This window comes from Xyrauchen texanus, chromosome 40, assembly GCF_025860055.1.
Source record: "Xyrauchen texanus isolate HMW12.3.18 chromosome 40, RBS_HiC_50CHRs, whole genome shotgun sequence".
NCBI classification, from domain to species: Eukaryota; Metazoa; Chordata; class Actinopteri; order Cypriniformes; family Catostomidae; genus Xyrauchen; species Xyrauchen texanus.
In genome coordinates, this window is record NC_068315.1 from 11,669,827 (window position 1) to 11,741,915 (window position 72,089).

At 38.2% G+C, this 72,089-nt stretch overlaps 1 protein-coding gene and 1 pseudogene across 1 annotated transcript; both read right to left on the minus strand.

Moving 5' to 3' along the window:
* Positions 1-1,376: 1,376 nt before the first annotated feature.
* Positions 1,377-10,759, minus strand: LOC127633687 (potassium channel subfamily K member 1-like; annotated as a pseudogene).
* Positions 10,760-27,149: 16,390 nt separating this feature from the next.
* Positions 27,150-52,041, minus strand: LOC127633523 (thrombospondin-2-like). The gene is made up of 21 exons (XM_052112690.1): positions 51,735-52,041; positions 51,297-51,435; positions 50,128-50,702; positions 46,979-47,063; positions 43,513-43,724; positions 41,094-41,328; positions 40,826-40,996; positions 40,081-40,257; positions 38,748-38,921; positions 38,485-38,612; positions 38,086-38,238; positions 37,726-37,944; positions 36,395-36,502; positions 35,366-35,525; positions 35,158-35,276; positions 34,535-34,769; positions 30,270-30,497; positions 29,869-30,140; positions 29,629-29,726; positions 28,975-29,114; positions 27,150-28,885 (listed from the first exon to the last, which is right to left on the minus strand). Exons 2-21 carry the CDS (start codon positions 51,361-51,363, stop codon positions 28,878-28,880), a joined length of 3,564 nt encoding a protein of 1,187 aa, XP_051968650.1. The 5' UTR covers positions 51,364-51,435; positions 51,735-52,041; the 3' UTR covers positions 27,150-28,877.
* Between the last annotated feature and the right edge of the window lie 20,048 nt (positions 52,042-72,089).

Consider the following 72,089-nt stretch of genomic DNA (forward strand, 5'->3'; position numbering starts at 1 on the left):
AAAGGAGAAGCACTCATAAATAACAAATGCTGCGTTCAGTAGTTTTCTGTTCTCATCAAGGAGAACAGTAACCTTGTCTGCAGCAAACTCAAAGGGATGTTTATCCTTCAAAAGGCAAATTATATTTAGCTTTGGTACCACACATCACATTTTCAAATAGGAACGAAAAATCACAGAAGTGATCTATTTAATATTTCCATTGTTTCTACTAAATAGCAAATAAGATTGAACAGAGATGAAATGGAAACATGCAAAATGATCTTGCTTTTTTCTCCTGAGATAAAGACCCTAACTATTTTGCAATTGTCTGATCTAGAGTTTCAGTTCAGATCACAACAATTTCTCAGATTGTGCTCAGATTTGCGATTTCAATAAGAACTCAATATTGACATGTTTTCATCAAATACATCCAATACCAAATAATCTGAGCTACACCACACAGTAATTGTATAGCTCTGTATTCCTGTATTTCAACAATTGTCTCATTTGTATCTATTTTTATATCTTCTAAGAATTATCTTCAAACAACGTTGATAACTAAATGAAGCATAACTTAATTTAGACCTCCCTAAAGTCTTTACCACTGAACAAGAACATATTCCTTTAAGTTAACACAGTGCTTCGAAAATAATAGCCAATACTAACAAGAACTCATTCAGAATACTAACTCGACCAAAACATTTTTACATGATATGAACGAAGCACATACCTTCAAAGACAAAGAAAATTTAAAAGTCCCTGAAATAGAACCTCTAATGCCAGTATAATGCATTGACAAGATCAGCTTTCCCAACAATAATATTTCTTGTGCTGTGATGAAGGTAATGGACAAGACATTTAAGAGAATGGCTGTGGGAATTCTAAAAAGCCTCTTACAGTTTCACATGCTCTTAGCAGAACACTACTTAAGAGAAACTCTGTTTAATAAGTAAGTTTAACAAGGTGAGCACAGCTGCAGGAACTTGTTAACATAACCTCGGCTCAATTTCAGCACCACTTTTACGGGACAGCATAAAATACACTTTCAAACAGCAGAGTAAATATCGCTTTTAACAGCACTCAGCAGACATCCTGATAGACTGTTAACAGACCGTACAGCTGCTCAGATCCACAAGGCCTCTCTCCCCCCAGCAAGGTTTTTAACACAGTAGCAAATAGCCTAGCAATGATCTCACGGTAAACAGCTCTGAGAGGGTACAATGAGGGAGATTATCCGCACATTCAGACATCAGGGCTGAAACCAGAGGGGAATTTATTAAAAATGTTTATGAGCGAATGTGTTTGGCTTACATTTAGTTCTGTTGTGTATGTACACCATTCATAGCCAGTCACTGAAGAACGAGCATCACAAAATCACTTAAAACAAAAATCTCCAGTTTATTCTGATTAGTTAAAGTACATCTGAAAACATCCAATAAATGCATGGCTTTCATATGCAATACAATTAACAATAAAATAAAAACCAACAACTATATATTTATATATGAGATATAATTCCTTTTCTTTCAGTAATATGCCCAGTAGATTTTTTAAATCATACAGATTCACTATTGTGACTTGCATTTCTTGCTTTGCCTATAACACAACAGTAGTGGCACTCAATGCACAACATCATTCCCAGCTGGTGGACCAGGTTTATTGCAATAAACTGCACAGCTTCAGAAGAACCAAATGGCTTGTAAAGGCAAAGATAAATTCCTCCAAGAGAGAAAATATTAGGATAATTTCTGTAATTTTTGATTGTCTAAATCACTTCGCAAAATTTTTGAAATTATTTTTATTTTTATATTCCCTTTATGAGGTACTTAAGCAATAACAGTAATGTACATTTCAAAATAATGCCACCTGGGACCTGCCCCTGTGTATTCTCAAAATCTCATGAAAATAAAGCAGTTTGACAATGAGTAAGTAATATTCATACACTTGGTAACATGATCTGCATTAATACAAATGTAAAACTATAATACAGGATATTCATTTCTTATTCGCCATCTAACAAGTACACAGAATATGTAAAGCTAGTCTGAGACCATTCTTAACTATTTAATTTCAGAAATCATGGATGGATTTATTGGTTACACACACACACACAGAATTCAGCTGTGGTCACATCAACATTCATACAGGTTTTCCTCAATAAAATAACTTCTGTCTTTATTTCAAGGATCCATATCTACAGTGATCTATCTTTTCAGCGGACTTGACAGAAGAGTATAACTACGATACATTTATGCTCTTAGTAGATATATAATCAGAAATATTATTAGTGTGTCATGCCTCAAAGGATTCTAGACACAGGATGCTCACACATCCTCACCGTTACATTGGTCCACTAGGGGTAGCAGTGGGTGAGGCTTCCGGAAATACATCAGTCTTATACTCTCTAAATGAGGATTTATGGTTAGATACAGAGGCAAAGGAGAGGTTATCATGATCCACAATGTTAAGTTGGTCCTCTGTTTTCTGTTTCCTTGTGTAGAACAGCTTCCTGAGCTTCTTCAGCTGCTGAAGTTCACAGAAGGTTTCCAGAACAACCAACATAGCGATCAAGCCCAATATCAGGTAGACTGCATAGAAGAAAGACAAAAATAGGTTCACAAATATTTAAATGGCATTTCAATATTTTGAACAAGCAAAAGAAAAAGGAAATTTCTCCAAAAATTAAGATCTTTGTCCCCATGTGCGCTTGCAAACTGTAGTCTGGCTTTTTTATATCGGTTTTGGAGCAGTGGCATCTTCCTTGCTGAGCAGCCTTTCAGGTTAAATCGATATAGGACTTGTTTTACTGGATATAGATACTTGTCTACCTGTTTCCTCCAACATCTTCACAAGGTCCTTTGCTGTTGTTCTGGAATTTATTTGCACTTTTCGCACCAAACTACGTTCATCTCTAAGAGACTGAATGGGTCTCCTTCCTCAGTGGTATGATGGTTTTAATACTTGTGTACTATTGTTTGTACAGATGATTGTGGTACCTTCAGGAGTTGGTAAATTGCTCCCAAGGATGAAGCAGACTTGTGGAGGTCCACAATTTTTTTCTGAGGTCTTGGCTAATCGTTTTGATTTTCTATGATGTCAAGCAAAGAGGCACTGAGTTTGAAGGTAGTCGTTAAAATACATCCACAGGTACACATCCTATAAGAAGCTAATTGGCTAAATGTCTAAAGGCTTGATATAGTCAATTAAAAGTTAAACAATTGTTGGAAAAATTATTCGTGTCATGCACAAAGTAGATGTCCCAAATTACTTGCCATAACTATAGTTTGCTAATACAAAATCTGTGGAGTGATTAAAAAATGTGTTTTTTATGACAACCTAAGTGTATGCAAACTTCTCACTGCAACTGTATGTATATATATATATATATATATATATATATATATATATATATATATATATATATATAGTCTTAATTCTTACTTAATTGCATTTAATCGCATATACAAATATTTGCTGAGAAAGCCCCTCATATAACAATAATTCAATATATAATGATGAAATAATTATACAAATGTATCTTTAAATATTTATATATATATATATAATACAAAATATTCAGATAATCAAAATGCATTACATTCTTGTTGCAGAAGAGTTAATCATTGATAAGACAATACAAAAAGTGGCTTTAGAATACAATGTATTGTTTACTACCATATTATTGAACATAAGTCAATCATTGGCATACACAGCAATCCATTTCGCAAGTGAATTTGTCAATCAGTTGGAGATTTATTATGAGGGCTTGTTTAAGGACCCGTCAATTTACACCTGCATCAGACATGCTTGTGTAGCGTCTAGGGTGCGTTGCGTCATAAACATAAAATGTTTAGGTCACTGTGTCAAGTTAAATATAATTTAATATTCAATCTTTAAACACATCTTGAGATCCCTTAGTTCGCATTTGCGCTCCTTCAAGTGTTTTGAACGCAAGAATGTAACGCATGTTTGTGTTGTTCTGCCTACTGAAGTATTGTTTTCTTCACTGTATAAACTACACGCTGCTCATACAGCTGAAATTTCACTTACAGCCCTCTGGAGTAAACAGATGGTACTACAAGCTTGCATTTCTCAGGAATCATCCTTACTACGGTCCGGGGGCATTGCGATTAATTGCGTTCATTTTTTAAAACGTTATTTTTGTTAATTTAATCGCACTGAATTAACGCGTTAAATCGACAGCCCTAATATATCTATATATACACACACGTTTAGGCTGAAGTCATTAAAACTCATTGTGGCATGGGGTGCGTGGTCATGTATGGGTCTGTGGGAGAAGGAGAGCGGTAAGGCTCATCTCCTGGGTTGTAATTATCTCTAACACCTGTCTCTCATTATAGTAATGGCAGAGGGAGCCCTGAAAAGGCTTGCCAGTGTGTCAGAGAGAGGAGAGAGTGACCTACAAGCACAGACAGCCACAAGTGCTTTTCCTTGTTTATTATTTCACCTGTTACTAAGGTTACCGTCGATTGTGTGTGAGGCTGACAATTAAAAGACTGACCTTGAACCTGCTTTGCTGTCTCCTGACTCCAAAATCTTTACACTCATTTTTTAACCACTCCACAGATTTCATATTATCAAACTTTAGTTTTGACAAGTCATTTAGGACATCTACTTTGAGCATGACATGAGGAATTTTTCGAACAATTGTTTACAGAGAGATTTGTTTCACTTTTAATTGTGACTATATCACAATTTCAGTGGGTCAGAAGTTTACATACACCAGGTTAACTGTGCCTTTAAGCAGATTGGAAAATTCCAGAAAATTATGTCAAGACATTAGGCAATTAGCCAATTTGCTTCTTTTGGGAGGTGTACTGAAGTGGTGTACCTGTGGATGTATCTTAAGGACTACCTTCAAACTCAGTGCCTCTTTGCTTGACATCCTGGTAAAATCAAAAGAAATCAGCCAAGACCTCAGAATAACAATTGTGTTCTGGTTTATCCTTGGGAGAAATTTCCAAACACCTGAAGGTACCACGTTAATCTGTACAAACAATAGTACGCAAGGATAAACTCCATGGCACCTTGCAGCCATCATAACGTCTAACATCTTACAGATGAACGTGGTTTGGTGCAAAAAGTGCAAATCAATCCCAGAACAACAGCAAAGAACCTTGTGAAGATGCTGGAGGAAACAGGTAGACAAATATCTATATCCACAGTAAAACTAGACCTATATCAAGATTACCTGAAAGGCTTCTCAGCAAGGAAGAAACCACTGCTCCAACATGGCCATAAAAAAGCCAGACTACAGTTTGCAAGTGCATGTGTGAACAGAGATCTTACTTTTTGGAGAATTGTCCTCTGGTCTGATGAAACTAAATGTAACTGTTTGGCCATAATGACCATCGTTATATTTGGAGGAAAAAGGGTGAGGCTTGCAAGCCGAAGAACACCATCCCAACCATGAAGCATGGGGTGGCAACATCATGTTGTGGGGGTGCTTTGCTTCAGGAGGGACTGGTGCACTTCACAAAATAAGATGACATCATGAGGAAGGAAAATTATGTGTATATATTGAAGCAACATCTCAAGACATCAGTATGGAAGTTAAAGCTTGGTCACAAATGGGTCTTCCAAATGGACAATAACCCCAAGCATCCCTCCAAAGCTGTGGCAAAATGGCTTAAGGATAAGTCAAGGTTTTGGAGTCGCCATCACAAAGCCCTGACCTCAATCCGATATTAAATTTGTGGTCAGAACAGAAAATGCGTGTGCGAGCAAGGTGGCCTTCAAACCTGACTCAGTTACACCATTTCTGTCTGGAGGAATTGGCCAAAATCTTATTGTGAGAAGCTTGTGGAAGGCTACCCAAAATATTTGACCCAAGTTAAACAATTTAAAAGCAATGCTACCATATACTAAGAAAGTGTATGTAAACATCTGACCCACTGGGAATGTGCTGAAAGAAATAAAAGCTGAAAGAAATAATTTTGTCTACTATTATTCTGACATGTCAGTCTTAAAATAAAGAAATGACCCTAACTGACCTAAGACTTGTGAAAAACTGAGTTTAAATGTATTTGGTGTATGTAAGATTCTGACTTCAACTGTCTGTGTGTGTATATATTTTTTTTTAGAGTTTTTGGACGAATATAAAATATGTTGTTATAAAAATACAATGTATCAGGAAAACAATCTTTATTGTTTAACTATTTCCTATCAACACAAAATGTTCTCATTCAACTGGCATGACACTTACAGGTAATGCCCAGTTTATAGAGTTCTCTGAACCTCTGGTGGTAGCCCTCTCCAGGCACATAGTCGCCCAAGCCAATGGTACTAAGAGAGATGAAGCAAAAGTAGAAGGACTCCAAGAAATTCCAGTCCTCTTCCAGTACTGAGAAGATGATGGAAGGTATCAGGAAGAAGCAGGAGATGATAATAAAGGCCAGCAGGGAAGCATGCAAGGCTGCCAGCAGAGTCTTGGACATTCCCCAGCGCCGGTGGAGATACTCCAAAGGCCTTCGTGTACTGAATTCCATGATCCTCTGCACCACTGCAGTCAGGAACAGGAGGGTGAATGGGATGCCCACCACTGAGTAAATAATGCAGAAGGCCTTACACCCATCTGACAGAGGCACCGTGTGACCATACCCTGCAAAACACGTGAACATCTTGAAATAGGTTGTCTGCTTTTTGGACAGGGCCTCTGCCTATTACTGTTTGTCTTAAACTAGGCCTAATTCAAACAAAGCTAAAGTAAGGAATGTACATCAGTATATGACTGCATCATTAATGATACCTTTAACAGCTTTGCAATAGAAGAATCATAGCAAAGAATGTAAATCCAAAAATGTATTACTATAGCATGTTATTTTAGGCAAAGCTTAAAATGCCACTTTCAATTTTACACAATATGTTAGAAGGGGTCCAGGATCCTTACCACTATTCACAATGGGTCCTTACGCTGAAAAAGGTTGAACATCCCTGGTTTAAGGAGATTTGCAATCTAACTTTCTGCTGTCATATTATAGCATTTTAGCCAAAATAACCTTTGTCTTAGGCAAATTAAAGGTCAGCCGGAATGTAGAGCAGTCTTCCTGTTGCTGTACTCAAATCCAGCTGGATTAAGTTATATAAACCTTGGAATCAATACACAAAGCATGATTATCTTTCAGATACCCCTCAAAACACCCACAGCACACCTGCAATGAAGCACAAAACCACCTTTTATTGTAAAAAGACATCTGTTTGGCAATATAACAAATTATAATTAGTGGGAGCTTAGTTTAAGAACAGAAGTCAATTAAATATCCTCACAAGGATATGCAAACTAAACTCTCTCTCTCTCTCTATCTGTGTATGTGTGTGTGTGTGTGTGAGAGAGAGAGAGAGAGAGAGAGAGAGAGAGAAACCCTTGTGGTTTTGTGCTTCATTGCAGGTGTGCAGAGAAAGAATTTGAATTTATAACACCTTTATTAAATACAAAATAGATTATCCCATAATCTCGGCAAAAGACAACACCTCATTATCAACCCAACACAGTAGGGCTGGGATAAACTATTATTTTTTAAACGATGAATCTAGCGATTATTTTTTGATGCATCGATTAATCTAGCGATTCGTTTTTTCAGTCTGATTCGATTTTGATTCGATTAATCGACTTGTGACAACACCGGTAATACCGGTTTCATCGGGGGTGGGGGTGTATAAAATGTTTAAAAAAAAAACATTTGCCGGGAGTTTGATTGACTGGCGATCTGATCAATCAATCATAATACGCCATTTTTGTCCGACAAAGTAGTCAGGAGAGAGAAGATTAACGACGGTGGATTTGAATTTGAACAATTGATTGTAGGCTACTGTACTGACATCTTTCCACGGTTAAAACGACAGTCCTTCTGATGTAGGCTACATTCATGTTTAGCCTATTTGATGCTATAAATTAACCAAGGAAAAGATGATCGGTTCACGAGCAGCTTTAACTGAGGCAATCTGTCACGACACATTAAAGAGCCACAAAATAGTAGGCCTATTTATGGTTTAATTTTCTTTGAATGTCCAAATTTGAAAGTTGAGACTTTATTAAATGTTACCTGCTTGGTCCTGTCTGTCAGCGCGTTGTCAGTGTCCTCTATGTATTTTTCACGACATTCATAGCTATAAGCGCATTATTAATAGCTATAAGCGAAAACTTTAGGTGTCGACAACGTATTATAGCCTACTCCAACAGTTTTTTCCAACAAAAACTTACGGTGCTCTATCATCTGCAGCTGCAACCGGGTGGCGCCTCTTAAGGTGCTGGTGCATTGCTGTGGTGCTAGAATGGAAGGCCATCTCCATTTTGCAAAGACGACATATCACGGAATTGTTTCCTTTTAAATGAAAGAATTCTCATACTTTAGAGGAACGAGTGCATGCCGCCTTGCACTTCTGATAGTCTGAGTAGCCACTCGTGTTGCTACTACTTGCCGGCGCCGCCATCTTTGTTTTGGGTCCGACGAATCGACGCGCATATTTTGCGTCGACGTATTTCGTTGTCCCAGCCCTACAACACAGCAATTTTTCTACACTCCAAATGTCTTCAAACTTTTCCACATTCTTCATAGATAGATAAAAAATAAAATCATGCCTTACTCTTGCTTTTATAAGCCTTTTGAAACACAATTCAACTACACATTTTGAATCATAAAGAATCTTATATATTCTACTAACATATGTAGCCATTTTTGCTTGATCTAAAATGAAGTTTAACAACAGTCTTTTCCTCTTCTTTTTTTTACAATATTCAAAACCAAAAATATACACCGACATTGTAAACCTCTCACTGACAGAAGAAAACAAAGTTTCCAATAAGACAAAAAGAGATTTCAGTCTCTCACAATCGGTAAAACAGTGAAAAATTGTTTCTCTGTCAGTACAAAAAGGGCATTTATCTTGCACAGTTGGGTTCAAGATTGAAATAAAAGCATTAACTGCAATAATGCCATGTAATACTCGCCACTGCAGATCTCCAACTTTTTTAGTCAACGGTGGCTTGTAAATTAAACCCCAAACAGGCTTAAAACCATCCTCAACATTTAAGTGGCTTCTCCATGGCGTATCCACACGTTGTAATTTGTCTTTATTTATCACTCGTACACACACTTGATATAAACTCGTGCCCCCCATTGTATCAAAGACAATATCTCTTAAAATCTTTGAGGTGGCTGAAAAATTCTCCATTTCTAAAAGGGTCTTAGGTATAACCATACTTGGAAAGCGATCCATTTCTCTCTCTATCTATGTATATGTGTGTGTGTGTGTGAGAGAGAGAGAGAGAGAGAGAGAGAGAGAGAGAGAGAGAGAGAGAGAGAAGAGAAACCCTGGTGGTTTTGTGCTTCATTGCAGGTGTGCAGAGAAAGAGAGAGAGAGAGAGACTAAACTTTACATTAAGCGGGGGTCTTTAAAGGCTTAGGCTAAGTCTTCCCTACAAAGGATATTTATTATTAAATTAATAATCTGTGTTCAATGAATGTTAAGCTTACTTGACAGCATTTGTGGCAAAATATTGATTACAAAAAAAAAATCTTTAAAATAATTTTCTTTAAAAAATAAAATGCAAAAATCGGCTTACAGTGAGGCACTTATAGAAGTGAATGGGGCCAATCCCTAAATGATCAAATATAGCCACAAGACATAAACAATGTGTATTAACATGATTTTAGTATGATAAAATCATTCACTAACCTTTTCTGTGTAAAATGATATATAATAAAAAAATATATAATCCAGTTATATCCAATTTTTTTCTTCATTGCCATGACGACTTAATGCCGTAAACCTAAAACCCTAAAATGACTATAAAAATTATGATTTAAACACCTTTACAGCTCAAATAATACACAAGTTTTTAATAGAAGAATTCATTTAAGTGCATTTGTAAAATTCTAAGCTTTTCCGCCTTTAAACCCTCAAAAAATGGGCCCATTAATTTTCATTTACTTTTTATTTCTTTCTTTTTTAAGAAAAGGAGGGACTATTCAATGCACACATCTCAGGAAGTACAAGGTCGACTTTACACTTGACATCAGACTGGTGCCTTTTTCAGATAGTGTTATATACTCGCATTGGTGATTATTTTGAGAGAATGATATAGGACTGTTGAATCATGTAAATCAATAACTGGGTGGGAATAATTACACTTTGTCCTTATAAATAAATGCAGATTCAATGAGAAAGTTGTCTGTGCTCACCTGTCGTGGAAAGCACCGTGCTGGCGAAGAACAGCGCTGATGTGAAATCCCAGTTCCAGTTAGAGGTGGTGTTACTGAGAGCCGACACACCGTAATTACTCGCCTCAAGTGCTCTGGCCAGAAATTCATCTAGTCTCTCATCGGACACACATGCATTATCCTGTAGCTCCTTAGCTCTTGTCGAAGTTGCTCATCATACGGCAGTTCCAACGCGGAGAACACCAAAGCCCCGAATATCAGAATATAACACATAGGCTACGCTAGCACCAAGACCAAAAAATACCACGTACTTGTAGCCTAACCTTCTACCACACGCACACAATAACTTCCCGATATACACTGAAGCATTGTCTTCTGAAGCAATATTTATATAGGCCTATACACAAAAAAATGGCAATCAATACAGGTAAGCTGTATTACAGGAATAAAGTGTTTCTTACCCGGAAAATAAATAGCAGTAAACACTCTAGCTGTCATTTAATATAATTTCCAAGTTGTCTTCTGCCGGTATTGAGGCGCTGATGTGACAGACAATCAGGAGGCGCATTAACGAATCGTACTATGAGGTAAACACGTATCTTAATATTCATGAGACGATCCCTCCCCTGAAAACTTGCCTAATTAATATTAATGAATTACACCATAGCTAGTATGGGCTGTTCAAACCGAACGTATACTTGTGCTAAAAAAATCGTATGCAGGTTTTAACAGTTTAAGGTAAACACTGAAGGGGCTTTGCGTCCGTTCGCGCTGGTTTTGGATTGTTTACTGTGTATTTGACCTTTGCACCGCTTCCTCCAGCAAAAGTTTCAGGGCGCATGAGCCTTGACTATTTTACGTCATTTTGAAGTGTAAGTTGTGCAAGTACTAGTAGGCCTATGTTTACACTGAAAATAGAAGTGTACTACAAATACTCGGATGATGCACTTTTTCAACCTTCAAAACGGAGTGTGGACACTTCCTTCACTCAGCGCACGTATGGCGGAAGGGGCGGAGTTTCCAGATGGTGATCTGCCAACACAATTTTAAATAATGGAGAATATGGCAACTAGCAAAACTTCTGTGACGACAGCACTTACAGTGAGTTAAACGGTTTACCATCATACCATGGTGTGAATATAATTAGATAAGTTAAGTTAAGTGTGCCATTTGGGACGATACTACTTTGAAAATTCATACACTATGTCTGAGTGCTTAGTAGGCCTACATTTAGTAAGTGCATAGTGCGTCGTTTGCATACCTGTCAACACTACCGTCAGGGTTCGAATTATGATTTCATCTTTGTGGGGGTCTCTTAAAAAAAAAAAAAAAAGTAGCCTATAAGCAGGCGTGGTGTGTGTGATAAATAATTGCTTAACACTGCACTTGATTCTTTTGATTTCAATGTTTATTAATACAGGAGTAGAGAAACGAGTAGACTGTCCTCTGATGATGTTTTTTGTTTTTTGAAATAAAGCCGAATTTTGCCAAAGTTGTACCTGATGTTGGTAGCAGTCTTTTTATTTTTGGTGGCATGGTTGCTGGTTCTGAACTTTACACTATTTCTAAAATATTCTAACTGATCCCCAGCGTGAGTTATTCTAGGTGACCGTTATTTAGAACCTGTCACTTTAATGTTTCCATGGTGACGCATCATTGCTTGTCACGTTACACAGCGCAACCACAACACAGCGCTGAATGAATGATGATCTGCTTTTATGTCATTTTTCCTTTTTTATACAAAATATTAACAAATGTATTAGCTATAACATGAAACACTGATATTCCGATTGTCAAATATGTGCAAGTGGATGTGTTTTGTTGTTTAAACGCCTTTATAACGATCGCGTTAAGTTAGTTGAGCTGTATGTGCGATGGGCGGCGCCATGTTATTTTACAACACGTCAATTCCTCAACTTCTCACGAAATACATGAAAGTAAGTGGCCGGTGAACTGGGAGAAGAATAGAGTAAAATGTAAAGCTACTTACATGTATGTGTATCTGATATGAAAACGTGTCTTATTGTAACGTAACTTTAATGGAAAGGATTATTATTGCCGCTTCCCTAGACATCAGTGTGTATTTTACAAACTCAAAATATTTTTTTGCTAGTACTTATGTGTATTTAAATGTCTGAAACCTAAAATAAACATTATGTGGTTGAAAACACAGAACAGTTGATCTGTCTATGGTTGTGATACATGACAGCAGCACTGAGCGCGTCTGTCTCTGGCTCAGCGCCAGCCAAAGCGGGAAAGCACGTTTGAATTTAGCAGTTGATCACGTGATGCACTGACCGTTCTAATCACACCGGTGTTGATCGATCATACGTGCAAAAGGGTTAACATAAACATTGAAGGAATATATTGAAGGAAAAAATGCTTTATTTGTAATTTAAAATAATGGTGCTGATGATTTTTAGAGACCCCCACTCAGCTCAGCTGCCACTGGCTCCCACGTAATTCGAACCATGACTACCGTGTTCCCGGGAGTCTCCCGTATTTCACACCCATCTCCCGCCCCCCTCCCATTTTGTTATAGTGGTGGGAAGTTCGGATCATTTTACTGACTCGGATCTTTGAGTCTCGTTCAGCAAAATGAACGAATCTTTTTTCGAGTCATTTCGTTCATTTCAGCAGAATATAATTAAATGTCATGTTAAATAGCCCAAAACATCAAGTAGTCTACTTACGAAAATGTTGATTCAATTTGAAATAAATAAATAAAAATAAACTATAGGGTAATGCAGCCAAAGCCAATTTATAAGAAACCGAAATGTTAATTTATTAATTGGGTCTTAAGTTTAAGCTATTGCAGTTAGTTCACCTCACCTCCTTTTTCTCCGCCTCTTGTGTCATCGGGTTCGAACTTCAAAACGTTAAAAATACTTAGTTGTCGATGTCGACTCGTCAGTGTCTGTGTGTGGGCCATGTGGTGTGACACAGCAGCCAATGCACTCACTGACTGCATGCACATGCAGCATACCGGTCCGGATCCGGAAAGATAAATGATTAGTTCAAGTCTCGACTCTCGAGTCTTCGGGTTTGGGTTCGGCCGGGTCCGAGTCTTTCGTTCTTCCTGTCAGTCCCATAGAGACTATGCTGTCAGTACCGGAAAGAGAAATGATTAGTTCGTCTCTTCGGTTCGAGTCGTTCGTTCTTCAAGTCAGACTCACAAACCCATAGCACAGCACTATGCAGAGACAGAAATGATTAGTTCATCTTTCGAGTCTGAGTCCTTCGTTCTTTTGTCACGTGACAGCCCTATTAAATACTTAACCTAGTTCATAATTCACATCATTCTTACAAACATGTTGTAGTTAGTTTTTTATTTGATTTTTACTTTTACAGTTACATGTTACGTTTCTGGTCTCAAATTGTATCTTTTTTCATATGTATTTGTGAATTTCTGTCATGAAGATTCTTTTCTATAACATTGAATGTAGTAATGTAGAATGTAGTATTCATGCATTTTTCCATTCACTATGTTTTTTAGTCCATAAAAAATCACCTAAAAAGTCTACGAGTTGTTTTGTGAAAAGTCACAGTATATAACTTAAATATGCAGTTATTTAATAAACCTATGAAACCTACACCTTTGTAACATAGCTTATTACAACACTGTACACACAATATTGACTGGATGTTTATTGTTTGTTTATTTTTTGCCAACAATGCTTTAAAAAAATTGGATAACTATCCAAAAGGAATTAAATACAAATAAATAAAAAATAAATAAGAATGAAAAGGACACTATAAAGCCACAGAGCATAACCATATAACTTAAATCACAATATGCAAAAAGCATAGTGCTATGGGTTTGTGAGTCTGACTTGAAGAACGAACGACTCGAACCGAAGAGACGAACTAATCATTTCTCTTTCCGGTACTGACAGCATAGTCTCTATGGGACTGACAGGAAGAACGAAAGACTCGGACCCGGCCGAACCCGAAGACTCGCGAAAGATGAACTAATCATTTATGACTTCATGTACCTTATGCGATGTTGCGCGCATGCGCGGTCAACACAAAATGAACGAATCACTCTCTGAGACAACTCGGTAGTCCCGAGTCATATTAAAGATTCGTTCAAAATGAACGAATCGTTCATGAACGACACATCACTATTTTGTTATTTCTCCCGGAAAACTCCAGTAATTTGTATGGCCCAAACCTCGTTATATGAATAATGACATTAATATATTATTCCAATGTTGTCCAGTTGCCAGATCTTGTATAAAACGCATCCTACTCACACAATCGACACATACAAATTTCAACCCATTTGTGACCTCAACCTTGCAACCTACAACCCTTGCCCTGTTGATACGCGGGAAGTTGAATCAAGCATCACTGATAAATGGGAGCAAAAGAACGTGTTCGGTCTGAACAAATGGCCTCTTAAGTTCTTTATAACTTAAACCGACGCTAAACAATCGCGGGCAGACGCAAGACCAGGTTATGTGTTAACGGCCCCTTAAAAGGCTGCCAAGCAACGTCACCGTTCCCTGATTAATATTCAGGAACCTGACCTTCGCCATAGTGGGATTCGGAATTTTGCGAGCAGTAGGAAGACCATGAAGTCTTTTCACAGGCCTAACCCAGCGGGTCTGTTAATCACATTTATCACACTAGGACACACACATTTAGGTAAACTAAAGTCATTTGCCTTTAGAAGGCAGATGCAGTTAAGCAGTTGTCATAAGGAAACAATACACCTTCTTTCAAGTCAAATTCACAGCAAGCAGCAGCTGCCCTCATATGTATTCTGCTTCCAGTATCCTGGTTGAACTGGTTTGACTAGGTGCTGACTGGATGGTCTTTTATGATGACAAAATATTTGAAAAGTGACCTCAAATGAGCGTTAATGATGAGAAACCATTCTATGCCCTCCTCTAGGATACATGTATCAAAAAGCTTATGGTTATAGTAAATATTAGAGCTTTTGTTGCGAAATGTCCTCTCTGGTTTCAGTGAAGGGAAGTCACTGTGATGTGGCATGTCATCAAGTTGACCTGTTTCAGTCAAACCTTCAAAAGGCTATAGCATCTGATCAATAAAATATAAATGAAGCTGTATTATGCTATAGGAACAAAAACTATAAAATAGATGATTTAACCATACTCTTTTAGAAGTTGATTGGTAACTCTCTTCACTCCTTAATTCATTAGAGATGGGTTAGGCTCAAAAACATCCAAAAAGCATTTATAAGAAAATGTATACAACTGTTCTGACATCTCCCATCACTCTTAAGTCATCACAACCAACTTTCCACCATTTCTTTGTTTTGAAAACATCCCTCCACCCTTCATGAGTTCAGTGCAGGAGGTGGTTATCTCAATAAACAGGTCCGGGCACGTTTCCCCATTTAAGCTTAAACATGACAGGCAGACAGGCGGTTCCTTCACTGTCATCATAACGCAGGCTCATTTCTCCTTCCACCTTACCTCTCTAACCTTATGTCATTGTTTTATAATTATAAATTATCTTTTAAACAGTGGTCTTAAACCAGATTTAATTTCTATAATAGCTGTTGTTATGTCAGTTGTGTATTAATGTGGCAGTTACGCTTGTCCCTTTTGCTACTCTGCAGTTTTGCTGCATCATTGGATGACGGTAATTATTTAAAAATACATTCTAGGTATTGAGCAAACCGTGACAGCTTCCACTTAATATTCTGTTCTTCTCATTTTTGTTATTTCTGAGTGCCAGTTGTCAAGGTTGTTGCTTATACTATTACACACAGAATCAATGCCATTACTGGTCAATCATTAGTTGAATGTTAAAACAATTTATTTATTATGACGTGCTGATGAAGTCTTTGATAATCAGATTAATAGATTAACAGAAAAATCAGTCTACCATAATTAAATTAAAAACCTTCTAACCTAAAGGATTTTGTTTAAATAAAGTTTCTTAGACAAATAAACAGTAAATTGATGAGCTGGACTTGAGAGTGAAGGAAAAACAGCTATAAAGCTGCAAATTGCCTGCATATGTGTGAACTCTATTAAACTATTTAAAAAGCATCTCAGGATACCTGATGAAGTTGGTTTAGAGAAGTCCAGTGTGCAAAGCTGTCTTTATTCCCATACTTCCATTTGTTTTTATTTAATAGTTTTGATGACTCACTATTATTTTAAAATCTTTTCTAGGGAAAAACCCACTAATAACTTATATTCATTAATCTAATAATTTTGGGTAATACAAAGAGGCATTGAAACCAGGGCCAGTACTAGAATACAATCTTTGGGAAAGCAGTTTGACCATTTGGGTGGGCAATAGGTTCTCTGAAATATATACTGGTTCTTTGAAACCATAAAGCCGAGTGATATACCATGGTACATCCGGGAAGCCTTATTAAAATGACCACTAGAGGGCACTATGTCACCAAATACTTTAAGCAGGACAAAAAAAAATAACAAATATATAAATCACTTTCAAAAATTGAATATGTTTCCAGAGGTGTGACATTTCAAATGTCAAATGTAGGCTGCGGAAAAGTGTCTAAAACCTAGTCTGGGTATTGTCCAGACTTTGTTTTTTAAAAGCATAGCAAACTCTATCTGTCATCTTATATTTGCATTACACGATCCTCTGTACTGTGAGTGGAAAAATATCACAGTTTTAACATGCCACGTCTGTAGAGTTATAGTCCTTTAAAGTGTGTCTAGAACACTATCAACCTTACACCTGGATATAATTTATTCTTCCTGTTTCATGGCCTGCATATCTTTTGATGTTCCAACAGTACTCTGAGTACTGCACTTAGTAATAACTGCTATCGATTTTTTTGTGTTTTTTTTAAAGGTCTTATATTTCATGTGAAGCCACATTAAATAGAGGAAGTTGTTTATTACTTGGAGTTGTGCTGTGCACATTCTGTTTTATGAGGCTACCATTATGCTCTCATTTACTGTTTAAAGCCATTTGACATGCTCATTTCATTATTCAAAATGCTATTTCCATTACTCACTTGTGCTGTAATACAGATCTTATTTATATTTTCATATCTTTTAAAGACCTGCAATATATCTTATGTCAAAGAGATGACACAAAATTAAGATTAATCGGTGGCTTTGTCGACACCTGTGCACATAAATGAACAGCAGAAAAGCATAAATGCTTCAAAGCATTCCAACTTCGTTTTAGTGCTTCACAGAAAGCCTTTTTCTTCCAGTTATTGAAATAAAATAAAGACAGATGAAATATCAGTGAGCACATATGGCTTAAATGTCCTGTCCATAGAAAACAACAGCAAATGATGTCCCTTCCCAACCATCTAACATACAGTAAGGTTACTACATAAATTAAATGAGCTAGTTTCCATTGATTTCTGTACTTTCAGAGTATATACCAAATTCAATGAATAACTTCTAGATTTTTACGTATTTAGGTTTGTAGTATAAATACATTCCTGGACAAAATGTATCTGCCATAATGGGATTGTAATTTGGCCTGTATATCCTTTGACCATTAAATAACTGACAACAACAGTGAAAACAATTTTCTCTGATGCTGCTCAATTTAACAAGTACAATTTAACCGTAAGGGACAACTTTCTTGGTACCTAAAGCACTTACATTTTAAAAGGGTCGCCAGGCTCACATTTCTTCAACATTTATTTTCCAACTTTTCAAATCTGATGGCTCCTCCAACATAGTCTTATGAAAACTCGTTATATTTCGTATGATATGGCAAAATCATACGATATAATTTGACTTGGCTCGTACAAAATTTTACTACAGACCAACCAATCAACAAACACAAAGTGTAAAGTCGTAAATCTTTGTATGATTTGATCATCTCTGATTATTATTATGACTTTTTTTGAAACTGAGTTGGCTTCTTAGCTCCCATGCCCTAATGCAGGGGTCGGCAACCTATGGCATGCGTGCCAGCATTGGCACGCAGAGGGATAATCACTGGCATGCCAGCAACGACGAGAGAGGAGTAGATGATTTTATTAATATATATTCCGCACCTGTATTCCAGTCTACATCTTGATGTATTCCTTGTGATCACGCAGCATGTTTTCATGAGCTGAATGGGAGGCTAAGCCAAAAGTAAAAATGTGACAAGACTGCAGTAGACCCAACAGACTTGTGCAAACCATTTGGGAATCACGAGCCAGCAGTGCTTAAATTTTGGTTAATCGCACAAGTAAACATTACCGCTTTGCTTCGGTCAGGCTGTGCGGATGACAGCCTATGATGGGGCACTCCATGTCAAAAAGGTAGCCGACCCCTGCCCTAATGGAATAGCAAAATAACTACTGGTTGTACACTTCAGAACCTCAACAGATGCAGTACGTCATCCGGGAATTATTCGGCTACTGTATCATGAATATTTAGTATATGGACATCCTGCTCATCTGATGTTTTTGGATTCTGTGCAGCAGGGAAGTACACATGTTTAGACGCAGGGCTAGTCTTTAATCTGGAGCTTTAATTTAAGATTGCACAACTTTACCTACTTCTATATATTTACTATAGCTTCTCAGACATGAAGCTAACACGTGTAGGCCTTCTGGGGATCTAGCCAGAGTCAATACTCTCAATGGTTGGCAGCTCAGTTATTGCCTTCAAATAAGTTATTTTGACCATCTAAGTGCCCCTAAAGTTCTCAGGCTAATGTTGCATTAGAGTAGGGCTGAAAGTGAGATCAGGACACATTTGACAGCTGGGCCTGGTTTCTCTTCTTTTTGTGACGCACAAGTGCCCTGACGCCATGTACCCACCAGGCAGCCCCTCGTTAGTCAGTGTGCGTGTTTTGGCAGAAGCTGCCACTCAGCGTGTATGTTTTCAGCTGTACTTTTTGGGGCACGTCATTGATTGGGGCCATATGTAGCATGTATGCGCATATGTTTCAGGTTGAGAGGAGGAAAAATTTCCTGGCTCATAGTGGATCTCCTAACAAGCTCCATGTCTCACTTTGGTCAAGTAGGGTCTGGTCTGGACCCAGAGAGGAGAGCTCACTGTGCTTTCGCTGCTTAGAGGAAGCATCTGGAAAAGGCATCCCTCCTGGCAGGTGCACCCCACAGGGGCTCTAACACTGTGTCTAGTCCATGAGTTGGGGTAAGCATGCTTCATTCTTATTACTCTTCAGAGAAATAAGGCTTGTATTACCTTCTCTGATTTATGTCACCCTCCTTTAAGAAGAAGCAATAAGATTAACTAAGAAGCAGTATTATTAGCATTTATGACATCTAGAACACTTTTGTTTAATACATAATTGTAAAAACTGAAACTTAACTAAAATAAATTTTATTTCATCCATTTAAAAATGTAGTTTTAATAAAATTCAGACAAACTGCCTCATTAAACTAACAAGGCCCTGAAAATCTTAACGCTTTTAATCCCAAATCTTAAAGTGATGACATGTTTTTACTCCTTATTGTAAACATGTCTTCACTAGTCCAATTAAATAAACTACACACCTTTAAAAAATGTGTAAATAATAAAGTTAAAGTAAGTGCTGTATTCTGTAACACAGTTGTTTTGTATTAACTTGCAATTGCGGTGGAAAAGGAAATGATAAACCCTGAATAATTGCATATATCTTTTTCATTTTAATTTGTTTAATTTATTGTAATGATATTTTGAAATCTGCAATCTTATAATGGAGTCAATCAAGTCTGCTTTTCAAAAATAAGGCTCTGTGTTGTCCCCACTGGTCACAATTTTGAGTGCTTATGTGTTTACTTGTCCTGTGAGCATGCTTTATGAATCTGAGCAATCTTATAAAAAAAAATCAATAATACGTTCTTTAAACTTTATATATAGTAAATATGGTATTGTATGTGTATAATGACAGGTTTGCCTTTAATAAAGTAAATCCTCTGGCCATGTGACTATTTGCACCACCCATGTAAAAATGTTAACATGAAATCAAGACAGTCTGCACTTATATTTGTCATCAAATATAATACATCAGCTGTTTTTAGACCCTTTTAGACTTTATCTGTTTGTTTTCACTGTTCATTTGTTTAAATACATCATGGATGTATGGCTTTGGCTTTGTTGCAATTGTTGAGGTTTGCTTTGTTTTTGTTCCTTCTTTGTCTCTCCATCTCTGTGGCTGCGTGTTGTTTGGAAGGCTGCATGCTAGGTAGGACGTATCCTTTGAAGGCTGCAGTAAATCGAGTGTCCTCCTTTAAACAAGCCTCGTTTAAACGAGACAGCCTTCGTAGGACAAACGGAACGTAACTGTGGCAGGGCGGAGGGCGGGGCCGGGTCGTGATCCTACACACCCGGTCCCGTATTAGGCTAATCAAGCTTTCGAGAGGGATAAAGGTCGACTGCAGAGGATCGTGCGGGAGAGAGAGATCGTTTACGGACATGTCCGTCATATGATCTCTCTCTCCCGCACGATCCTTGCCACTCTTTAACATGTGAAAGCTCTTCGAGTGAGAAGGTACCAAAGTCCCTTTAGAAGGGAATATATGTGGTACATTTTAGGAGTGTTATAATGATGTAAAGAGAAAATAAATTTATTTTACAGGTGTACTTTTAGTCTAATACTTTATTTTAATATATATTAATATACTGAGGTACTTCAACTTGGAAATTAACATTCCTTGTGTTTGAACATCATATTTATGGGCAAATTGGCATAATTTTTTTAGACATTTCCGTTGAAGCAAAGAATTGTGGGTTATGTGTGCCCACGAAGGATACACCTCATGCATCCTCCGACTCATGCATCCTCTGAATTCCCGTGAAAGAAGGTCACATTCAAAGGCTGCGTTCGAAGTGTCCTACTCGCTTTTCTGAAACGAGATGTATGATGATGTATGATGCCGACAAATGTGACTTCCGGAGGATGCAGCCTTCCAAACGAGACACAGCAGGTTTCTTCACAGTCTCTTTCTTCCATGCAGGTTGCTCAACATTCAGGTGTCTGCAATAATGATTGCCAATCACTCCTCTGTCAGGATTAGCTGGTGGGGAGAGTGAAGCAGGGTAAAGCCCATGCAGACCTCCACTGCAAGGAGCTTCCCTTCCCTCGTTCCAGATGGTTGTTGGTATGCACATTGTTGTAGTGTTGTGGCTGCAAATTGTTGTAGCAGTTAATAGTTGTAGTTGCAAGTTACTGTGTTGTTGGTAACATGTTTCTCTTGATAACTGAGGGGGATTGCGTGTCATTTAAATTCAATTTGTGACATTTTGTATATATTGTAAAAAGTGCAATTATATGGAAGTTGTAGGGAGGTGGGTGCCATTTTGTTTAGTCTTGTGTTTTCTCCTGTGAGGGAGCTAGGGTAAATTTGTGTTGTTTATTTGCATTTTCTTTGTTAGGTAAGTTAGTTCTGATTTCCCTCTAGTAACTGTACTTTTGTTGTTTTGGCCTTGGCCCCTCCTGAAGCCTTTGGTAAGTTTTCTGTTTCTTAAACTAAATACATTCATTATTTGATTTTAAAAGTTTACTTATTTTTGAGTGCTGTGAGAAGGGAACTACAATGTTTTTGTTACTCCTCCCCAACCCTAGACTTGGGTAGGACATAACAATCAAGATTATACTAACAAGTTACAGCCATAGAGTGAAAACTGACCAAATTAAACATAATTGAAAGGGAAAAATGTAAAATTAAACAGAAAAAATATATAATAACCCTGTGTAGTGCTATTGTAAGGATGACAGGAAGCAAGACTCCGAGACACGGTAAGCCTTTTAATTTGCCTTTCTAGTCACACAGTATTTACAATGTCTCTGTATTCGAACGCTGAGTTCGTTGTCGATCTCTCTTCCCCCTGCTCTGCGGCTGCTGGCTTTCTATCCGCTCTCCTCGCTCTACTGCAATTAGAGACAGGTGTTAGACATAATTTAGCCCAGGTGTGAGCGCCCTTACCGCTTTTCTCTCCCGGACGGGCGCTTGACCACGCCCCCGCTGCCACACCCTGCTAATAAAAAAACTAACATTTGATCTTCTTTAAGAAAATAACATCAAAATGCAATTCTCATAAAAACCCATAAACATTGTCTGAAGGATTACGCATTAAAATGGCAAGTTAATACACATCTCTTCACAATTCAAGAATATGGGTTTCTGGTTAATGTTAAGCTTTCCTAATTTAATCTGTCACCTTCATGACCTCAGCACATTTCTTTGGTGTTTTGAGAGGAAAGCTAATTACCTTCTCTCAGATACATTACTGGCTTCAAAACAGAAACTGTAAAAGTGGCTTGTGTTTGAAATGTGCTATACATTCTTCATTAGCTCATCGTATTGCCAGTGGCAAAAAAAGGACTTAAATATGAATCTGTTTCTCACCCACACCTATCATATAACTTCTGAAGAAATGGATTTAACCACAATTTTGGCACCTATTCACTTGTATTGTATGAACATACAGAGCCGAGATGTTCTTCTAAAAATCTACATTTGTGTTCTGCAGAAGAAAGAAAGTCATACACATCTGGGATGGCATGAGGTGAGTAAATTATGAGGGAATTTTGGTTAACCATTCCTTTAAGTTGTTTGCACTGACATGAAACACATTCAAAATGAGCATGTTACCTTTGCAGATGACTTACACCTTTACACGTGAATGAGTGAAGTGGATTGTTGTGAATTGTTCCATGTGGTTTCTTAATAAGCTGAGGAGTTCTTGGGTACAAGCTGTTTTAAATTGCAAACTGGCTTGGATTCCAAAAAGGTACAGCATGTATTTTGACACAGAATCATGATGAAGGCCAGTGCTGTTTGTGTGTAAACATAAGAAAGCAATTTGGATTGCTGACCTTTGGATTAAAGTAAAACAACAATGTCCAAGTCATTCCCTTTCCAAAAACCTCATTATTCTGAGTCTTACTCAAACCTGTGAGTCTGACTGTTAAATATGATTAATGTACGCAATTAATGATGGCTGGTCTTTCGATCTCTGCTTTTTGTAAAGATGTTTAGATAACATGAAGTAGTTTAGACATTTCTGGGTCAGGAGATTTGTTTATTTGGCAAAAGTGTTGAGATATGTGCAGACTAGCACTGAGAAAATGGTAGCAGTGAGCCACTGGACAAATATGGGACAAATATGCAGATGAGCATGTTAATGTAATTAAGCACTTAATGACCATTGAAGGTGAGTAGTGAGATCTGCAAATGTTGTCAGTTCCTCAACTTCCTCTGGTGTCAATGGAACAAGCTGTTCTTTTTGGCCACAACAAGAGCATATTGTCTCATAGACGATTGAGGAATCTATGCCCACACAGCCCAATGACAGTTCTTGCATTGGAAGTCTCTCCGAGCTCCATATTTACCATGGTTCATGACTCTTCTGCACTCTACCCCTGCTGGAACAAGACTGACAACATCAGCAGACAAACTCATTTTAAAAACACACCGTTGTGATAAAAGACATATCATCTTTCTTTCTGCATACTTTTGACCTACAGCAATTTTCCAAAGCCAGTTCCCCAGAATTATATGTGAATTTATGGACATTAGTGTGTTTGGCTCTGGACTGGTGTAGTTCAGCCTTTTTGTCACACAGTCTCTTGTGGTCACACAATTTGCAAGAGATAACGGTGATAATAATGATCAATTTCTGATACTGAATTTCTAAATCAATTATCTTTTCACAAACAGTATCCACAAAAGGGTTTGCCATTTGGGTGGTCCATAGAAAATGGCAGGTACAGGTCCTTTTCAAATTGGACTCAGATGTCAATGGCCAATTTGTTCACACTGCATGTAAATCCAATTTTCTTTTTTTTTTCCAGATCCGATCTTAAAGACTGAATGTTCACACTGTCATTCTGTAAGTGTTCAATATGCTGTAAGAAAGTGTAGTCAATATTCAGTGTACAGTATCTACTGTACAGGGGTTGCCATAAAAATGACTGAAGTTGTCAAGACTCGACACAATGCCAAGAGACATATGATATTAGCTGTCATTGTGAAAGAGAGGATGGAAAACTGGAAAAATGTCCCATGCTCATATCCATCCTGACATCTGAAATAATGAGGCGCATCAGTATAAGTGATGTATTTGTGACAGCACAAGTGTCAAAATCATTATATGTGAATACATAGAATGAATAGTAGTCTTTATATAGCATCATGTTGCAGCTTACGTTTTGTAAAGAATGCAGTGGCTTCAAAATTAATATTTTATGTATGACTGTAGAGGCTGCATAATTAACCAAATAAAATCTAAATAAGATTACTATTATGGCTGCCATAATTAACTAATTAAAAGTTGAGCTTAAATAAAGAATATGATATGCAGTTGCACCACACAAAATAAGTATTTTAATGCAAATTATAGTAATCAAATTAATAATTAGCTATAACAATATCAAGGGAAATTAATTTTATTTAAAGATTGTCCTGCCCTATGACTGCGTGTAATTTCTGTTGTAGAACAAAAGAGGAAAGCAACCTAAAATAATGTTCAAGGAATATTCTGGGTTTAATGTAAGTTAACTTTTGTCGACAGCATTTGTGGCATAATGTTGAGTACCTTAAAAAATAGTTTGACTCGTCCCTACTTTAAAGAAAGAAAAAGTTGAGGTTACAGTGAGGTACATACAATGGAATTAAATGATGGTTTAAAATCAGAAATGCAAAGTTTATAATTTTATAAAAGCACTTACATTAATTATTCTGTAATTTTTTTTTTATTATTTGAGCTTTAAAGTTGTTTAAATAATTGTTTACAGGGTTTACAGCGTTGCGGCCTCTCTGTTTATCTTTCCTTGTGGTGCTCCCAGAAGTGCGATGTATCAGCTCCAGGGAGACCTGGGTTTGTGTTCTGCATTGAAACCAGAAGTAATGGTGTCACATCTGTAGGCTAATCGGTGACAAGCACAATTTGGAGGTTACATGTTTCACCCTAACATTACAATTTTACTCCACTACTACACTGACGTGCACAGAACGGGGGCTACAGGGGCCAAGCCCCTGCCCCTTTCGTTCACAAATCTAAAGGTGCCCTTTTAAGCAGAGGTGCCTTTTAGAGCACAGAGATTTAAGTGGAGAAATGTGCCCTTTTGTGCGGAGGTGCCTTTAACTGCGTGGAAATTTAAGCAGATGTGTCTTTACTACTTTAAATTTGATGCTACACTAAAGTTGTTGTTCAAAACATGAAACAACACTGTGGTCTGCAATATCTCAAACCTTTCATTTTCATTATTTGGGCTTAATTCATACTAAATATCACAATATTTCTGCTTTATAATGGCTCTTTTCAGAAATGAAGGCTTACATTTAAAACTTCTTAGAAGCTTCCTATGAGATCTCTCACTCTCACTCTCTCACTGCACTAAGAATTGGATGCTGAAATTGAGCCTGTCTCTGGAACAAGTACTTGTCTGATATCTCCTCAGGAGACACCCTGTTTGCTTTTCTCCGAATGAAAAGTGAAGTAGACTCATAATTTTCTAATGTTCTGTGAAGAGTCTTTCGTAAGCACAGCTGGATTTGTTTATATTTCTACTAAACAATGGTAAGACAACAGCCAAGTTTTAGAGATAAAAAATGTGAAGTGAATGAAAACATTTCATTCATGTGCATCAGAAGCAATGATGACATATTTCAGGATGTTCTCCAAAATCTAAATATTCTCTGTTTTCAAGAAGGACAAGCTCAACTTTAAATACTCCACATGCTTGTCTCCATGTCTGTGTTACAAATCCTTTTCTGTTTTTCTGTTGCTATGTGGCGTGATCATTAGATTTAACACTACACTTCCCCTTTAATCACCCCTTATAATTGCACTGTTGTGTCAGCTGCATGCACAAAAACACACATGCGCATGCACACATATTGCTACCACATCATTCTCTGACTTTGCACTGCAGAATCTGAAAGAACTGAAAAGTGGGCACTCTTTCAGAGAGAAGAATTACTGGAGGACAGCATGCCTGCTTAATTCTACCGAGCAGTTTTCATCTTAATGCTCCAAAGTGAGCCCAAGGATCACTGGATGGAAGGGAGAAAAACACTACCAAAATTGGAAATGGTTAGGTAATTTGGAACAGTTTATGCTTTGAAATTCAAACACAAATTTTAATTAAAAACTCATCTCAACTGTTATGACGTGATGGCCTTATTTAGCAGGGTAAATCTGGCTAAATATTTGTAAATACTTTTTAAAATATTATTTATTTAGTGTAAATGTATAACATAATTCTTTGTATTATACACTGATCAGCCACAACATTAAAACCACCTGACAAATATTTTGTAGGTCCTCCTCGTGCCGCCAAAACAGTGCCAACCCGCGTCTCAGAATTGCATTATTAGATGCTATTCTTTTCACCACAATTGCACAAAGCGGTAATCTGAGTTACTGTAGACTTTGTCAGTTCTATCCAGTCTGGCCATTCTCTGTTGACCTCTCTCATCAACAAGTCATTTCCGTCCACAGAACTGCCACTCACTGGATGATTTTTGTTTGATGACCGCTCTACAATGGTGAGAAGAATAGAGTGTCAGAATGCTATTCTGAGATGTGGGTTGGCACTGTTTTGGCAGCACGATGTGGATCTACACAATATTAGGTAGGTAGTTTTAATGTTGTGGCTGATCAGTGTATTACCCTGGTATTATTTATAAAAATAAATAAATAAATAAAAAACTGTTTAAATACAGCTGCTAAGGAAGTGACAGTAAACTGCCGTAATCCATATCTCTCTATAGTTTTCCTTTTTTTTTCCTTTGCTGTTGTAGCTAATGGAAATTCAAAAATAACTGCTGTGGTCTCTCATTCACCACTATTTAATTTTTTCCAAGGTTACCAAGCCTCAATCCAAGGCTTGTCAATCAAGGTCCTACATAATTTCTGTATGGATTTCTCTTAATATAGCTTCAATCTTGATTTTATTAATGATATAATATTAATGTAAGCTTTATATCTTATATATTAATGTATGAATGTACAGGCTATGGAATTTGGCTGTCAAAGAGTACCTTCAGACTCATATTTGGATAAAGTGCACCTCTGAAGGAAAATAAATTAACCCAAACGAGAGCAATGTAGTTTGTCTATTTAATTTTATTGACCAAAAATATTTCATCACACACAGCATTTGCCCAAAAAAATGGATATGAGTGAAAAAAAGCAAATCAGAAGCAACTTAATACTCACAATTATGATACCAATAAAAATATGACTAGCAGCAAGCTGTACACTGTAGATGAATCTAATCTTACAGTCAAATAATGAAGTGGTTCACGTTGTTATATAGATTGAATTGTTGATGATAACAACAGGAAATTAAGTTGATAAATGCAAATGAGGTTTAAAGTATGTTAGTGACAGGCATAAAACATCTTCCCTTCTCAGCTCATAGAAACTTTTTTTTATATGTATATTATCTTAGATTACTCTTTGGCATTTTCTGAATTATTATTTTCCTTGAATTTAATGGCTTATAAATGAAGGTTGTGGTATAACTGAAAAATTGCTGGTTCAATCCCAAATTAGGGTGACCTAGAAACTTGATAGTTAATGAGATCACAATCCTGGCTTACTACCATTGTACCTATGAGCAAGGCAAGTCTCACTGGATGAAAAACAATGGATAAAACTGCAAAACATGCATCTACAGTATGTGCTAGTTTTGGCTTTAAGGAACATGATATTAAAGGGATAGTTCACCCAAAAAATTACATTATTTCATCATTTACCCACCTTTAAATTGTTCCAAATGTATGTACTGCATGACTTTCTTTCTTCCATGGAAAGGAAGGGAGATGTTAGGCAGAATGAAAGCCTCAGTCACTATTTAATTTCATTGTATGGAAAAGTAATGCAATTAGTGAACAGTGAATGTTGACTGGGGCTGACATTCTGCCTAACATCTCCCTTTATTTTGCATGGAATCATGAGGGTTTGAAATTACATGAGACATTTTTCATTTTTGTTTGAACTATTGCTTTAAGAATTGGTTCTTTTCATCCAGACGCATTTATTTCAGAAATGAGAAACACAGATTTTTCTTAAACGCTGACCTTCAGGAATATACAAAGTAACTTTGAGCACTAATCAAACTAATATTACACTTTCTTATGTCCGCTTTCTATCAGAACACATTCACTTTATCTGTACATACAGCAATAACCAATGATAAAGCCTTACTGACTATGACCATGAATGCAAATTGATAACATATGCAAACATCCATTTTTTATTTCATTTGCAAGAATGTGTCAATGTAAACAAATAAATAAGTATTTACAATTTGCCAGCAAGAGGAAATACAAAAGAGATTTTAACTAATGAACTTAAATAAGTTACAGTAGATAGTAGTAAAAGCCTGAATATAATACACCTCCACTAACAATACAAAACAAAACAAAAACAATACTACTGCATTACATTTCTCTCCATAAGAATGACTAGAAAGACACATATGAAAGACTAAATGTTGTGAAACAAAACTATAAATGCCCAACACTGAGATTTGGGTTAATTTTCAAGATGGCAGGACTCATCGTAGCATTACAAAGATTATTTGTGCAACTATTGAATGAGAATTCAAAGGAATGTGGTGGTCTAACCAAACTTTTGTTTCCTCCAAAAAGTTTGATGTCCACTGCATGGTATATTCACCTCTTGAAGGCACTTGTAGTCTGTGGATGTAAGTGTTTCCCTCATGTGGCCACTTATTGCAAAAAGTCTACATTTTGCTTCCAATTAGGCACTGATCTGTTCTGGTTTTGTTTTGATAATAAAGGACAAGACAAAGTCCATGATATTCCAATCAATCTCAATTATCTGCAAAACCAAAGAAAAATCACAATGATAAAAAAGAGGAACACAATCAAGACAATGATACTGAAATCAGAAATATCACATTTGTTTACCTCTGCATTCATATTTGAGGTCAGAGAAGAAGACAGCCTCCTGGGAGAAAACAAATAGCCCAAGTCTCCCACCAGCAAATGTCTTGTCATAAATGGGACCCGAATCGGCCATGATCTGCTTGCCTTCATACACTACAACTCTGGGGGGGGCATAGCATAAATTTGACAGCTATTTAACATTCAAATTTGTTTTCTTAAAAAGACACATATGGTAGCACAAATACAGTTTTCCAACAATAACATTTGGTTAACTGGAATGATCAGGGATCCAGCACTGATTGTAAAAATCTAGTAAAAGTCATGGAAATTAATGCAATCCTAAAAAGTAATGGACACTAATAGATATTGTGCATTCTACTACTTTTCCTGCAATACCAAATTTGAGCCAACTTTGAAAGATGAATATTTACTATTCATTTTTAATGATGGAATTGTGTGCGATATCCCCCCAAAATGCAAGCACTGTTATTGCAATGTTTATTTTTCAATAAGTGCAATTCAACAAGCTGTTTCAAAGATATTTGTCATTAAAATACTTCCATAGTCATGGAAGGGTTATTGGTCATGGACATTCATTGGTTCAAACAAAAGTGGATATGTCTTTGAAAAACTGGTTGAGTGTGTTGATGACTAAACAAGAGTCAGAGTCTATACCTAATGAAGCCAGTCTTTGGTCTGTGGATGAGATGCCAGCGGTATGCAGTAAAGTCTTTCCATCCGATGTTCTTTGGGTCATGCCACAGAGTGCGCACCTAAAAGATGCATTTTAAGCCATCTATCATTTAGACAGAGGGTAATGCTTTGAATAATTAAAATTTATGGGGCAGTTTATTGTTAGTAATGGCATGAAAAGAGAAATCTGTCTGGACAAATAAAAAGCAAGAGACTGTTCACCTGTTGCTTGGTGTTGCCTGTGTGCCATAATGCATTACGAAGGTTTTCCCCAGTGCCTGTGGTGGAGTTGACCACCTTAAGGGACACACCAGAGATGCCAAATGCCTTGGATGGCCTGTCTTCCCAGTATGTCTGCGTGATCTGTTTCCACATTACGACGTAAAAACGTCTGCTAGATTGGTATCCAAACACAAAGCCTGCATAATCATCATCCCTGTCTGTATTCACGTAGAAGGTTCCACTGAAATCCACTGCGCTGAACTCATCAAAGCCTGTTGTTTTGCAGAAACAATGTCAAAATACAAAATCAGTATTGGCATTTTTTTAATATGTCAGTAAGCTTTGGCATGTATGAGAAACTGCCAAAAATGTTTATACTGCCAAGTACAAAGCTCACTTACCCACTGCAATGCCAGGGTCAGAGTTGGCAGTCTGCACAAGCTCTTTGCCCTGATTTCGGACCACCCAGTTGGGATCAATCTGTGTGGTTCCTTTGGGATCAAGGTGAACCATCTGAAACTTGCGGAAGTCGGTGATGCTGATGGCGCTGTTTTCCGGGCATGCATCAAAGATATCTGGGACATTGTCATTGTCAAAATCATTCTCACAAGTGTCACCACGACCATCACCTAAGGGAAGATATAAGGATGTTACAGCAACAATTGAACCTAGCTCTTACTTGACCACCACCTGCTCTGAAAGTTGCATATATATGCTGCCTTCAAGTGCAGCTGGCAAGCTCCTATGTGTTGGGCACATATTAACACAGTCGAGACATTGTTGAAAATAATTAATAGGTAGACTAAGCCTCTCTAAATCTACCAGAGAGCAAAAAAATTTGCCGATAAGTTGCACATATTTCCCGATGTGCAGTTGCGCATTAGCCATTGATCTAATATGACATCTGTTCTGTAAAAATATTAACCAATAACAGTTATGATGTAAAAAAAAAAAAAGCTCCAGCTGGAAAGGGTTGAGCAGTCAGCACGTCATTGAAAATAAACAGTAATTTTCTAGGCTACTTATTCAAAAGCATACATTTTTTGATGAGCAAAATTAACACGTCCACATGGTCCGGTGAAAGACAGGACTTGACTAACCTAAAGCTGATATCCTGTGCTTGAAAAAGCCTGCACAGCAGAAAAATAACGTACAAGCATGCACAGGTGTAAAGAAGATTCAAATGCGAAAACATCCATAGGAACTTTCAAATGTTTGGAAAACAGATTCCCGCACCACCACCGAAGTGATTTCATAACTATATTGCAGAGTTTGCTTGTCTAGTGAGAGGACATTTTCCTGAGCATTCCGCGAGTGAGAGAGGGATGAAGCAGATTAAATTAAACTTTGTATCTGCTCCAGATATCCTTTTTTTTTAAAATAATATTTGTATTATTAATTCTATTTCAAATATGTAACATTAATATGACAGTAATTTAAGTGCAGCCTCTGTAAAAATATAAAGCCAAACGTAAATATGTAAAAATGATGATCGGTTTAATGGGGGGAAATATTAACCGACTAGTAATTCCAGTGTCGACTAGCAGCATCAGAACCGTTTAGTCGACTAGTCTCGCACATCCCTAGTGCAGACCTTCAGACTGTTCTGGGATAGTGTGCAATGTCTTTTCAAACTGACAGGACACACGGTTTTCACACAGCTGGTGATCTAAAATCTAAACAAATCCCATGAATTTACATTGATGGAATGTTCAAACAAGCCTATGGAATGCTTGTTAATTAAAACTTCAACTGTCAAAAAATTATAATGTAAACTGATTAAACTTGATCTGCTTTAAGCTGCTCTCTCATTCGGTCACTCCCCCCTCTCCATCAATCTATCAATCTGATGGTTTATTTGACTATCTACATCATTGGGTCTCAACCCTGTTCCTGGAGGCCCCCCAAAACTGCACATTTTGTATATCTCCCTTTTCTGACACATCCAATTCAGGTCTTGGAGTCTCCACTAACGAGCTGATTAGTTAAATCAGGTGTGTTTGATTAGGGAGATATCCAAAATGTGTAGTTTTGGGGGGCCTCCAGGAACAGGGTTGTGAACCAATGATCTACATGATGTTCTGACTAGCTATCTAGCTAGCAAGTTGTTGTTAATTTAATGTCTGTTTAATCATCAATCTTCAACAATTTTATAACTAGTTAATAGTTTTAGACAAGACTTTGGGTCTCTTCCAAAACTTCTTTGTTTTGCTGTCTCCTGCCTACATAGGCAGCTGTCTTCTATGGCAGCATCCTTACTGAAATAATACCTCATAAGAGAGCAATTTGGAACATTCTACATAGGCAGCAGCTCCATGCATCATTCAAATAGCACTCCTCACTCACAATGCACGAGAGACTCTGCTTGCAACAGATTTCAACAAAGGTGAAGAGAGAAAGTTTTCTATGATATAAAATAAATGTATCTATAATTTTCCATATTGAATGGATTAAGGTATATTTATAATCAAAATTTCTCTCTCTTCATCTGCCATCTTGGATACATTTTTCCACCGACCACATTACGGTGCATTCTGGGATCGCCTACCTGGAGAAGGATACATAGGTTGCTTCCTTAGAATTTGGCCAAAACTAGGTATCTGGGATCATCTAGAATTCCAAGTTTTACACTGGTAAGTACGACTTCGCTTGGTCGTTCATACGATCGTAACTAGCAGTTACGATCGTATGAACTAGTGTTAAAGTAGGGTTAAAGTAGGGTTGTCAAATCCTCATGTGCTTTTGAGGTCATATGGAGCTGTATACTTTCTTCGTGTAAAGATTCTAGGAGATGTCCTCAAAATCCATTGACCTAGATAATTCAAATCTAAGCTTCACATTATTCATTAATTTGATCTGCAGACCACTGGCATCACAGTATAGTCCTAGCCAAGATGTACTTTCCCTTTTGGAAAGATGGAAAACAATGCCTTTTTTCACAAAGCTTTAGGCTCTGCTTTCTAAGCCAAAAGAAACTTAAAGATCTCCAATCTTAGACCATGACAGTTTCAGCTAGCAATTGGAGAGTGTGAGGAGGAGTGCTCAAACGAACACCCTTTTCAATGCCAAGGCCAATTTCACCCCACTTAAATTTCAAATTTACTTTTAAAAAGAAATGCCCAGCAGTAAGCATGGCCTAACAACAGAGTACTTATTCCACCATTATACCATTTAGGCTTAACGTCAAACTGTGCATATCTTTGTCTCAAAAACCTCATAAACTTATTGATAAAAGTATTACTCCAGGATGCAACTCTTCTGCATTTCTGATGCCAGCAAGGAATGTATGCATCTGTTATCTGCCTGCTTTTCATGCTTTAATAGGTAAAGGTGGGCAAGGAGGAGGTGGGAACCGACTGAACACTAAACATAATCTTTAATGATATAAATGAACAACATAAAACATAATCTCTCTCTCTCTTTCTCTCTCTCTCAAACTGGCGCCTACAGCTCCCCTTTATCTCATGCATCATCACGGCCCGGCCACACCCTCCCCCTCGTCATTCATGCCTTCCCTTTGATATTCTTTTTATTTATGGGACAGATTCTTGGACGATCCTCATAGGAAATATGAATGTCCAAAACAATAGAGGCTTGCAAATACAAATTGGAGGCAGGATTGTATATTAACACAAACAGGTGTGAGGAGCCTATAGGAAAATTCTAGACATTGTTTATCGGTTATCTCTGTGGTGTTCTGATGATCTTCAGAGCAACTGTTCACATGATGATGCAGTGTCAGATATCATTAATCAGACACATAGCCACAGGCAGTCTAGAAAGGCCACATCATTGAACACATTCCTTACTCTGTCTGGGGTTAAGAGTTTAGACAGTCAAATCTCTCTCAACAAAACCCCAGACTTTTGACTAGTGGTATCATTTCTGGTCCATTTTTTTAAGCTTATTCTGGCCAAGAACAGCCAACTTGATAGGGAGAGACATTTTGACCGATATGAAAAGTGATCAACTACAGTTTGTTTAGTTTTAAGTGTCGTATCTGAAATAGATGATACCAAAATAATTGACAGATGTGGAAAAACATTTTCAAAATATGCTGTGGCAGTCTCCATACACAGTTTTACAGAAAATCCCAAATTAGAAGACATGAGTGAAGACTTTTGATGAGAATTTCTGTCCATACAAAAGTAATAAGTAATAATTATTTCACAGACAGAAAACTACAGCGCAATATACAACAGTTCTTCTCTCGACTATCTAGTTTGCTTGCTACTGAGTGCCTCAAAGCATCTTTTAAAAGTCACAAACCATGGGAATTTTTCGCGAATCCAAAGATTAATTATTCTTCACAAGCAATCAACCCATTACCTTTTAAAAACAAATTTTTTACCCTGCGACCTGACCTGTGCACCCTGACTCCCAAAAGTTGCATTGCTGTCAAGGCTTTCTGATTGGAGCTTCCGATTTCCACAACTGCTTTAAAGTTATAAGTGCAATATGCATCAGACTGTCAGTGAATGGACTGTGGACATGCTGACAGACTGACAAAACCTCAATGATTGTAGTCTAATGCAACCTATGAGCACACAAATTACTGTGAAAATAATTACATGATTTGAATGCTCAAAAATGTACTCGTCAGAAAAAATATATTGGATTATTAATAACTACAGTTATAATTTAGTAAGCATAACAGTTTTTTCACCATCAGAGTCCAGTTGGTCCTTGTTGGGAACCAGTCTGCAGTTATCCCGGTCATCAGGGATGCCATCATTATCATCATCATGATCACAAGCATCTCCTTTACCATCTCCGTCATGGTCGGCTTGGTTAGAGTTGGAAATGTAGGGGCAGTTATCCATGTTATTTTGATGGCCATCTTCATCAATGTCCTGGTTGTCATCACACTGGTCTCCAACTAGATCATTATCTGTATCCGTCTATGAAAACAAGATGGTTATTTTGGTAAAATAATATTAATATTAATACTTAAAGGGAAAGTTCACCCTGAAATTAAGTCTGTCATCATTTACTCGACCTCATGCTGTTTCAAACCCATATGACTTACCATCTTTAAGTCATACAGATTGTGAGCCGCACCATTCACTTTAAATTTATATTTTTTTTTACATACAATGAATGTGAATGTTGACTGAGGCTTACATTCTACCTAAAATCTCCTTTTGATTTCCATTTAGGAAAGAAAGTCATATTGGTTTGGAACAATATAACGGTGAGTAAATGATGATAGAATTTTCATTTTTTGGTGAACTATCCTTTTAAGTTGTTTACACTTCAAAATAACTCGGTGTCTGTTTTCATCCAGACCTGTTGTGGGTTATGGACTAAGGGACAGTTATCACACTGGTCTCCAATGCCATCTAAATCAGTGTCTTTCTGCTCTGTGTTGTAAATGAAAGCGCAGTTGTCTCGCTCATTTAGAATCTCTGAAAGCATTAATATGAAAAAGATATGTGAATCACACACCTGCAAGTCACAATCCAATAATAATCATATGACTTTTAATGGACTATACCATCTCCGTCTATATCAAAGGAACAGGTATCTCCTTCTCCGTTGTTGTCTGTGTCAGTCTGTGCGGGGTTGTGTTCATAAGGGCAGTTATCACAACGATCACCAACATCATCCTTGTCATAGTCATACTGCCTAGGGTTATACATCAAGGGGCAGTTGTCCTGGAAAAAATATGTCATAAATGTACAGTACATGCAACCATATGCATAGTGCATTTTTTTTTTATCAACTTTTTATCAAAGGTTCTCTCGGTTTTGCTTCAGGACATATCATTTACACTAGACATTGAGGCCACTCCACACTAATACATTTTATTTTTAAAAAATTGCATACATGTTGGTACGTTGATGCCTTCACACTAAAACAGCCAATTCCTCTACCAAAAATGGAGCATTTTGAAAATGCTCTCCAATACCGCATACTTTGGAAGACAATAAATAATGTTAAGAAACTGAAAACTGAGTTTTCAAAACAAAACGGATTAGAGTGAATGTGTAGCCTAAGTGGCAACCAAACATATTACTAAAATGTAGTAATTAGTCATTTAAAGAACATAATAAAAAATATCTTCACAATTTATTAATTTAACATTAATAGGCAAAATCTTTTGTTTGATTTTTAATTTCGATAATTTCATGCTCTCTGCTTTCAATAATTCACCACATAAATAACACATTGTAGTTGGCACAAACCACGTTTATCTTCCCAAGTGAACCTGTAATTAATGTAATTTGGGTTGTATTATCTTTTACTTGTGTCATTTGTTTATGTTTTTCGAGTATGAGGCCAAAATACTGCAGAGATTGATTGGATTGATTTTAAAGTCAGCAACAAAAATATGGGACACATTTTTTCCTCTTTTAAAATAAGATAGGCCTATTTATTTTTCTATGCTAACTACCTATGTTTATATGATGAGCTGCTTTTATTATTAGACTTTAGCACTGTTATTTCCTACAGTCCTGGGAGACCTTTGACCACTTGAGAACCACTGCCTTACATATACCTCATATGTACCAAATCTGCTCACCCTTTCATCCATAATTTCATCATTATCATCATCTTTATCGCAAGCATCCCCTTGTCCATCGTTGTCAAAGTCCTCCTGACCAGAGTTGGGAAGAGTCGGGCAGTTGTCCTGCAGAGATTGCAAAATATGTTTTAAGTTTATTGCAGGAACGTACTCAGGAAACCATCTGACAATAATAGTTATGCATATCAAATCATCCACAAGCAGTACGTAAGAATTTCAGGCTTTCTCTGTTATTCTCGCTTTACCAATATTTTCCATTATTTGCTTTTTGCACATATTTTATGATTTTTATGGATTTCTTTGTCTTTGTTTCCCATATTTCAAAACTATGATGTCTTTTAGATTCTGATCCTGTTTCATCTCCACTGTGTATCATGACATAATAAAGCAATTATCCATCACAGGAGAAGAATGATGTAATCATAACTTTTGCTCTACCTCCCCTTTCCTAAACACTTTACCACAAAGACATTTAAAGCAAATGAAATATACGATTCCAAAAGGCACACTACAATAAACACTGAGCCAAACATTCTTCTAGTAAATGGTCACTGGGCCCTCTGCCTGACTTGATGCCATTGTCCAGTGGGGTTTATTAAGACTAAACTATCATTATTTCCATTTTTTATTTCTTAGTAACCTTTTCATAGCAGTCACCAGATCGCAGATAAATCTTAAGAAGGTCTGGCTAACATTAAATTAAATTAATTAAATGTTGGTGCAAACAGAGTACTGTTGCATGGAACAGAAAATGTACAGCCATTAAGAGATTGATTTCCCCATGAAGTGTATACCCTTATAAATAATTAAACGTAAAGTGTAATACTTCTGCACCACTAATGTCACCCCCAATCTGCATTTGGTTCGAAAAACAGATAGTCCCACCCTAAATTCACACAATGATTGGGCCAATGTTACTGTTGCTGTATGCTCTATTACATTGCTCCTGAAGACATTGATTTAACCACTGGAGAACCAATGAAGAATGGATTACTATTGTGCTGCCTTTATGTGCTTTTTGGAGCTTTAAAGTTCTTGCCACCATTCACTTGCATTGTTTGGACGTACAGAGCTGAAATATTCTTGTAAAAATCTTCATTTGTATTCGGCAGAAGAAATAAATTCATACGCATCTGGGATTGCATGAGGGTAAACGATGAGATCATTTGTATTATTGGGTGAACTATTCCTAGGATTGTATAAAATATTTAACACAGAAAAAAAAAACTTCCCCTTTCAATAATGTTGAATGTTGTATACATTTGTCCAATTAAACTGACCACTGACTTGTTCACACTGGGACAACAATAATTGTGTTAATGCAATACCTTTTTGCAGTGGTAGGTGGCATTTGCTCCACACACAAGGTCCTGGTTGGGCCATCCATCCAGATCAAAGTCCTCTCCACAGATGACGCCGTCTCCGGCATAACCAATACGACACTCACACTTGTACATAGGGTCAGTAAAGTGACTAAGGAATATGCATTCCGCATACTTGTGGCAGCTGTGGCTGTTGTCCTTGCAGGGGTTGTAGGGCTCACACACCTATTCATGAGGAAGAAACAGTAAATTAAAGTTGTCTGTTTAAACATAGATGAACCAGAACGTCAAGGGTATCTGCTGGGAGGATGGACATAAATTAGCCACTAAGTGAGTGGTATGTGAGCTGATGTGTGTATGACTGACCTGTTTGTTGGTTTTAGCTGACTCCACTCCCATGCCGTAGGGCTGAGTCCCTTTGTAACGCGGGGGGCAGGGCAGACAGTGGAATCCCGGGTCTGTGTTCACACATTGCTGTAGGCCACCCACCTTATGGCATAGATCTGAAACCATATCACACTGCACACCACAGAGGGCGAAGGAAGTAATAAAGAGAGAGACGAGAAGAGAAATCCAGTATAAGGATCACAATTTGATCATTCGATTCACATGATTTGACATATCATTCACGTTTGTAGCATGAACAGTGCAGGACAAGTTAGACCCTGAAGTTTAATAATTAAAGTTTGGGCAAGTATGATGTTTATGAAGTATAAAGCATCACTAATTATTCTGATCGAATTAATCTGATGTGAGTTTGCTAACCTCATTGACATCTTCACAGGAAGTTCCATTGCCACGGTAACCACTGGGGCAGGGCCCGCATTCCCAGGATCCATCAGAAGCTGTACTACACTCAACTCCAGAAAAGCATGGATTTGAAAGACAGCCATCTGTGAAATCAATATAACAACTCACATCAATGTTTTTAGTGAGAAAAATGAAACATATTATTCTTTCTTAAAGGCATTAATTACCAAAAAATTGAATCTGAGCAACTTTGGGAAACTGAGGGAAATTATTCTTACCAATAGGGCACTCCTGTCGGTTGCATACTTCATTCTCAATGGAGTCTCCAAGACACTTCCTTCCTCCATGCAGTGGAGCAGGACTGTTACACTCTCGAACACGACTCTTCAGACCCCCTCCACATGTTGCTGAGCATGTTGCCCAGGGAGACCACGGACCCCAGCCACCATCAACTATGTAGAGATACCAGGGATATCATGGACCTATTTTTTTTTGAGGGGGCACCAAGCTCGAGTGGATTTGGACTGACAAAATTTGGACATAAAAATAAAGATTTCTGCCAAGAGTTATTTAATTTAATTATCGAAGGTACAAATATGTATTTGGAAGTATAAATAATCCATTCAAAATCCTCTTGGCTCAAAAATCTAATGGGGCTCGTGGCCCCTTAGTATGAATAGGCAAGACGCCTCTGAGAGATACTAACATGTGGGGTTATAATGCTATATATCAGAAACCCACCCCAACAATTTCAGTCACAATTCTGTTCTCAGTCATTCAGACGCCTTTATTGGCGTCTGTAGCGGCGATTTTCTGACCTTATGAAATTAATGTTTTTTTCTATTATTGTATTATGTAAAGTCTCGCTACTTGTTATTCAGTTTTGTATTGTAATTGAACTGGTTATTATTTCGTTTTATTGTATCATTGTTCAACTGATGCAAAATGCATTGTAAAAATGTGCAATATAAAACTTTAAGAGAACACAGCTTAGTAATATTTTAATGCAGACTTTAAAGAATTGATATGAATCTATAATGAAACAAAATAATGAAGCTAGACAAATATCACTGTTGAATACCTGACCTAATCAATTCATTTGAATGTGGACCTCATGTTATGTTACATAATAACTACAAAATACTGCAATCTGAGTGCTTACGCATTCCCCACTTGTGTGGAAATAACACATAAATACCTAAATGAGCAGGCGATAACACACGTGTCACTCACACCTCTGGCAAAGCTTTTCACTGAAACTAAATACTCAGTGAAAGTGATGCCAGAGGCTTAAATATTCAGAGCCACAGATTTCAGAAATCTCAGGGTGTTCCCAGTCATGTGCTGTGTCTGAGGTGAATCTCATTCATTAAGCATGTCAGAAGTGTCTTTCCCATAATCCCCTGATGAACAAATTGCCAGCAATTTGTGTACCCTCCCTGCTGTAAGGATAATATAAGCCCTGGAAAAAATGACATCACCCTTTCTATGTTTTCCAGTTAAGATTTGAATGGCAGGGGGGGATGAGATTGTATCTATATGAACAAGTCTGTGGTTGTGCTCAGTTTGTGGTTGAGTTTTAATTTGTCATGTTTGGGACATAATACTCACTCGGGCAGGGCTCTGTCTGGCAGCTCTGTGTCTCTCGCCCTTCACCTTCACAGTCTTTTCCTCCTCTTTGTGGAACAGGGGAATTACAATGACGAATATGTGTGATCAGTCCCTCCCCACACGTCACTGAACAGGACGACCAGGGAGACCACAAGCTCCAGCCACCATCCTGACGAACTGAGAGTGCAAAACACAATGTTACCATAGAAATCCCCAACTGTTCTCTTTAAAGGAACTGTTCACCCAAAAATTTTAATTCTGATATTATTTACTCACTCTCATGTCATTCCATATTAATATTTTTTTAAGGATATGTAAGCAGCTCTTTTCCATACAATGTCAGTTCATAGAGACAAAAAAGACCCAAAAAACAACATAAAAGTAGACTGTTTGACTTATATACTGTATTCCAAATCTTCTGAAGCCATACAATACTTTATGTGAGGATCAAACCCAAATTTAAGTTGTTATTCCCTGATAACCTTCACCTCCACCAAAGTTCACACTATCTTTTGAGTCCAGAACTCAAAAATGTTCATGTCACATTGAGTTATTACACACATGCAAACCAATGTCGTTTGGACATCAATGATGTCAAGGCGTCATTTTTTATTTGGGCTGGACACAAGCTTTACAAGATAGATGCCCTGACAGATGTGGTCACTAAGAACAGTCAAAAACCTTTTTGCCTGAACTTTTCCTTTAACAATAACCAAAAAAAAAAAAAACAGTTCTGTATTTGTACCTCTGTGATCACATTTTCCCAAACTGCACTTGCGTGTCTGAATCGAGGGTCCAGAACACGTATTGCTTGTGTCATCACAAGAGCGTCCCCTTTGCTGGGTGCCACTTCCACATGTAACTGTGCACTGAGTCCATTCTGACCACGGAGACCAGCCGTCCTCACTGTCCATTGCTGGACAAATATATATAAACAACATCATAAGAAAGATCATGTACCAATGGAAAAATGTATGTGTGTTTATCAGTTTATTTGGAGGGTGTTTACTTACGTAGGCAAACTGGACAACATTCTTCATCGATGAAGGATGGATTGGCACATGCCACTGGAGGACAAGTGATTTGACGACAAACAACTTTTCCCTCTTGGCAGGTACATTTAGTGCAGCTATCAACAATCCAATCCTCTTTATCGTCAAACAAACGCCCATCTTGCCAACACATGCTCAGCTCCAAAGGATTCTTCATCTTATTCAGTGCCTCCTTCATTGCTGTGTTTTCCTCTGTCTAAAATAAAATCAGTTTAAAGGGAATTACACTTTAATCTCTTCATGCAACGATGGGACGTCATTCCTCAAAGACAGGGATTCTGGCTTCCCACTTACTCAGACATAACCAGCAGTCAAAGTAGGTATACATTTTCATGCAACAAAAAAACGTCTAACGCAGTGATTTACTGAGCTCACATTACTGCCACAGGTATTTGGGTAGATACCAAATTACTGTCCAATTACCCTGATTATGCTTACAGAGTTAGTAAAAAATGCTACAGTGAGCCCTGGTTTATTTAACATCTGACAAAATCAGTTTACTTCGACAGTCCAACATGCCTATTATTTATGTGAAACTTTGGAGACAGGGAAGTTCTCTGGTCTTTTCTCAGTTACAGCAGTTGTTGGTACAAAACCCAAAGTTTAGGTGCTAGAGACATGCACAACAACATATTTTTGAAAACAACAAGTCTATGGGTTGCCTGATCAACTAGTCAACTAATCTGTCTGAAAGGGATAGTTCACCCAAAAATGAAAATTCTTTCATAATTTACTCTCCCTCATGCTATTCCAGATGTGTATGAATTCTTTCTTCTGCTGAACACAAATGAAGGTTTTTTTAAAGAAAATTTCAGCTTGAAAATTTCAGTATCCTTGGTTGGATTTTATTTTCTCAATTTCTTTCTTTATTTCTTGAATGTTATACTTTTGTTATAAAAAAAAATAAAAAATAAGAAAAAGGAAAAAAGAAGTTGTGTTTATATTTTATATGTAGTAGGCTTTGACCACAGTGACATTTGTTGAGGGTTGGGGTGGGGTTGGGGATTGGGAATTAATGGGGGTTTAAAAGGAATAATAGTTGATTCTGTTCATTTATATGGTTTTATTTTGTATTCTGTATAAGAATAAATTAAAAAGTGTTTATCTGATAAAAAATAGTATTTCAGCTCTGTTGATCCTAACAATAACAGTGAATGGTGACCAGAACCCAGAAGGTCCAAAAAGGACATACAGGCAGCATAAACGTAATCCATACGACTCCATGTCTTCAGAAGAGATATGATAGGTGTGGGCAAGAAACAGATCAATATTTAAGTCCTTCTTTACTGTAAATCTACACTTTGACATTTTGGTGAGGAAGTGACTTTCACTTTCAGCCACCTACTAGTTGGGGCTGGTCCAAGGTGGATATTTCTAGTAAAAAAGGACATAAATGATCTGTGCTTTCTGGAGATATGGATTTAACCACTGGAGTCATATGGATTACTTTTGCACTGCCTTTTTATCCTTTTTGGACCTTCTGATTTCTAGTCATCATTCATTTGCATTGTGAGGACTAACAGAGCTGAAATATTCTTCTTAAAATCTTTGTTTGTGTTCAGCAGAAGAAAGAAAGTCATACACATCTGGGATAGCATGAAGGTGAGTAAATGATTAAATGAGAAAAATTTTGGTTGAACTATTCCTTTAAGTAAGACCTGTGTAATTAGGATTGTTTCCAGTTTACCTGACTTGGACTTAAGCTTTTAGGCGTTCCAAAACACCTAGATGGAGCACAATGTAATGGAACAAAATGCAGGGTTCTCCAGATGCATTTTTTTAAGTTTTGAACTACTTTTAACATACCGGTAGTGCCTTCAAAATGCATCACTTATGGCAGAACACTCAAAGAAAAAAAAGAGGAAAAAAGAAAGAAAATAAATCGTGTAACATGACATCAGCCTTTGTGTATATATGGCTGTAGCAGTGGTTCTTTAAAGGGAATTTAAAGATCACATTTTTCAAAAATGGTTTTACCATCCAAACAATCTAACAGCATGCTGTCAGTAGATTAATTAAATCAGCACTTCTAAAAACATACAAACTAAAATGAGACAGGATAAAATCTAGATAAACTTGTTGACATTACTAATCGACTAGTTGGTTGTTGAAAGACTAGCCACTACTGAAGGTATGGCTCAATCTTGTTTAAGCCTGAAATGCATTGGAATTCAACAGATGCCAAAGACATGATAACAACAGTGTGGTGGTACTTCTTTCAGTTCTACCTCATGCTGTAATGCTGCCCCTACAGCTATTGTTTGAGATAACAAAGACAAGGCAAAGTAGGTAAAATACTGATGTTGCAGAGGATACATTTGGGTTTGTCAAAGCAAAAAAAAAGAATTTTATTTCAACATCTCAAGAGTTAAGGACGCACCACTTTCTGCAGACCATCTATGAGGTTGCTAACGACAACTCTGAGACCCTTGAGCTCCTGGAAGAGGTTGGCCAGTTCCTCACAGGAACGTTCACACATTAGTTCTGAAGAGCTGGTTGCAGGAACATCTGTGTTCTGGTCAATCACATTGGTGGCAGTGGAGGATGGAACGTCCACAACCTCTCCAATCTCACTGAGTGCATTCACCACCACTGGAAAAAGACAGAAGATTCACAGAAGAATAATCTAAGATTAATACATGAGCTCAGATGTTTGGTTTAAAAGCTGTAGAACATATTGAGGTTTGTCAGTTTTGTGCAAAATATTCGTCATGTAGAATTTCCAATTGTTAAATGTGTATTGGATTACTTTAATTTGTTACATGATTTTGAACCCCACAATAATGTACAAATATGTTGATGCCATGAATTTATATTTTTCACAGTAATATTATTTTGGGAAAAAAAGAAAAAGTGTCAAGCGTAAAATCAAAGAACGCTCAATTATTTGTATTTGACTATTGTATTCGTCAAAAAATGGTTTAATTTATAAGGCCCAAAACTGTCCAAAATGATCCTATTACAGATCCAAGATCATGCCTTAGCACCACACTCCATTATGAAACCAACATGAAGTGAAGAAGGAAGTTCAGTTCTTGATGTGCAAAACACTGATGTCCATCCATCATACACACCCGGTCCCCTATCAGGCAAATTAAGCCTCCGAGAGGAATAAAGGCCGATGACAGACGGTGGTGCGGGAGAGAGAGATCGTTTACAGACATGTCCGTCATATGTGTGTTTGTCTTTTAAGTTTGTCATTAAAACTATTATTTATATTGTCAAGCCGGTTCTCGCCTCCTCCTTTCCACTGAATCCCTTTACAGCAATATATCACAGCTTTGAATCATAGATCCACTAAACATAAAGAATCACGATATTATCATATTGCGATCCAGATATCAATTTATAATATCTGATCTCCAGGACTTTGATGAGTCCCACTCTTAGTTTCAAGCCTTCTAAAAACTAGACACTGCATAGAAAATCTTCCTGAACTTGGTGCTAACTAGATGGAATACAATACTATTCCAGCTACAAGCACTGTGTCTGTCCACAACTGCAGAACGAAGCAACACTATCACAGAGATTCATAAACTATTTTATCTTTAATGTACTGTTATCAGCAGCTGGATTTGGACCAATGAGAGTTCCCAGTGGATGGGGCTACCGGGCACGATGCTACAGAAATGTTCTGTTGCTTGTCACTTGTTGAGGTGGCAGATTTCGGCTGTTAAGGACAAAAACTCTGATTACATGGATGAGATCACTTTAATTGCTTGTCGCTTTATCATGTCTGTTTTGGACACAGAGTTATATTCTATTAGGTTAATGTTAGTGGCTGTATCTATTCTCTACAAATGACTGCTGTAAGAAGAGACTAGTATAGTAAATATCCTACCCACACCACAACATTTACAATAATGAACTAGGAAAATGCAGTAAAAGCCATGCAGATACAGTAGACATGGTCTGGAAAGGTAATTGTATCCCAAGCTTGCAGTACAAATTAATGCAATGAAATCAGCAGGACTACTTGGGAGGTCACAATCAGCTAATTCCTACACTGCATTGCAGTGGGGATGGGATGGCAGTCAACCATGTTCTTTATGTTCACAGGAAGATTATGCATGCCTTTAAGGCAAGTGCGGTGACGGATAATGCAGACTATAGGGTATCAGTGGGGGTTACTCACAGTGTGATGAATAAACATGTTTGCAATAATTTGCTTTATACACAACACTCATGCACTTGAAAATTGTAATAGGAAGCCAAATAAAAACATTTTATGGGCTCCTGTGATGTAACAAGCATGTAACCATGAGCTATTTCTAGGCACACAAGACTCTCAACAGCAGTCTTTTGAAGTGAAAAATTTCTGTGATTATTTTTAAATAGATCAGATGGAACATAGTATAATATAAAAGTTTGGGTGGGACAGTGGTGTGTTTAAATTAGATTATGACTGTGCAGCAGAATAATATACTCTTCTTAAGATAACGTGTGATAATACTAGTGGTGTGTAATGGGAATATTGCTAAAGACTGGGCCAGACATAACAACACTGGCACATCCAATCATGTGAATTTGGGGGTAGAACTAACTTTTCTCAATAATGGAATATATAGGAAGTCTTTGAAATGTATTTGAAAGAAACTGTCAATATATTTGCAATTCTGTTTCGTTCTGATAGTGGTGCAGAAATTACAATTAACTAACAAACAAAATAACACTTCAAAATACATCAAAGATACTCAAGCTTCATAAATTGTTGATATATGTATATTATCACAGCATGGACAGAAATATCTGCTTAATGTGCACTAAACACTCAAAATGTCTATAAATCATGATAGCATGTTGATCTCTTCTCCTTTTGTAAAGCCAGTACGGTTTTCTATCTGTAAAATGTATTTAATTCTCAAATGGCTACGTGTGTGTCTCTCTAAGTTTATGTAGGATTGTGAATATGTGTGTGTGGTGGCACTACTTTTCACACTTACACTTACAAAAACACACCAATCTTAAGCCTTATTTATGAGTACTGATCTGCCCTGAAAACCCATTGAGACTGGATTGATGGATGACCAGTTTAGGCAAATACAGGCTTATAATACATGCATACTTGTGCAATTGCAAGATAATAATTTCCTCAAATAGGCTTGCTACAGCTAATCTGAATGTACACACGTCACCACATGTGTGAGCCCCTCAAAGCATGTTTATTTATAAAGTCAAGAGCCAAAAACTTCACTTGAAGGAGAGATGTTAAAAAGCTGTTTTTTAACATCAAGTTAGGCTCAAGACCCCATTCTTTCCACAGCCATGATAATCAACCCAAAGCTGACATTCAGCTGACAGTGCTCAAAGTGAGGGAAAAATGAACCACATATTCATATACAATATGTTTTCGAAGTAGGCTACTGGGCTGTTACAAGAAGCGGATATGGAAAGTTGCTGGATTTGCCTAAGTTTACATTCATGGCATCAAATCTTTCTACGATATCAAAATGAGATCTAATGCATGATGCATGCATGGCTATTACCCAACCCTAAACATAACATTTAACATGAATGTACGGCTCTTGGCCAGAATAATGCTGATAGTCTAACCTTTGGTTTGTGAGACTAACATTCCTTGTCTATTAAGAGAACGTTGTGTTGAGCAAGGGCAACTTATGAGAGCTGCCATATACTGCATTGCACAAAATAGGAATAACAATGTTATTGTTACGTCCAGCACAACAACAACCCTTCTCATCATTGTGGTATAACCTAAATGTGAGTTATAAATGCTTTGCAACACTTTTTATCAAACAGAAATGAATCTTGATTTCTAAAAAAATGTTTTTAAATGTTTTAGCTGGCTGGCTAAGAGAATGTTAAGACTCACAAGCCCCACTTACCTGGGTTTTCAAAATCACATCCCCTGCTCTCCAGAATGTCCTCAAGTGGGGTGTCAAAGATAAAACGTACGTTCTGCAGCAAGCCCTGAAAGAAACAACAGCTGGAATCAGGCTTACTTTGCCAATTTTCAACTGTTCACAGACATCCCCCATGACTGGGAATTTGGATTTACAGAACACTGGAGAATCAGCCATAATTCATTAATTCAGTTTCCAGCAACTTGCTTGGCATGCACTGCAACTTATGCTGACTATATTACCTTACTGTGAGCAAAATTTAAAAATGTTGATGGATTATTGACATCCTGCATATGTACTGTTGTTGTCCGTTGTCTGTATGCATTTGTTAGAAGTTACTTACAGTGGATTTTAGGTATTCCATTTATCAGTAAGTGGGTATCCTTATCCTTGAAATCAAACCCATGACCAGTGAAGGGTACAAATACATGAAAATGTATTTAAAATAAAAATACAAAATACCTCAGTTTTAATGTACCAAAAAAAGATACCAAATACTGTGTGGGAAAAATGTATCAAAATAAAATACAGTATTTATTATCTTGAAAATACACAAAATGCATGTAAAATTGGCCATTCAATGAAGTATAACTATTAGGCTGAAATGTGTCTGGACCTATTCTGAATACAAAGTCCATGTGGTGTGCAACTGCTTGGAAACTTTTGTTTTCATTCACCTACTTCTTCAATCAATTAAAGACAATTATATATAAACAGGCACATGATTACAAACTTACATAGTGCAAAATGCCAAATAGCAGCCATTTCTATATTTATTCTTAAAAGCAATGATTTTGCAAAACTATTTAACTTCCGCAATTTATTTAAATAATATTAATTTGTTGTATATGGCAGTCAACTAATGACTCACCCTTCATGTTTTGCTTTAAGCAAATTATTTAATAATATGTTAGATATCATGCATTAATAAATCATAATATGTAATTTATAAGTGATGCAGGTTTATTCACTAATGTTCACCAGTACAACAGTAAAAGGGCTTTTGCCGTCATTCATTGTATAATTGTTTAAATTTGGCTTCTTCCATATTTTGTTTTCCACATGAATGCATGACATGTCGTTGTAATGAATGCCCTTCAGAAACAGGTGCATAAAACATGATATTTTATACTCTCTTTTTGTAAAAGTACACCTGCAACACAAATACTTAGAGGGTCGTCACTGCAGACTATAACGTGATGATGCAGTACATTATTACTTAGTATTAAAGTATTACACCGAGACATTTGTTTAATATAGCTTAACTTTTAAAAATGGTCATAACCATGGATTTCGTAAATTACTTTTCCTTGTTTTTCCTCTTCACTCACAGAAAACAAATATATAAATTAAGCAATATACTCCTCACTATAATATGCTCCTCATTTTAACATCTCCTCTGCTGTACATAAATGCCATGAGGTGAATTATTTGTATTTGTATATTAACATGTAGTGGTCAAACATACTTCGAAGTATACAAAAGTTCAATTAAAGTGAATCTGTGCTAGAGTGCTTTAAAAATGGCGTGCTCAACCCACAGAACCGAATGGAGCACTTCTGTTACTCTGAGCACAAGATGGAGTTGTGGAGAACAAAACCACTCTGAATACACTGTAATAATGCTTATACACAATACAGACAGGACTGAGCTGTGTGCATAGGCTTTAAAGCGAACAGCTTATTTTATCTTTTCATTTAATTACATCATTGTAGCCCTTTGCAGTTAAATAATCACACAATGTCATACCACGATTTTATTTATGTTAACTGTTGCAGTTTTGTTTCCTATAGCCGCGTTCACACTGCCACCTACTTTGTCGCTGCATGTCGCTAGTGGCTGGCGGTTAGGTCGCTAGTGGTGTGTATGGAGAGTCTAAACAGCATTGTTTCTTTACAATAAATATTATTATACAAATATTAGGATCACGTGAGCTCTACCATCTTCTCTCGTATTGGCTGTCGCTCCTGGACACAGTTAATTGTTAGTTAATTGGCTGTCGCCATCACTTGTGTTGCCGGAAGTCGTCAGCTCTCATTGAAAATTAATGAGATGAAGTTGTTTTGTCGCTGCGTGTTGCTGGCAGTATGAACGCAGCTTAAAGGCCGAAACATACTTCAAGCAAATACGCAGATGCAAGCAATTGGCCAACGCATGGCCAACATGTGGTCCCGTTGTACATGCATATCGTGTCAGTTAAGCCATAAACTGATTAGGCAGCAAGTCAGCTGCCTATGTTTTCGGATGCAGCCCATATGTGGTAGATGAGTCAATAGTTGTGGAATGGGTAAGAGACACGGAGAAAAACAAGTTCGTTTGAATGGACTGGGGGACAAAAAGTTTTATTTATTTTTCAAATTGCTTCCCGAGTCCACCATAAAGGTTGTTGATTGAAAGAAGAAATCCGCTCTATCGCCCCTTGTGTCAACGCTGAAAATGCAGTGTATACTTGCGTTGGGTTATGAATTGAGCACTGACACATTTCACAATGCAACGACACGTGGAATCAAGCTAGCGTAGCAAGGTGCGTCTCGATTCACGTACTTGCGTATGTATGTCTGGGCCTTTATACGTCATCTTCTGAGCATCTTACAATGGAATGTCTTTATGATCGGAGATCGGAAATGTCAAGTAATATCTCACATCCAAGTTGAATGGAATGCAGCATGACTCCATATTTCTTTGTAGGAACGCAAAAAATAAGCTCACCCAATGCTAGATGGAGCTGTTCTCTATGGCATCTGCAGCTCGTGTGAATGAAAGTTGGGGTTGGGGGGCATGCCTGAACTAGTAGATACAGCAAATCAGCAACCTAACAAAGAGGTTGACTGGCACAAAGTATTTTATGTATTTTGAAAATACTCTAAAACCAAACTTAAATGTATTTAAATACAAATTTCATTAGAAGATTTTAAAACACAAAGTACAATTTAGTATTTTGTATTTCAAATACATATTTTAAATACATGTATCTGAAATGCTGCCCATCCCTGCCCATGACCAGGGCATTTCTAGCATCATGCTATACCAGTTGATCTTTAACTGGAACCTCTTTCTACCTTGTGTCATATATGCATTCACTCCATTATATTTTTATGAGTAATGTACACAGCATCAATGACATTACATACCCTAAAATGGCTTTCTCGGGTGGACCCTTTGGCGACAAACATACGGCCACCTGTGGCGCTCAGGTGCTCGTAAAAAGGTTCATCAAGAATGAAGCTATCAATGAGTCCACAGCCAACATACAAGGTTGCGGTCTCTCCATGCACATAGAGTGTTACATTCTTCCACTGTGAATCCGAGAGGTCTACATCCTCAAAAGAGATCACGTTGCGTGAGCCATCTGCCCACCAGTACACCAAATCTAGAGTGTTGGTTCGGCCATCTGAAACGACCTCAAACTGGCGGCGCTCTCCTGGGCCCTCCAGCGCAAGAATGGTTCCACGGGACGTTCGGTCCTGGCGCAGGGTGGCTGTCAGAATGAAGCCTTCATTGTTTTGTATCTGCAAAAGAAGTTGTTGAAGTGCAGTGGAGCTGACAGAGGGGAGCTGGTCGAAACGGATGAAGCGGTATGCTGGAGCATCACTCTCCAGACCCTTGAAAAGCTTCAAACCCACAGTCTTACGTGAGATTCCGCTGGTTTCAAACAAGTCAAAAACGGTCTCATCTTCCAGCCGTGCATGTGGAGAGGGGGAAGGACCTATTTTGAGGGTACATGTTTTGTTATCATTACAATTTTTTTTTATTCTGTATAATTTTAGCACAATTACACATATTTTATCATGCTTTAAATCCTTCATCTTAAAGGCATAGTTCACCCAAAATGTTTCATTATCACATAATTTACTCACCCTTATGTTCTTCCAAACCTGTATGACTTTTGTTGCTTCCATGGAACACAAAAAGAGACGTTAGACAGAATGTTAGTCTCAGTCACCATTCACTTCTATTGTATGGAATTAAGATGTAATAAAAGTGAATAGTTGGTGACTAAGTCTAACTTTCTGCCTAACATCTTTTTGATCCACAGAAGGAAGAAAGGTGTTTGGGTCTGGAACATCATGAAGGTGAATAAATAATCACAACATTTCCATTTGTGGCATAACTATCCCTTTAAAGAGACCGTTTTGAGCTGTAGCCAATATTATAATGCTGTATCACATAATAATGATATATTAGAGTAAAGCAAAAGTAACAATAATAACAACATGCTAATCTTTAAACAAATTCTTTGTTTCATGCTTTAATGCACACACATATAAAAGCTAATAATTATAAAAACTACACTATTTACCTTGAGTTTTTACGGAGGTGCAAAGAAGCAAAATTGCCAACCAGACATTCCATCTTCGGAGAATCATTCTTTGAACGTTAAAGTTTGTAAAATGATCTGTCCCTTGAGAGTGGCCCTGCTGAAAACTTGATTTGTTCACCTAGCATTAAAAACACATTATTAGCTTTTAAAACACACTTAACTCCGCTGCATTTGTCAAGCCATTCATTGGACTTCGCCGTGCGCGATGGAGAAAATGTCAGTCATGCACAACGATTCCAAAATCTGCGCATGAGTTTGTGTATATTTTTGTAATAAAAAAATTAATTTGTTTTAGTTCATCTATACTATCAAGTATCTAAAAATGTGTGCAACGTACACATAGGCTAGCAACGATACAACTAAAAAGGCTAACAAATGACATCAGATCAGCAACAATAGTAAAGCAAAGGTCCTTACCCAAACAAAAGGTGAACTCTGTGAATTATAACAAAAATAAAAAAGAGAGTGAGTTGAATTTTCGGTATTAGATGAAAATACCTATCCGCCCTACTCCTCAGTCAGTTCCACAATTGTAAGCACATAAAAAACCTAAAAAAATGAATTGCGTAAAACCTGGAGACGCCACCTGTCCCCAAGAGCAAAGTTTAAAATACGAGCACGAAACGGGTTACTCAGTTCACAGAGAGATGCAAAAAAATCAACTTTAATTCTTGATGCCGGACTCGCTTGCTCTTCATAACTGTTTTATGAGGGGGCTGGAGAGGTTTAGGTTGTTGCTCTGACAGCATGTAATGACAGTTTTCATTAGCCAATGCAGTTGCTCTGAATCAAGCACGGGGCTGTTGGAGTAAAAGGTGAAGCCCCCACTACAGGTTAAGGTTTATATTGAAAAGGAATGAAAAAACTGTTTACTTGGAGAAATGCCTGATACTGTAAACCATATAGTGCAACAGAATGTCTAACTGGGTCAGTCCGACATTTTTAGGTCCCCCTAGGCTGTCATTATATATTGGATAAATATTAAACTCACAATTGTAGAAGATGGAATTTAAATAATAGTTACTTTTCTAATACTAATCACAGTGTAGTGAAGTTTAGTATATATATATATATATATATATATATATATATATATATATATATATATATATATATACACCAATCTGCCACAAAATTGAAACCACCTGCCTAATATTGTGTAGGTCCCCCGCGTGCTGCCAAAACAGCGCCAACCCGCATATCAGAATAGCATTTCTGAGATGAGCAGATCTAGCACCAACAATCATGCCACGGTCCAAATCACTGAGATCACATTTTTCCCCATTCTGATGGTTGATGTGAACATGAAGCTTCTGACCCATATCTGAATGATTTTATGCACTGCTGCCACAAGACTGGCTGAATAGATAATCACATGAATGATTGTTTGTGCCTAGCTGATGAGCTGATTTGAGTATTTCTGTAACTGCTGATCTCCTGGGATTTTCACAACAGTCTCTAGAATTTACTCAGAATGGTGCCAAAAGCAAAAAAACATCCAGTGTGGGGCAGTTCTGTGGACAAAAACACCTTGTTGATGAGAGAGGTCAACAGAGAATGGCCAGACTGACAAAGTCTATGGTAACTCAGATAACCACTCTGTACAATTGTTGTGAGAAGAATAGCATTTTAGTATCCTATTCTAAGATGTGGGTTGGCGCTGTTTTGGCGGCACGAGGAGGACCTACACAATATTAGGCAGGTAGTTTTAATGTTGTAGCTGATCAATGTATATATTTATACACTGTTTTTTCTATGGCTTCATTATTACATTCCATCCTTTTAAAGTCTTTTATAATATCCATTTAACTAAGCCAGTTTCTGATTGAAATCGTTTTTGATAAGAAAACAACAAAACAACAAAACACATATCAGTAAGGATTATTCATTGATTTTATTAATTCTGTGCTGTTTTGTGATATTAGTTGGCTTCTCTCACTAAACATTCCAACGTGGCATTTACCATTTAAGATGTATGACTTTAATTTGAGCCGTTCTCTCTATAGTTTTGCATTCGTTTGTGTTTTCAAACATGCAGCACGTTTTCAAAGGTAGAAATTCCATCAATTATAGAGTAGGCAATCAGGCAAAAGCACATGAAATGAAGATAAGCCTATAGCAGATGAGACAGATGATGTACATGTTTAGAGTTTGCCGTATGTGAAACCAATCAAGGAGTGCTCTCATAAGATTTGCCTGCAGTAGGGGGTTAAAAGGATGACATCATTGTTTATTACAGTGCTACATGCTGGAAATGGCATACTGATAACTGACAACTGATTTGTTAAACAACATGAATCGTTCACTACTGAAGGTCAATGAGAATGATTTGTTTATTTAAAGGATGCATTCTAAAACATTCTAAATGCCTAATTTGAATGAGCAAAATATTGACTATTCCTCTCTTGACTGACTAGATTGAAATGTCCATGCGGTAACTGCCTCACATTTTTTTGTTAAGTTTGTTACCGTAGGAGATCTTAGAGGCGGAACTAATTAGCGCCGATCGTGTTCCGCATGTAATTAATAGACCCAACACCTGCAAGTAAAGCGCTAAAAGCATAGCATGGCAAGAGCTCTCAGAGCTAAATAAATATTAAGAATATAAATACATCTGGACGTAGATTACCTGAGAGGAAAGAAGACTAGGAAGAAGAATTTAAGATTTAGCCCCTCTTAAGTGAGTACCTACAGCTCAAAATTAATTCATCCACGCTGCTACAAAGAGCGTTTTAGAAAGTCTTTTTTCCCAACTGCGATTAGATTTTATAACCAGTGCTATATAACATGATATATAGATAATGGTCGTATATAATCATAATGCTTTGATGAAATTGATATTTGAGAACAAGACTTGTTGTTGTTGTGTATGTTGTCTGTTGTTGCTTATTTATTCATTGTATTTTTGTGCTGTTGTGACATATAAATTTCCCCTTGGGGATTAATAAAGTAAATCAAATCAAAGTAGAAAGCAGCCTGAGGTATGTTTCATTTGTATCTGGTTTTCTGTGAAATATTTCAAGTGCATAGTTTTGTGTTAACTAGTGTGTAGCTAAAGTGGCACAACTGTGAATTCCAGACATACGTACTTATGCATTTTATTATTGTATCCTTTTATTTTCTCTTTTTCCACCCAGTTCTCACGGGTTGATATGTTGTAGAAATAAAACCCCGTTTTTTAAACAAGACTTCGTGTTGACTACTGGAGGGAGCTACAGTGAGAACACGACTGCTCCACATGAGTAGGCGAGGAAGACTGCAGCAGAGAGCGCGATTCGTGGTTGGGCCGGGACATCTTCACATCGCAGCGCGCGCCTGCATTCCAGCCATCACATCAGCGCAAGAAGACTCAGTGCCCACGGGAAGAATCAGGTTCCCTAAAGCAAATTAAGCTGTCTCTTGTGCAGAACGCTTAATGTCTCTGAGACATTGTTTGCATTTCACATAACAAGTTAATGTTGTTTTGTTTACTTACCTTTTCAAATTGAAGTTCATTGATATTGCTACGGTGTTAACATTGTGTTTACTGATGAGTATGCTGTAAATATTACTAAGAACTATTAGTACTAAGAGTAAGGCAGCATTGGTAATATAAGGCATTTAAAGGTGAATGGTTATTACTTAATATGGTACATGTACAAGTTTAACTAAGAGTTAACCTTTTTGGTTTGGTTTTTAAGTTTAAATAAAAAAGTGTTATTTAACTGTGTTATACTAGCCTTTTGAGTACAGTTTAATTTTGGATAATCAAGTTAATTTAGCTGCAGAGAGTAGTTTTTCTCCAAAAGAGTGTTAGTAGCTAAATAGTTAGGTGGAGTAGTCGTATATCATATAACTACTCAGTTGAGCTTAGGCTACATTAAACCTAACTTGGATTATTGTAAACAAGGTAATTACTCAACTAAAGGCACGTTTGGATTTAAACTAAAGTAAATTAAGTAAAATATCAGAGTTTGAGCTTTTCCTTGAAAGTGACAAAGAGGGTGCTGGTTAAGACACGCAGCAGCACTGCACAGACATGCGACCACAGGCTGCTGAAGGCACAGGAGATGATAACCACGCTTCCTCACAAGAGCCACAAAAAAGCCAAAGAGTCCGCAAGTTTACGGAAAGGGGCCAAGAACTGCACAATGAGCAAGTAAGAACATTTGCACACCGTTTCGGTGTGAGCTATGAGATGTGGAAGGCTATAACTAAAGATGCCAAACAAGTGCTGAGTGGACAATGCTCAAACAAACTGCTGCGTGACCATATCACAAAGATAAGCAACGCCTCAGATCATCTGAATGTTGTTTATGAAGATTTAAGGCACATCGACATTCCCGACCAAGACACGTCGCAGAGTAGACACCTGTGAAGCAGTAACGAGACCAATCATCCATACTGCAAGGGCTCTTCTAGACACAAGAGGGGATGAAGAACAGAAGGTGAACACAACAGAGTCTGTAATTTAAATCTGAAGCCTCAGACAATGTAAGCGTCAACTCCCACCGCACCAAGTCATCTGCTCATTCTCGAGCTAACTCAAGAACAACATCCCGTTCAAGCCAGTCTTCTGCAAGACAAGATGCTGCTGCTGAAGTTGCTGCCAATGAAGTCACTTTAAAGGTACTGCTAGAGCAAAGAACTTGAAAGACTCTAAGCTGAAGCCGCCAATTTACGAGCCAAACAAGAGGTTGAAAATGCAAAGAGACAAAGGACGCTGGAAGCCAAGCGCAGACAACTAGAAAGACTGAAGACAATTAAGAAGCTAAAGGCTGCTAAGGTGCGACAGCAAGTATATGATCAAAGTGAATGCTCGGATAAAGAAATATTTGAGCTGCTCCATCAATCTGTTCCTCTGAAGGAGAATGAGGAAGTCAAGCATGAAAGTAGCCTATTGCAGCATCGCTCCCGACCTCCAGCTGTGACGCATCCAAAACAAGAAGACAATACTGCAGCTCTTGTTAGAGCATTTGCAGAGTCCATCAGTGCGAGTCGTCTTCCCGTATCTGAACCAACAACGTTCAATGGCAACCCACTCCGATTCAATGACTGGAAAGTCTCCTTTCAGACACCTATTGACAGGAAAAACATACCAGCCGAAGAAAAAGTCTGCGAAAGTATGTGGGTGTACCAGCCAAAAGGGCCATTGAAAGCTACTTCCTGCTAGGCACAGAGTCAGCCTATTGTGCAATCCATTCCTTATCGCCAAGGCCTTCAGAGATAAGCTCGATGCATGGCCCAAGATAAGCTCCAAGGGGAGTGTGGAACTTCAAGAACTCGCTGAATTTCTTCGCAGCTGTGAGGCGGCCATGTCTCAGATCAGAGGTCTTGAAGTACTCCACGACTGCAACGAGAACCAGACAATGCTTGCTAAACTTCCAGACTTGCTGACCTCAAGATGGAATAGGAAGGTCATAGAAGTGGAAGAACAAAGTCACACGTTCCCAAGCTTTAGCCAGTTTGTCATGTTTCTCACACGTGAAGCCAAAATTGCCTGCAACCCAATAACCTCTCTCCATGCTCCAAATCCAAGTGAAAGCGAGAAGATCAAGGTTTCAAAGACCAGAGGTACTGGAGCAAAGGTATTTGCAACTAACTCAGAAGAGAAAACTGTTACCACAAGTTGTGCCTTCTGTGAGAAGGCAGGTCACAGTCTACACAAGTGTCATCAATTTATGGATGAGATGATTTCAAGAGAAGAAATTGTGTTTCAGTTGTCTGAAGTTTGGCTATCGCTCAAAGGACTGTGAAAACAGAAAGATCTGTGATATGTGTGAGAAAAGACACCCAGCTTGCCTTAAAGATAATCGCACCAAGGAGGAAAGGATGTCAACGTGGCCTAGTGGAGCAGGGGACAGTGACCGGTCAATGGAAAGAATGAAAGAATTATGAGATGCCGCTGCCATTCAAGAATGAAAGGCCCAACTTACCAGATAACATGGTATGCGCCATCCACCATCTCAGATGCTTAGAACGGAAGCTGAAAAGAATTGAACTGTACTACAAAGACTACAAGACCTTCATGGATGAGATCATAACACGTGGAGATGCAGAAAGAGTCCCAGAAGAAGACCTCAATAAAGCTCCAGCATGGTACATCCCACACCATGGGGGGTGTATCATCCCCAAAAGCCTGGGAAGATACATGTTGTCTTCGATTGCTCCGCAAGATTTCAAGAGACATCCTTAAATGGATCTCCTGACCGGTCCAGAGCTGACAAACACCTTGGTGGGAGTTTTGTGTCGTTTCCGGAGAGGTCCAGTGGCAATCATGTGTGACATAGAAGCCATGTTCCACCAGTTCCATGTTAAAGCAGAAGACCAAGATTATCTAAGATTCCTGTGGTGGGAAAATGGAAATCTTGAAGCTAAACCATCAATCTATCGAATGAAAGTCCACTTGTTTGGTGCTGCTTCATCACCTGTCTGCGCTAACTATGGACTCAAGCACCTCGCAGTCAAAGGACATGGACACTTCAATGAAGCAACCATCAAGTTCATCCAGAAGAACTTTTACGTTGATGATGGCTTGTCAAGTTTAGCGTCCGAAAGCCAAGCTATTCAGTTAGTGAAGGAGGCAAGAGAGCTCTGCAGCACAGGCCAACTCTGGCTGCACAAGTTCATCTCCAACAGCAAGAAAGTCCTAGCCACAATCCCCAAAGAAGAATGTGCTGAAGTCGCCCAAGACCTGGACATGGCCCTGGGGGAACTACACGTGGCAAGAGCACTTGGCATACTGTGGTGCGTGGCTTCAGATGAGTTTCAGTTCAGAGTGATCGTCAAAGAAAATCCACTTACCCGAAGAGGAGTCCTGTCCACAGTCGCTTCAGTATACGATCCACTCGGATTTGTGGCACCGTTCATCCTGGTGGGAAAGCGGATCCTGCAGCAGATGTGTTGTGACAAGCTCAGTTGGGATGACATCTTCCCTGATGACCTTCGACCTCGGTGGGAGTTTTGGCTCCAAGACCTGCGAAACCTGGCTGGTGTGAATATCCAGAGATGCTACATTCCATCAAACTTCAAGGTTCAGCACTACGAGCTCCACCATTTCTCTGATGCCAGCGTATCAGGTTATGGCGAGTGTTCATACCTCAGAGCAGTCAGTGCATCAGGTGAAGTCCACTGTTCTTTGGTAATGGGGAAGTCAAGAGTAGCCCCTGCTAAGGTTACAACCATACAAAGACTTGAGCTGTCAGCAGCAGTCGTAGCTGTCCGCACCAGTGACCTGCTCAAAAGGGAACTGGAGATAGATTGCCTACAATAATTATTTTGGACAGATTCAAAGGTTGTCCTCGGATACATCAATAATGAAGCCAGGAGATTTCATGTGTTTGTAGCAAACCATGTGGAATGCATCAAGCAAAGTACAAAGGCTGCACAATGGAGGTATGTGGCTTCCGAAGATAATCCAGCAGATCATGCCTCAAGAGGTCTTGCAGCAGAACAACTTGTAGCTTCTAACTGGTTCACGGGCCCTGACTTTCTTTGGCAGAAAGGGCTACCCAGCGGAGTAGTCAAGGTGGGAGAGATTGCAAGTAGTGATCCAGAGCTCAAGAAGACCCAGGCTAATGACACCCAGGCAAAGGAAATAAGGTCACTGTTAGATCGCCTACAAAAGTTCTCTGACTGGTCAAGAATGGTGAAAGTTATAGCCAGACTAAAGTGGTGTGCAAAGGAAGCCAAAGCCCTCAAGCCAAAGTCCTGTGAAAGCACCAGTTTAGAGGAAAGGAGAGAAGCAGAGCTCCGCATAATCAAGATGGTTCAACAAGCAACCTTCTAAAGAAATACAGTGCATCCAGTGTCATAAGGACACACAAATCAAAGACAAAGCCAACAAATTACACAAGTTAAATCCATTCCTGGATGACCAAGGTATCCTCAGAGTGGGAGGCCGCTTAACTCACGCTGCTCTACATCCACATGTGAAACATCCAGCTGTTCACACTAAAGACAGACACATGTCGGCATTACTCGTCAAGCACTATCATGAGAAAGTGCACCATCAAGTATGGGAATGACCATGAATGAGCTCCGGTCCAATGGCATATGGATCCTGGGATGCAGCAATGCAGTGTTACAAGTGCACAACATGCAGGAAGTTTAGAAGATGCACAGAACAACAAAGGATGGCAAACCTCCCCTAAGAGCGAATGGAAACAACCCCTCCATTTACTTACTGTGGAATGGACTGCTTCGGGCCATTCTACGTCAAGGAAGGAAGAAAAGAGCTAAAGCGTTACGGAATGTTACTTGCCTGCATGTGTTCCAGAGCAGTACACATTGAAATGCTCGATGACTTGACCACAGATGCCTTCATCAATGCTCTGCGTTCATCGCTATTCGTGGAACATTACGGCAGATAAGGTGTGATCAAGGGACAAACTTTGTCGGCGCTAGGCATGAGTTTATTGAAGCATTAAATGAGATGGATCAAGAAGAGCTCAAAGAACTGAGATGTGAGTTCATCATGAACACCCCAGCTTCAAGTCATATGGGTGGCGTCTAGGAAAGACAAATTCGCACCATCAGAAGTGTCCTGACATCCATTCTGGAACAGTCAGCCTGACAACTTGACTGCTCCTCACTACGAACGTTCCTATATGAAGTCATGGCTGTTGTAAATGGCAGACCACTGATCATCTGAAAGATCCATCCAGTCCAAGTTTGTGAGGGAAGATCTTTACCTCCGCAAGAGATGGCGCAGAGTTCAACTCTTAGCCAACAACTTTTGGACACGGTGGATGAAGGAATACCTCCTAAATCTCCAACACAGACAGAAGTGGTTCAAAGACCGTAGAAATGCTAAGGTCAATGATATCTTCATTTTGCAAGATGATTCTGCACTACGAAACCAGTGGAAGTTATCAAGGGTTATTGAAGTGTATCCAGGTAAGTACTGAAGAGTGAGAAGACTCAAGTTGCTTGTCAGCGACTCAAGTCTGGTTGGAAAGGGAAAGAGCATCTCTAAACCTGTTCACTTGGAGAGGCCCATCCATAAGACATTTTACATTACATTGTTGGAAGCCGACTGAAGACTCCATCTTCTAGTCACTCTTTCCACCAGTTCTTAAGTTAAGCCATAAGTAAATAGTTAATATTATGTGCAGTTTTTATGCGTCTTTCTAAACTGTTCTAAGAAATCACTTGTGATTTGGTGGGAGTGTAACTGCCTCACATTTTTTTAGTTAAGTTTATTACCGTTTTTGGTTCCTACCTGAAAAATAATAGGAGATCCTAGAGGCGGAACTAATTAGCGCCAATCTCGTGTTCTGCATGTAATTAATAGATCCAACACCTGCAAGTAAAGTGCTAAAAGCATAGCATGGCAAGAGCTCTCAGAGCTAAATAAATATTAAGAATATAAATACATCTGGACGTAGATTACCTGAGAAGAAATAAGACTAGGAAGAAGAATTTAAGATTTAGCCCCTCTTAAGTAGAAAGCAGCCTACAATGTTTTGTTTGTATCTGGGTTTCTGTGAATAACTGCATTGTTTTGTGTTAACTAGTGTGTAGCTAAAGTGGCACAACTGTGAATTCCAGACATACGTACATGCATTTTATTATTGTATCCTTTTATTTATTTTCTCTTTTTCCACCCAGTTCTCACAGGTTGACATGACATGTTGTAGAAATAAAACCCCATTTATTTATTTATTTTATTTTTTTTTAAACAAGACCTTGTGTTTCGTGTTGACTATGGAGGGAGCTACACATGGAGTCTAAATTACATTTCTAGGTTTTTCAAAATGTCTCCGTTTCTGTTTCCCTAATACCTAAGGACGCATGGTCTAAACTCAACTCTTGACAACTTTATAGTGCAGTTACATTTTATCAGTTTGTGTGCTCCATGGAATTCAAACCCATGGTCTTGGCCAGTTTCAGTATTAATTTTATTTTTGAAAAAAATTGAATTCATTTGTAGGCCTATCACTTTGATGTTCAGGAAAGAGTTTAAACTCAAGCATGTCATATTTTCAGTGTTTTGTGATCTGTTCAATAAACAAATATTGCTGACTGTGGGAGGTATTGCTAATAGTTGGCGAGATAAGTTTTTTGAAGACTTCAATGCTGACTGTTATGCAATCACGACTCTCGAGAAGGACAGTCTGGCCAAGACTGTCCCCATGGGGTATATGGGAAGCTTTCTGGGTTGATTTTTGTCCAACGTGTTTTAAAGTGCAAAACAAAACTTTATGAGATCCATCACTCCATCATGAATCTGTTTTCTTTCTTTGACCACCTCTTTTACAGGTAATAAATAGTGGAGTTCATAGAAAAGGGTGTGCTTTCTGGGAAATTATGTTGCAGTTACAATCCATAACTAAAGTAAGCATAGTAAACTAATGCACATAACAGATATGTTTTCTAAGGGGAGACTGTAGTTCCACAAACACTGTAAAATGTTGTCATGTGAGTTAAATTGAAGTTGTAAATAAGTCTGGCAGTACTTCATCAGCTTTGGATGGACCGTTTTTGCCTACAGTGGCCCCAGAAAGTATTTGGATTCTCAAGCCACACTTTTATTAAAGGCATTTCATTTCATATTGAATTACATAACAAAATATCAAACCAAGTGGCATCTGCAAACTTATGATGCTGCAAACTTCTTTTCTTAGCCATTTTTGCAAAGACTTACAAAGACAATGAGAAACTGTCCAAATACTTTTAGTATGTTGTTTTAATTTGAACAGTATGTGTATTGTTTAATAATTTAAAACCGAATAAATTTTTGTGAAATATTTTGATTTGAAATGTCTGGTTGTGCTAATTAAAAAAAAAATACTACTTGTTTTGATATTTTGTATCTCATCTTTTTTTTTTTTTTTGTGTTGCTTAAGTGTCCAACACAATTTATTGGGGTCACATGTGATATTTTAGCTTAATATCCCCAAAAGATCCATGCCTACAGCATAAACCATATTTCCCAAGGTTTATCCAAAGGTAGTTTGAGCACTTTGTTCTTTGAAGCATCTAGTAATCTCCATAATGATAATATAGCCACATAATCCAGTCAAAATATATATCAGTGAATCTGATCGTTTTTACTACATACACATTATGCCCTCATTACATAATATGCAGAGATAGCCTTCCCCTTTCTTCAGTTCCCAAAGTATTCATATATCTGCCATTAAAATAGAACATTTAGCTAATGACTTCAATACTGACGTTGTAGTCTATGAGCTTACAATAAGAGAAGGTGAAATGCAGTCTGTAGAATTCCTATTTTATCTCTGCTCTTTTATCTTACTACTTAAGGGGTGTTTGGGCTCAGGGAAATTATTTTTATTGTTCGAATGTATTTTTTGTTTCTCTCACTTTGCTACCAATTTAATTTTTATGTTCCTTTCCACTTGGGCAATTTACACCGTTTCAAATCTTGTAAAAGTCAGAAATGGGTATGCATTTGTGATTTTAATTTGATGGAGTAATGCAAAGTGAAAGAGGTACGAATTATACCTTATAGAACTTCTCTTGGGTACCTGCTCAGAGTTATCTTTAGTGATTGAACTTAAATATAATGTTTTTTCCTTGTAATTTTGAAGAGAATGTAGACTGTGATATATCCCTCAAGTGATCATCAATGAAATCATGTCCACTTCAGACTATTTGGCTAGAAAAAATATTTTGCCGTACTTTGCAGGGAAAACTTCCACTTTAAGTGGGAGATCAGTTAACTTTCAGAAATAATTTATATTTCCATTTGAAATATTGAGATATCCAGTACTTTTTACTAACTTTGTATTTTAGAAACCGTTGTATTATGTTGACTCCAGTTTCAATCCCTTATTCAAACTGTGTGACAAGGCAACATTTAACTCAAGCTGTGGGTAATATTTCTTAATCAGGAAAAGAGAGATGATGTCATTGGATCAGTCAGTAAGATAAATCCCATTTTTCCCACTGAAGTTGAAAAGTGTGACCTGTGCTGGTTCATTTAAATTCAGACTTTTCTGAATTCTACCAATTTGATTAACAAAGGAGCTTGAAAGTGCTGCATCTGTTGTTAAGAAACCATGCCATAATTTAAATAACGTAATTTTAATATAATTTGATAGGATTTGGTGTAGTCAACTTTTAATTTGCTTGAACATCACTCTTTTAACAATCTCTAGTATGGTTTTTCTTTACATTTATTGTATTCAAGGCCAATATTGTCAGCAACTGCAAAAGGTCTATTTTAGTAGATACCAACTACATTAAACACTCTCTCAATTGTTGGTTATGACTTTAGCCTGGTCATAAGATTTCTCTGTTGAATTTAAGAAAACAATGAAAGAGCAGGCAGACCAATGGAGAAATTAGGTCTTAACAGACTGAGGCAAGCCCAAGTTGGACATTTTTAAATATGGTAGGAAGGTGAAGACTAAATAATGTTTGACTACTGAGACAGAGGAAATGGATAAGCGGTGGGAGAGGCAGTCATACCGTTTTTCAAAGCTTGTCAGAACTGTAGTGAGACCGACAGGCAAACTGCTGCATTGTATTATTCCATGTTATGCTTATTTTACCCCCTTCTGGATGGTCCTTGCTGTGTATGCATTCCTGGTCTTGCCCTTGGGCTCCTAAAATAGTTTCTCAAAAATGGTTTCAATGTTCAGGAGGTAAATAACACTTGCCCCTAGCTGCTAAATTCCATCAGTATGTGGACTTTGCAACGAGAGGGGCGAACGCGCTTGATCTTGTTTACACAAACATCCCAGGCGTGTACCGGGCGGAGCCCCGCCTCCACCTCGGCTACTCAGACCACATCTCTGTTATGTTAATTCCAGCATACAGACCGCTCGTCAGACGCACAAAACCGTTTCAGAAGCAGGTGAAAACCTGGCCAGCAGGAGCCATCTCTGCTATTCAGGACTGTTTTGAGTGTACTGACTGGCACATGTTCAGGGAGGCTGCAACATATGGCGATTCTACCAACTTGGAGGAATACACAGCATCAGTGACCAGCTACATCAGCAAGTGCATTGATGTCACTTTCTCCAAGACCATCACCACACGCTCCAACCAGAAGCCGTGGATGACTGCGGAGGTGCGCACGCTGCTGAGGTCCCGAGACTCCGCCTTCAGAGCAGGCGATAAGGCAGCCCTAAGAATAGCTAGGGCCAAACTGTCACGGGCAATCAGAGAGGCAAAGCGCGCTGCGCCCAGAGAATCCACAGTCACTTCCAGGACAGCGGTGACACGCGGCGCATGTGGCAGGGCATCCAGGCCATCACCAACTACAGGACAACATCAGTTGCCTGTGACAAAGATGCCTCCCTTCCAGATGCGCTGAGCGACTTCTACGCTCGGTTTGAAGTGCAGAACGGCGTGATGGCGAGGAAGTCCACCCCTCCTCCCAGCGACCAGGTGCTCTGTCTTACCACGGCAGATGTGAGGAAAACTCTACGTAGAGTCAACCCACGGAAGGCTGCTGGACCAGACAACATTCCTGGCAGAGTGCTCAGAGGATGTGCAGACCAGCTAGCAGATGTTCTTACCGACATCTTCAACATCTCTCTGAGCAGCGCCGTTGTTCCAACGTGCTTCAAGGCCACCACCATCATCCCCATGCCAAAGAAGTCTTCAGTGTCCTGCCTCAGCGACTACCGTCCCGTCGCACCTACACCCATCATCATGAAGTGCTTCGAGAGGCTCGTCATGAGGCAGATTAAGACCCAGCTGCCCCTGACTAGACCCACTGCAGTTTGCGTATCGTTCAAACCGTTCAACGGACGATGCCATCACCACAACCCTCCATCTGGCCCTCACCCACCTAGACAATAAGGACTCATACGTTCGAATGCTGTTCATAGATTTCAGCTCAGCATTCAACACAATCATTCCCCAGCACCTGATTGGAAAGCTGAACCTGCTGGGCCTGGACACCTCCCTCTGCAACTGGATCCTGGACTTCCTGACTGGGAGACCTCAGTCAGTCCGGATCGGGAACAGCATCTCCACCACCACCACCACCACACTGAGCACTGGGGCCCCCCAGGGCTGTGTGCTCAGTCCACTGCTGTTCACTCTGCTGACTCACGACTGTGCAGCAATGCACAGCTTGAATCACATCATCAAGTTCGCCGATGACACAACCGTGGTGGGTCTCATCAGCAAGGACAACGAGTCAGCATACAGAGAGGAGGTGCAGCGGCTGACGAACTGGTGTAGAGCCAACAACCTGTCCCTGAATGTCGACAAAACAAAAGAGATGGTTGTTGACTTTAGGAGAGCACAAGGTGAACACACTCCGCTGAACATCGACGGCTCCTCTGTGGAGATCGTCAAAAGCACCAAATTCCTTGGTGTTCACTTGGCGGAGAACCTCACCTGGTCCCTCAACACCAGCTCTATCACCAAGAAAGCCCAGCAGCGTCTCTACTTTCTTCGAAGGCTGAGGAAAGCACATCTCCCAACCCCCATCCTCACTACATTCTATAGAGGGACTATTGAGAGCATCCTGAGCAGCTGCATCACTGCCTGGTTTGGGACTTGCACCGTTTCGGACCGCAAAGCCCTGCAGAGGATAGTGAGGACAGCTGAGAAGATCACTGGGGTCTCTCTTCCCTCCATCAAAGACATTTACAAAAAACACTGTATCCATAAAGCAACCAGCATTGTGGACGACCCCACACACCCCTCATACAAACTCTTTACCCTCCTCCCGTCTGGCAAGAGATACCGAAGCATTCGGGCCCTCACGGCCAGACTGTGTAACAACTTCTTCCCCAAGCCATCAGACTCCTCAATACTCAGAGACTGGTTTGACACACACGTGTCCTGAGTTGCACTTTAATTACTGTCACTTTATAACTGTCTGCTACCTCAATAACTGCTATGTACATAGAACATTATCTCATAGTATGTTATGTTTACATTTTTAGAAACTGTCATCTTTTTGCACTACTGAGTACTGGTCGGAGCTGCACTGTCTATTGTCCTGTTCATTGTCAGTAATTTGTTGTACTGTCCTGTACTTTTTGCACATGTTTGCACGTGCACTTTATATAGGTATATATAGGTAGTTTATATAGGTATTTTATTTCGTTGTGTAGTCTCATGTGGTCCTATGTTGGTCCTTTGTTGTTTTTATGTAGCACCATGGTCCTGGAGGAACGTTGTCTCGTTTTGCTGTGTACTGTACTAACTGTATATGGTTGAAACGACAATAAAAACCACTTGACTTGACTTGCTGACTCTGCTTGTTTCTTGGTTTTGAGGATTTAATAAAGGCTCACTGTATTCCTGTATTAATTTGTTCCATTTAAACCTAACGCCCTCTTTGGTCATACACTGGGAATATTGTGCATACTCATGTAAACATCATTCCACATTAAAAAAAAACACTACATATTACATTTATTCATTTGGCAATGCTTTTATCCATTACATTTACATTTATGCATTTGGCAGACGCTTTTATCCAAAGCGACTTACAGAGCCCTTATTACAGGGACAATCCCCCCCGGAGCAACCTGAAGTTAAGTGCCAGTCTCGGTGGAGTGTCTACTTTTGAGCCTGACTAATTGTCATCCAGCAGCTTGTTCTGTGAGAGAAAACTGCTCTTTCAATTGTTTTTGCCATGAATGGGATGAGAGAGACTGGTCTGTAGTGTTCTATCTGTGTGGGGTTAATCATCATTTGGTGAAGTCATTTAATTAATTTCAGCAGTGGACTGGAGACACCTGTAGAAATAGGCTTTTGTTTAAATGCTGAGAATATTTTAATACAAATTTAAATTATTTGTCTGTGGATTAATACCACAGTATCAATTAATAACAGTTCCAATAGCAAAGAACCACATTTACTCATATTTAGCCAAAGTAGTACTTATTTTGAACTTTTATATAGTAAAACAGTTTTTGATAATGTAAGAAATGTAGCCAGGTATTATCATGGCAAATTGCATCACTACAAGACACTTATTATCCTGGGGTTTCATTTTTCAAAGACCTCAAGAAGGATTTTGCGACAGATAACCTTAATCAGAACATTTTATCCCTCCAAAAACCACTTGATCTACCTCAAGATGACTCATTTAATTAATAGAAAATAAACATAGGCTTTCGTCATGATTCATATGGCACAATATTCAGCTTGGCTTTCCTTCAACCCTGCCACATTTAGCTGCAAAAAAGACCAAAGAGTGAACCCATCGATCAAAAGTCTGTTTAGGCTTTGTTGTAAGCTGTGGCCTTTAATAATTGCGCTGAAACTTTTTTTTTTCCCCTCCTCTCTGACGTGAAGTATGTTTAAAGTCCCTAGCCTCCCTTAGAGTGTGTGATTGGGATCCTATCCAAAACAAAAACACCAGTTTGGGAGAGAATTTCCCCAGGATGTGTTCCTTTTTTTCTGTGGGGACTGTTTGAATTGGGTTAATTGGAGCTAACCAAACACAGACGCTACTTTTCATTTTCATAGTGGAACTCACCCATGAGCCCAGCAAAGTACTCTGAAGGTCTGTCATCATCAAGATCCAACACTGGGTTCTCTGTGGAGATTTTGGACAGCCAGGAGAATATCCAGCTAAGCTGCTCACGTGTACTCAAACTCTAAAGTGTGCCTCCTTTTAAATGCATCCTGACTGAACCCTTAAGACTATTTAAAGATCTGTTTTCTATTTAGTTGGCATGTTCATATGTTCTTTGATTTGATATGTCCTTCTGGCCATTTTCAGCAGTAATATATTGAGTCAAGCACTTAGAACAGGTCTGCAACCTCAACCTGACATAAAGTGCCAGATTTTATTTTTTTGGTTAATCACGGTGCCACATCATATTTTCAGAAGTTCCTCCTTTTAAAATGTTGCTTGAGGTAGCATCTCCTCATGTATTATACTGAGAGCAATCTATGTGGGCACTGCCTGGCTCACTGGATAGCCTGTTTACTTAAGCAACATTTTTGTCCAATGGGTCATTTGATCGGTCGCAGCGTTTGGGTTCCCATACAGCTCATAACTAAATAAAACAGGTTGCATGCTTATGAGGGAGGATTATTGCAAGGAAGTAGTTTGGCATTCAGATGCGTGGGACTTCTACTTTTGTAAAATAAACAATATAAAATAAATACATTTGATATTGAAGGCCATGAAACTCTATGTGGCACAAGCTAATAGGTGCTTTGACTTGTTTTCTGCTCAGTTTGCTTGGCCTTTCCTTCTAACAGCTTGCACAGTAAGGTCTGTTTTTGGCCATAACACGTAGAAGGGCATCTTTAACAAGGAAAACCTTAGCCAAAACTGGCTGGCACATGTAGTGGGCTGGAAATTATATCCAAAAAAGAAAATACCCCCCTCCTTTAATTTTATTCTTGTTTTGTTTATTACCGTTTCAAACTAACAAAGTTCAGTTGTTCAATTAAAACATTTATGATGAATTAAGAGAGGTATGAGTTGAAATAAGAGATTTGAGTGTAAATTGTTATGGCCTCCTGTAGAGGGCACTTTGCGCTGGAGTATAAGAGGTGTTGCATGATCTGGCCAGATTCAATTAAACGCTGTCAGAGCTTGCACTCACTTATTGTTTTATGATATTTCTCTCTCTTTCTACAGGTGAGCAAATGGGTTAAGAATGTAAATTAATTATTAGAAAGTAAACGGTATGTGTCAGTGTGTTCAGGGAATGTGTTACGATGTTCTTTCTCTGTTGTTCCACCTATTGTTGGATTCATGCATTTAAGAAAAATTATGAATGAAATGATATATGAATGAAATGAGTTTAAAAATTTTGTAAAAGGAGATGGTATGTTAATTTGTCTGTTAGGAGAAAACATGAGAGAGTTAAACTGAAATTACAGTTAGTGGTGCAGAGCTAACATGGCGCTGAGTGTAATGAGTTAGATCCAAGATGGCAGCCTCCGTGTGTGTGAAACGTGGTCAATGTGAAACTGAATTCAATGTGTAAAAAGTATTAATCTTTTATTCTAACAATTATGTAAAAACAACCAATGTTATTAATATTTACAAGAAAAATGCAAGATGTGTGAACTGAGTATATGTATTTTTCTTTACAGACTATTACGACAATGTAATATTACAGATCATATTGTATGGTATTGAAATTCTGAGTCATAAATAATGCACAAAGACACCTGGAACTTAAAGACTATTGAAAATGTGTGTATTGAACTTGGACGGTTTTTTGTCTATGTTAATGAGTGAAAATAACACCAGACATGCTTAACACAGACATGTGATGTTGAAACTACAGTGAATGTCAAGAGTGCTTATGCATTGGGTACATTAAGATGCTATTTCTTTGAAATTTATTAGGAAGAAAATCTATTATGAGCAGATTCAATTAAACGCTGTCAGAGCTTGCACCCACTTATCGTTTTATGATATATCTCTCTCTTTCTACAGTTCACTATTCAACTTAAAATGATCCATGCACGCCACCCTGGCTTGAGGTGGGTAACGCACACATCACAATTTTTTTGTAATTAAATTATATAAATCCACAAATAGATGGTTAAATATGCTCTGGGCTTTCCTGGTTCAGGTACACATGAGTTAGGTCACTAGTAGTTTAAGCTAATCAGCAAAGGAGGCCATGACCCACATCGAAATTTAGTACATTAACATTACGCCATTTGAACTGTGGCCAAGGCACACCTTACTAGCACACACTCTGCACATGGCTCTTCGGACCAGCAGCCGGACACAAGTCTTGGATATAGATCTGCTTGTTTGGGAGGTTGTGTTATGCGTTTTGTGCAACATCCCTGTTTTGTTTGGGGATTATTTGTAATGTCTATTGCAGTATTTCATATTTGTTCGATGCAGCATGTCTTATGTTATGTCTAAATGTGCAGCAGCAGCAGCGTTAACATATCAAGATCAAGACCAATATCCTGTCAACATTTCATACCCACATTAACATGCTAATCTTTCAGAGAGTTGTCATGACTGAACTTTATTTCTTCTGTGGAACAAAAAGGGCATGTTAGGCAGAATGACAGCCTTCATTCACTTTCATATGACTTTCTGAAAGAAATAAAATTTTTGTGTCTATTTTGATTTTGTTCATTGTTAGTTCATGTCACTTAATAGTGCATTAATGTTCACTAATACAACTTTCAATTATATAAATGCATTATTAGTTTATGTTGACATTAACTTACCAAGATTAATAAATGCTGTAAAAGAAGTGTTCTTTGTTAATTATGTTACCTAACATTTGGAAACTTATTGAAAAGAATTACCCATAACTTGTTGAATTACAAGTCAACTCAGGATAAACTACATTTCAGTATGAAGTTAAGAATTATATTCAGTTTAGGATTTAACCTTCAAGTTTTGTGACCATTTTTTACCACAATTTCATCATCTTTAGTGAACGTTTGACTCTCCTCATTATCCTTAATCTTTAAGTTTCCAACAATGTTTTTCTTCGTGTGTCGGCTACGTAATCCGTACATGACGTAATTACTGTTGTCTAAAAGTCATTACGTCAGGGCCGGATTCAGCCAGCCCCACTAGGGGGTGCAGGTAGAATATCAGGGGGGGCAAGTCATTTAACGGAACATTTAAATTTGACAAATATAGTGATTTGATTTATATTGTGATATATATCGATATGGCCAGAAATGAAAAAATATATTGTGAAATGAAAAAATCCTGTATCGCCCAGCTCTAATCTATCAGCTCCTTTGATCCATTTGATTTGTCTTATAGGTTTTATGTTGGATGCCCTTCCTGACACTACCCTCTGCATTTACCCGGGCTTGGGACCGGCACAAATAGGACACTGGCTTGTGCCCTGTTGAGGCTGCATTTATATATATTTATTTATTTATTTATTTATTTTTTATCTGTCTGTCTGTCTGTCTGTCTGTTTGTCTTCCTGTCTGTCTGTCTGTCCTGTCCTTTCGTTTTTTATTTCAATCTTTTTTATTTCTTTTTTGGTTTTTTTTGTTTTCATTTCTTTAGCTCTGTACACAGCATGGCTTATATCAGTCATTATAGCATCAGTCGTCTGCTTTTCTGTTCAAAAGTCCTAACAAATGCGTCCATATCTAGACCTGTTGTTATAGCCTTCTCGTGAGCCAGAATAACTAAATTTCTTTTCTCTCATGTAGCATAGTGCTGTGGAAGGGGTAAGAACACGAGACAAAGTGGAGAAAGAGCTCTCGCATGATGCAGATGATATTCCAATCACAAGTGAGGTCACATACATGCGATGGAGCTGAGGAAAGGCATTCTTATACCTGTGTAGATATGTGCAAATGGTGGAGAGGTCTACAAACTCTACGTTCTCATCATCATTAGTCTTTTGAATTCTTTTTCCAACATTATTTTTGCGACAAGAATCTCATTGGAAAGTTTGTCACTGTCACTTTTGCCATTTTTTGCAGAGGACTTAACATGGCAACATCCAGAAAAGAGGGAGATTGTGGTTGAAGGCAATTAACTGCTTTCATGAGATCCAGATTGCTTTTGGAGAATCTTGTCTCCATCTCTACAATGGCGATGTCCAAAATGTTGAGAAGAGCTCTCTTCAGAGCCTGGCTAGGAGTCATGGAGTCTTCTGCATGGCCTACAGTGGACGTAACAACGCTACCTACGAGCAGTGAGCTCATTGTTCTTTTTCTTTTAGCAGCTGGTGCAGGCATGCTGGTTAATGTCTCACTCTCCTCATCTCTCATCTGCTTCAGAGCCTGCAGAGATGCACTGACTACTTCTGAAGCACAGCACAGGTCAACAGAATGAGCCTGCAGCATAGCATTTGCAGACTTCAAGGAACCCAGAACTTTGAGGAGGAATTTTCCTATTTCAAAGAAATGATGCCTCCTTAA

Excerpts from the sequence above, each read along its gene's own strand:
- LOC127633523 (XM_052112690.1), bottom strand. The coding sequence starts at position 51,363 with ATGATTCTCCGAAGATGGAATGTCTGGTTGGCAATTTTGCTTCTTTGC. Across the intron at positions 41,329-43,512 it reads TAGATGGTCTGCAGAAAGTG|ACAGAGGAAAACACAGCAAT; the intron begins GTGCGTCCTTAA and ends ATTTTATTTTAG. Across the intron at positions 34,770-35,157 it reads TAGTCCATAACCCACAACAG|ACGGATACAGATAATGATCT; the intron begins GTCTGGATGAAA and ends TTGTTTTCATAG.